At 34.4% G+C, this 70,086-nt stretch overlaps 7 protein-coding genes and 3 pseudogenes across 16 annotated transcripts; 5 read left to right on the forward strand and 5 right to left on the reverse strand.

The window, feature by feature from the left end:
* The first annotated feature begins 6,161 nt into the window (after positions 1-6,161).
* Positions 6,162-8,070, forward strand: LOC111300829 (protein LATERAL BRANCHING OXIDOREDUCTASE 1-like; annotated as a pseudogene). The gene is made up of 4 exons (XR_016330123.1): positions 6,162-6,386; positions 6,525-6,772; positions 7,168-7,494; positions 7,718-8,070. The product of XR_016330123.1 is annotated as a protein LATERAL BRANCHING OXIDOREDUCTASE 1-like (transcript).
* Positions 8,071-8,358: 288 nt separating this feature from the next.
* LOC149513626 (arogenate dehydrogenase 1, chloroplastic-like) lies at positions 8,359-12,279 on the reverse strand. Its single transcript, XM_089747053.1, has 3 exons — positions 10,997-12,279; positions 9,528-10,503; positions 8,359-8,984 (listed from the first exon to the last, which is right to left on the reverse strand). The coding sequence occupies exons 1-2, from the start codon at positions 12,085-12,087 to the stop codon at positions 9,549-9,551; spliced, it is 2,046 nt and encodes a 681-aa protein (XP_089603179.1). The 5' UTR covers positions 12,088-12,279; the 3' UTR covers positions 8,359-8,984; positions 9,528-9,548.
* A 619-nt stretch (positions 12,280-12,898) lies between these two features.
* LOC111300831 (pyrophosphate-energized vacuolar membrane proton pump-like) lies at positions 12,899-18,150 on the reverse strand. Its single transcript, XM_089747052.1, has 8 exons — positions 17,830-18,150; positions 15,394-15,968; positions 14,910-15,289; positions 14,734-14,820; positions 14,316-14,646; positions 13,610-14,020; positions 13,421-13,480; positions 12,899-13,323 (listed from the first exon to the last, which is right to left on the reverse strand). The coding sequence occupies exons 1-8, from the start codon at positions 18,089-18,091 to the stop codon at positions 13,117-13,119; spliced, it is 2,313 nt and encodes a 770-aa protein (XP_089603178.1). The 5' UTR covers positions 18,092-18,150; the 3' UTR covers positions 12,899-13,116.
* Positions 18,151-28,101: 9,951 nt separating this feature from the next.
* LOC111299020 (uncharacterized) lies at positions 28,102-32,092 on the reverse strand. 4 transcript variants are annotated; one of them, XM_022893881.2, is made up of 3 exons: positions 31,945-32,092; positions 30,720-31,078; positions 28,102-30,468 (listed from the first exon to the last, which is right to left on the reverse strand). In XM_022893881.2, exons 2-3 carry the CDS (start codon positions 31,064-31,066, stop codon positions 28,185-28,187), a joined length of 2,631 nt encoding a protein of 876 aa, XP_022749616.2. In that variant the 5' UTR covers positions 31,067-31,078; positions 31,945-32,092; the 3' UTR covers positions 28,102-28,184. The 4 variants fall into 4 exon arrangements, with proteins under 4 accessions (XP_022749616.2, XP_089603180.1, XP_089603181.1 ...); XM_089747054.1 differs by lacking the exon at positions 31,945-32,092 and having other exon boundaries at positions 30,720-30,765; positions 30,910-31,901; XM_089747055.1 differs by lacking the exon at positions 31,945-32,092 and having other exon boundaries at positions 30,720-30,765; positions 30,930-31,036.
* A 753-nt stretch (positions 32,093-32,845) lies between these two features.
* Positions 32,846-34,751, forward strand: LOC111299022 (actin-related protein 2/3 complex subunit 3-like; annotated as a pseudogene). Its single transcript, XR_016329635.1, has 5 exons — positions 32,846-33,010; positions 33,092-33,157; positions 33,284-33,392; positions 33,491-33,795; positions 34,379-34,751. The product of XR_016329635.1 is annotated as an actin-related protein 2/3 complex subunit 3-like (transcript).
* Positions 34,752-35,023: 272 nt separating this feature from the next.
* LOC111299021 (ubiquitin C-terminal hydrolase 22-like) lies at positions 35,024-40,397 on the forward strand. The gene is made up of 3 exons (XM_022893886.2): positions 35,024-37,032; positions 37,225-37,349; positions 39,166-40,397. Exons 1-3 carry the CDS (start codon positions 36,164-36,166, stop codon positions 39,936-39,938), a joined length of 1,767 nt encoding a protein of 588 aa, XP_022749621.2. The 5' UTR covers positions 35,024-36,163; the 3' UTR covers positions 39,939-40,397.
* A 1,713-nt stretch (positions 40,398-42,110) lies between these two features.
* Positions 42,111-46,410, forward strand: LOC111299023 (translocase of chloroplast 90, chloroplastic-like; annotated as a pseudogene). Its single transcript, XR_016329636.1, has 2 exons — positions 42,111-42,864; positions 43,626-46,410. The product of XR_016329636.1 is annotated as a translocase of chloroplast 90, chloroplastic-like (transcript).
* Positions 46,411-47,839: 1,429 nt separating this feature from the next.
* LOC149513627 (uncharacterized) lies at positions 47,840-49,451 on the reverse strand. The gene has a single exon (XM_089747057.1). It carries the CDS (start codon positions 49,192-49,194, stop codon positions 48,013-48,015), a length of 1,182 nt encoding a protein of 393 aa, XP_089603183.1. The 5' UTR covers positions 49,195-49,451; the 3' UTR covers positions 47,840-48,012.
* A 2,748-nt stretch (positions 49,452-52,199) lies between these two features.
* Positions 52,200-57,579, reverse strand: LOC111299024 (calmodulin-binding receptor-like cytoplasmic kinase 3). Its single transcript, XM_022893891.2, has 8 exons — positions 57,421-57,579; positions 56,397-57,185; positions 56,056-56,283; positions 55,486-55,754; positions 54,194-54,359; positions 54,013-54,102; positions 53,476-53,774; positions 52,200-52,719 (listed from the first exon to the last, which is right to left on the reverse strand). The coding sequence occupies exons 2-8, from the start codon at positions 56,653-56,655 to the stop codon at positions 52,510-52,512; spliced, it is 1,521 nt and encodes a 506-aa protein (XP_022749626.1). The 5' UTR covers positions 56,656-57,185; positions 57,421-57,579; the 3' UTR covers positions 52,200-52,509.
* A 6,460-nt stretch (positions 57,580-64,039) lies between these two features.
* Positions 64,040-66,981, forward strand: LOC111299025 (heptahelical transmembrane protein 1-like). 4 transcript variants are annotated; one of them, XM_022893893.2, is made up of 5 exons: positions 64,043-64,624; positions 64,697-64,768; positions 64,932-65,024; positions 65,916-65,973; positions 66,080-66,981. In XM_022893893.2, the coding sequence occupies exons 1-5, from the start codon at positions 64,512-64,514 to the stop codon at positions 66,749-66,751; spliced, it is 1,008 nt and encodes a 335-aa protein (XP_022749628.2). In that variant the 5' UTR covers positions 64,043-64,511; the 3' UTR covers positions 66,752-66,981. The 4 variants fall into 4 exon arrangements, with proteins under 4 accessions (XP_022749629.2, XP_022749628.2, XP_022749627.2 ...); XM_022893892.2 differs by having other exon boundaries at positions 64,043-64,768; XM_022893895.2 differs by lacking the exon at positions 64,697-64,768.
* The last annotated feature ends 3,105 nt before the right edge of the window (positions 66,982-70,086 follow it).

A 70,086-nucleotide genomic window follows, 5' to 3' on the forward strand; every position in this document is an offset into this window, starting at 1 on the left:
GGCTTTGCGCACAGATACCCACCAGCACGCCTGGTCTGCGGGCCTGAACCTCTGGCTCGCCTGTTGGTCTGCCTGATGTGCCTGGCGCGCCCGCCCAGGGCGTGACATTCTCCCCCACCTGATTACGCAACGCCTTCATTGCGTCTTCTACATGGTACTGCCTGATCTGATCCCCGAACTGCCATAAGTCCTCTGTTGGTTCCCAGCTCGCCTCACTGTCTGGAAGTCCCTTCCAGCGCACCAAGTACTCATGTCTTGGCTGATAGTTCTTCCGTCTCACCTCCCGGTCAACTATGATGCTGTAGACCTTCTTCTTATATGAGGCCCTTGCTCCCAATGGCGCACGCTTTGACTCTATCCGTCCTGGATCTCCCTCATCCTCATGGAACGGCTTGAGCATGCTCACATGGAACACCGGATGTACCCTTAGCTTGGGTGGCATATCCAACTTATAGGCAACCTTGCCTACTCTCTTGACTACTTTGAAAGGTCCCTCATACCTCCGGACTAGGCCTTTGTGCAGCCCCCTATGGCGCACAATGGGATGCAGCTTCACCAACACCAAGTCTCCAACCTGGAACTGCGCATCCCGCCTATGCTGGTCTGCCCACTTCTTCGACCTCTTGGCCGCCTTATGTAGACAAACTCTGGCCAAGTCAGTTTGCTCCTGCCATGTCTTGGCAAACTTGTATGCTGCTGGATTCGGCCCTGTATAACCTGCAGCAATCGAACCGGGTGTTAGTGGTTGTTGCCCTGTCACAACCTCAAATGGGCTCTGGTTCGTTGCCTCGTTTTTTTACAAGTTGTAGGAAAATTGCGCAATATCTAGCAGCTTTGGCCAGTCCCTTTGTGTGGCACTCACATAGTGCCTGAGGTAGACCTCCAATAGTTCATTCACTCGTTCTGTCTGCCCATCGGTCTGCGGATGCATGCTGGTGGAAAAGTTCAAGTCTGACCCCAACAGCTTGAACAACTCAGTCCAAAACTTGCCCGTGAAACTTCCGTCCCGATCACTAACAATAGTCCTCGGCACTCTCCAGTACTTCACCATGTTTTTCAGGAACAATCGAGCTGCCTCCTCGGTTAGGCACTCCTTGGTTGCTGGAATGAAAATTCCATACTTGGAAAACCTGTCCACCACTACCATGATGCTTCCAAACCCGTCTACTTTGGGTATACCGACTATAAAGTCCAGAGAAACACTCTTCCATGGTCGCTCTGGCACTGGCAATGGCTCCAAGAGACCCCCTGGTTTCTTGAGCTCCACCTTGTCCTGTTGGCACACAAGATAAGTCTTCACATAAGCCTCCATATCGTCCCTCATGTGCGGCCAGTAGTACCGATCCTCGATCAGCGCCAAGGTGCGACTCACTCATGGGTGTCCAGCCCACCTTGAATCATGACACTCTTGTAAAACTTCCTTACGGAGCTTCTCGTGCTGCGGCACAAATAGCCTACTGCCCCTGGTGTACAGCAAACCATCCTGCAACCAAAACCGTCTAGTCTTACCTTGCTGGGCGTACTCCATCAGAGCCTTGGCTGTAAGATCATGCGCAAGTCCCTCTTTGATGCGCGGCACCAGTGACCCCTCTGGTTGGCTAATGGCAGCAAGGTTAGCCTTCCTGCTCAGGGTATCTGTCACTAGGTTCGCCCGTCCCGGCTTGTACTCCATCTGAAAATCAAATTTCGTAAGAAAATCTTGCCATCTCGCCTGCTTGGGGGACAACTTCTTCTGCGTCTGGAAGTAGCTGGTCGCCACATTGTCCGTCCTCACCATGAATCTTGACCCCAATAGGTAATGGCACCAAGTGCGCAAGCAGTGCACCACTGCAGTCATCTTCTTCTTTTGGACCGTGTACTTGCGTTCAGTCTCGTTCAGCTTCCTGCTTTCAAACACGACTGGACGTCCCTCTTGCATCAACACGCCCCCTATGGCAAAGTTTGATGCATCCGTATGCACCTCATACTACTTGGCATGGTCTGGCAAGGCCAAGACTGGCTCCTCGGTCACAGCCCGCTTCAACCTGTCAAAGGCTTCCTGGCACCCTGCGCTCCACTTTCATGCTCTCCCTTTCTTGAACAAGTCAGTCAATGGCGTGGCTATTGCTGAGTGACCCTTGATGAAGCGCCTGTAGTAGTTAACCAGCCCAAGGAACGATCTCAACTCAGTGACTTTGGCTGACGGTTGCCACTCCAGGATGGCGTCTATCTTGCCTTCATCCATGCGTATCCTGCCACCTTCCACTATGTGGCCAAAGAACGGGATCTCCTGCTGGGCGAATGAGCACTTCTCCCTCTTGACAAACAGCTTATGTGTCCGCAACACCTCGAACACCTGTCTCAAGTGGTCTACATGCTCTCCCAAAGTCTGGCTGTAGATCACAATGTCATCCAAATAAACCACAACAAACCGATCAAGAAATGACTGAAGTACCTTGTTCATAAGGGTGCAGAATGTTACTGGGGCATTCGTGAGTCCGAAAGGCATCACCAAGAACTCATACGAACCATATCGAGTGACACATGCTGTCTTGGGCTCATCTCCCTCCGCGATCCTGACTTGATAGTAGCTCGACCTCAAATCTAACTTGGTGAACCACCTTGCGCTTCCAAGTTGATCGAACAAGTCCGCAATGAGTGGGATGGGGTACTTGTTCTTGATGGTCAACTTGTTCAAAGCCCGGTAGTCTATGTACAGCCGCAACGACCCATCATGCTTGCGCTGGAATAGAACCGGTGCACCATAGGGTGCTTTCGATGGCCTGATGAAGCCAGCATCAACTAACTCTTTGAGCTGCTTCCTCAACTCCTCCAACTCTGATGGAGACATTCGGTAAGGGGCTCTGACTGGTGGCTTGGCCTCGGACACCAGCTCGATCTTGTGGTCCACCTCCCTCTTAGGTGGTAGCTTGCTAGGCAGCTTTACGGGCATCACATCACTAAAGGTCTTCAGCACCTTTAGCACCTCCAAGGGTGACTCGATCTCCTTCTCCCTTGGCTCATCATATTTCAGGGCTGCCAAGAAGGTGTCTTCTTGTCTACTTACCGCCTTGGCAAATTGGATGGCTGACACCACCCGTGACCCAACTCCAGACCCTTTCCTCAATGGTACTAGGCATTGGCATTGTGCATCCAAGATGCAAACACAATCGGCAAAAGGCATAAGGAGGGCGTTAATTCAAACAAGGAAATCCAACCCAATCACAAACTCATAGTCGTCAAGGGGTATTACCTTAATGGTCTCCTTGCATTTCCAGTCTCCAAGCTGCAACTCCACTCCTCGTGCTACTCCAATGGTTGGAACTTTCTTGGAGTTCACTGTCTTAATGGTACCAGTCCCTTTTTGTACCTTTAGTCCGAGCTTTCGGGCTCCATCACCTGAAATAAAAAGATGTGAGGCACCTGTGTCCACCAGTGCGCTCACCTTCTGACCCGCAACCATCAGATCCGCAAACATCAAGCCATTTGGCTTGCGGTTCCCCTTACTCTGGACAGCATTGAGCACCAACGACCCAAGCTTTGCTGCCCCTGACTCTGGCTCCTCGTCAGACTCCTTGTCTACAGCAGCCAGCTTGCCCTTCTGCGGGCAATTGCACGCTATGTGGCTCCCTCCACATAGGTAGCATGCTAGTGGCTCTCGGTCCCCTTTTGCTTTCCACTTACCTGCCGGTGGCTTCCTCTCGCCATCCTTAGTTGACGATCTCGATCTCCATCCTTGGACTCCCGGTCACGGTCCTTCCCCTTGGACTGCTTCTTCCGGTCCCTATCGTCCCTGTCCTTACCCTTGGGCTTGGTAGACTCGAACTTGTTCAGAGGCTTGAACTCTATCAAAGCCTCGGTAATAGTCATGGCTTTAGCCAAGTCATGAACTCCTCTCCTTTGTAGCTCATGCTTCACCCAGGCTTCAGCCCATCCATGAAAGCAAAGAAGGCGTCCTTCTCGCCTAGATCCTAGATCTGTAGCATTAGTTCAGAGAATTTCTGGACATACTCCCTTATATCCCCTTGCTAGCTCAGCCTGCGTAACTTTGCCTGCGCCTCATCATCGGCATACTCCGGGTAAAATTATTCTCTGAACTCCTTTTGAAACTCTGCCCAGGTTCCAATCTTGGCGTTCCCATGCCTGACATCATCATACCTACGCCTCCACCACAATAAGGCTACATCAGTGAGATACATAGCAGCGGTGCTTACCTTTATCACCTCGTCTTGCATGCCCATGGCCTAGAAGTACTGCTCCATACCCCAAAGTAGTTGTCTACTTCCTTAGCCGCCCTAGTCCCCTTAAACTCCTTAGGCTTGGGGACATCCAATTTAGATTTGGACACTCCAGCAAACATGCCATTCCCAATGGCAGTCTTGCAAACAACGAGCTCACTGGCAAGCTCCTCCATCCGCTGGCGCATGGCCTCCATGCCATCGCGCAAGGTCTGCACTTCAGCCTCCAAGGTCTGGTTCTTCTGGGTGATCGCATCCAGGCTTCTGTTGAGGGCAGCTTCCAGCCCACTTTGGATCTCCTCCCCCATGGAGTCTAGCGATACAATGTGAGTCTCGATTTTCTCAAGCTTCTCCCCCATGTCGCCAATGGTCACCTCCACCTTGGCCAGCCTACCGTCCATGGTAGACCAGATATCTCTAGAATTGGCTTTCTTGCCTCTTCCCCGGCCATGCTCCTAGGCCTCTGGTTGTTGGCTAGCAACGTCGCTTTGGGATGCCATCTCCTCAATCACGATCTAACCTGCACAACACAAACACGCAGAATCGAACTTGCTCTGATACCAACTGTCACGGGCTCCGACCTTAGACTCAGAATCCGTGTGGCCTTAGGCTTGGAATCTCCTCCTTTATGCCTAAGTCAGCCTAAAACACAAGCGTGCGGGCACTAGAACAATGGGAAGGGCTGATTATGCAAGTTAAAGAGAAACAGGACAGGAAGACAGAATTCTGGAAATGCTCTTGTATTCACTGAAACAGAAGTGTTTGATGGTGTCCAAATAAGGGTGGAGCAGCCCTCTATTTATAGTTAAGGCTCCAGCTACAACTTAATGGCAAATCCCTAGAATAAAGGCTAAAATCATGGGATTACAATCAATCAAGATGTTGGCTCCTGATTTTCAGGGTCAACCAAATCTGTCAAGATGCTGCTGCTGATCCTGCCTGCTTCCAGAAGCTTCCCTTGCGTATCCAGCACCTTGGGCCCTTTTAGATGTGGTGCGGGCAACTTGTATGCCAGGCCTTGGTCTCATGGGCTGGCCTACAAGTCGGGCGGGCGTTCTGAGCTCATTTGCTAAGCTTTGCGCACAGATACCCGTCAGCACGCCTGGTCTGCAGACCTGAACCTCTGGCTCGCCTGTTGATCTGCCTGATGTGCCTGGCGCGCCCGCCCAGGGCGTGACAATTACAGCATTCTCTTTTCATTCATCATGTCTATGACAACAAGAAGATTTTGAAGCATTTCTGCCAACGAAATTTTAGTCAACAAAATGAAGATCTCAAAACTGCTATCTGAACAAAGGATACAAAAAAAAAAAAAAACCTGATTTGCCAGAAACAATATTATCCTTATTGATACAAAAAATACCCTTCATTTAAGAATTCAGAGAAAAGATAACTAAAAGCGTGCCATCAATTAGAAGCAAAACAATGTGCCCTTTTCTACCCTTCAATATCTTGGCCTTTTCAAACTCTTAAATGTCCCATTGCAAAAATTTGAGAACTTAAGTCCATCACGCATTGCACCTTAAATTTCAGCCACAACCACCTCGTGTCAATTCTGAGACTTTTCAGCATACAAGGATACCTGTTACTAGTAATCAAACTTGATCTGGATAGAAAATGAGCAGCTAGTATTAAGACATGGTATGTTTGAATGTGAACATAAAGCAGCCAACAAAATCTATATGCGCTGTAAGTATGAGGTGTATGCAGAACATAGTTGGCTCATCTAGGCTTGAAACTGCGTGCAAGAATCAAATATCTTTTAATTATCTCCTTACATAAATATCATTCATATTCGGATACAACAAGAAAACCTCATTTAGATAGCAGGTCACCAACAAACCTCATTTAGATAACATTTCTGTAATTACAGCAATCCAACTTAAAACTCAAAAACTGCTTCTGAAGACAATATGGCTGAATCTATCCTTCCTGCTCAGGTAAAAGTCCCCACCCAAAACTGTCCAAGAATTGGTAATCAACGGTGAAGGATTACCAAAAAGATATATCTGTAAAGGCACTAAAGACTGTCCTGGTGGGGTGCTAGATGCTTCTCTTCCCCTTTCGAAGATTCCAGTTATTGATCTTGATCAGCTCACTTCTTCATCAAACAGCAGACAAGAGCATGAAAGGCTTAGACTAGCTCTCAGCTCATTGGGATGCTTTCAGGTCTGGCAGTGGTTACACAAACTTGTTGCTTCTATTAATTCTATCCATGCTTTTTGCATCTTTGCATAAATTTATTTAAGACCCAATATTTGGAGCTTGCATTATCTTCAACAACTAAACATGATATTGGAATTTCAGGTGATCAATCATGGCATAACATCTTTATTCCTAGACAAAGTACGGGAAGTAACCAAACAATTTTTTTCACTTCCAATGGAACAGAAGCAGAAATACTCCAGAGAATCTGACAGCATGGAAAGACATGGAAATGACATCATTTTTTCCAACCAACAAACTCTTGTTTGGAATGACCGTTTGTATATCATCCTAGACCCAGAAGATAAGCGAAAACTCAAATACTGGCCTGAAAATCCTGAGGATTTTAGGTAGTTGTTCATGTGACCTCTCTTTTTTACCAGAAGCTCATAACTTACTGAAGTATTATTGATACAGAAGGGGTGCACAATGGTATTATTACTACTAATTAACTCTATTGTTTATAAGAGTTCTAGTCGGACTAACAGCTCCCAAGCTGTTAGATTGTGAAAGAAGCTAGGAGCATTAAAATTCCAAAAACAATTTCCTTTTCTTCTTAATTCTGCCTTGGGACTATGTGCAACTTGCAACAAAAGGGGGAACAGAGTGAGAGAGAACACCTTTCACCTTTATTTATGCTCCTGCTATGTTTCTGTGTTCCGGGAATCCAAAACAATGCTATCATTAGTTATCCACCAAGAATGAATACTTGAACAGTAGAAGTTAACCTTCACTATTGCTGCAGGGTAATATTAAATGAGTATATCCTGAAGTTACAAGTGATAATTGAGGTCCTGCTGAAGGCCCTGAAGAGGTAATTGAACTTGAAAGAAAACTGCTTTTATGACCAGCTTGGAGAGATATCAATTATGCATGGAAGATTCAACTTCTATCACCCTGTTCAAGGCCTGATCTGACTCTTGGCCTCAAGCCACATGCAGATGGATCCGTAATCACCATTGTCTTGCAGGATAAAGAAGTGGAAGGCCTTCAATTCCAGAAAGATGAACAATGGATTAGAGTTCCAATCCTTCCTCATGCTCTTCTGGTTAACATTGGTGATCAAACAGAGGTAATAACTAATAACTACTGAGATTATCTCATACTAGTCAGCCTCCGTCAGAGTTCAGACTAATGCTCAGCTTCGCTTGAATGACTGAAAATAGAGCTTATAGATTTGGATAACAAGTTCACCCCTAGCAAATGAGTTTAGTCAGCGTTTGGGTTCTATTTCATGACATGAAACTGAAACTGCATGGGTGACTTACATTATTGGTGCCTCTTAATATGCACAGATAATGAGCAATGGAATATTTAAGAGCCCTGTTCATAGAGTGGTGACAAACGCAGAAAGGGAGAGGATTTCTATTGCTGTGTTCTTTTCACCAGATTCTGATAGAGAGATAGAACCGGTGGAGGCGCTGGTGAGCGAGACAAGAGCCAGATTATACAAGAAGGTGCAAGATTATGAGCGTACCTATTTCCAGTACTACCAGCTCGGAAAAAGGGTCAATTGAAGCTGCAAAAATTTAATTTTTCTTGTTAGTTTTATCTGGGATTTGTGTATTCAAAGCACTGGACTATCAGACTGAATGCAAAATATGCAAACCCTTGAACATCACAGCGACGGAACAGGGCTGTTCTTACTTTGTCTTATGTTCCTAGTTTATTCCTAATGAATGCATATATACTTCATTCCTGCAAGCAAAGCTGTTCTTACTTTTAGTCTAAGTTCCTAGTTTATTCCTAATGAATGTCAATACTTCAATCCAGCAAGCAATCAATGACAAGGCATGAAAGATGAAGAAAGGAGAGAAGAGAATAACCGACTTTAAAGGAGACCTTGACCTGCAAATAAGACTGTAAATCTCAAGGTTCTGAAGAGAATTGCTGATTCAGATAGGTCTGTGCAGAGAAACAATACATTGCACAAGTATTTTGAGTGAAAAAGCAGACTGGAGATTAAATTACTAGCAATGAATCAATGTATTTTCTCGTATATATGATAATCGCCACAATAAGATGTGAAAAATTATTTGGTGGAGCTCCTACTCATAAACAAAATGGAGTAACACGATTGCTACAGAAAAAAAAATGGCACAACAGTCGCCTACCTCTCTTCCAAAGAATAAATGAAAAAAAAATGTTACATCAATATCCTCCCAACAAGTCACGAAACAAGAAAACCAAAGGAAACACAGCAAATATGCGCGTGAAGCATCACATTCCTGGGGCCATAACTCACTTGAAATCAAATCACCAACATTTCTTTCATTGTTATGATGACTAAGACTCATGTCAACTTCCAACAATTCCTCTTCTATGAATGTTTCGTATCTCAGTGCTCAATTGTCTTTGTTAGTCTACACTTCTAATTTATTCAGAAACAGAACTTCATGTTGGCATCATTCGGTTCCCACGGTATATAAAAAAAAATTTCTTTTTGCAGCATGACGATGTGCACGAGGTTGGTACACCACCGATAAGGCCTTCTTCACTGCTGATTTCAGTGAGCCGCGGGAGACCCAGTCACCATAATGTAGAAAAAAATAAAGTGAAATCCTTCACAAGAATAAGTAAACAATGCCAAATCAATATTAGAATGATAAACTGATAATAAATTAATTAACAAACATAGACAAAAAATATACATACATATGTATTATATCAAAAAATATACATACATAAGTATTATATCAATCAGAACAGAATTATACTAATTAAAAGGGGGTGGAGAGAGAGAGAGAAAAAGATAAAGTTAAGGGGGCTAAAATTTACTGTTTAGCAACACAGTATAGCTGAGATGAAACAAATAAGATTAGATGAAACATACAAGATTAGACTGCAATGGTGCATAAAATATTTGTGTCCTAGTAAAAATCCGTGAATTATCAAAATCAACATCGCAGTTCTGCTCCTGGCAACTGTTTGAGCTACCATGCCCTCCAGCAAGAACCATCTTTAAAATCGACATTAAAGCCTTGGTTTAAGAAATTTTGGCTTAAAAAGCATTTTGAACTTTTGACAATTAAATAATATAACAAATGGCCAAAAAATAGTACAACCTACAATAAGATAAAGAAAGAATTAGCCCATACAACTTACAGGTAAAACGAAAACACAGAGCTAACTGATTTTAACACTCCCCGGAGAAGATGAAAATGCAGCACCATTTTGCTCATGAGATTTCTCCTGCAAAACCTCATACTTCTCTGAATTTCCAAATAGTTCCTTTCGAAGAACACCATGTAATCTACCAAAGAGCTGCTTCTTCAATGACTCAAAGGCAAAATCCATTCTCTCAAGCTGTTCCATTGCATTTACATTATACATGAACAGCCCATAATAAAGTTCAAAGCTATCTCCAGCTGTATTCTCCACCAACTTCAACAAAGTCTCATACCCTTTTGTGTTAATTGGTGTAGACTCCAATTCTAGCTTCTCCAAAACCCTGCCCATCGTGTGGGTAATGAACTGTGAACCTGCTGCATGCCAATCATGTTCTACACAAGTCATCTCCACCATTCGGCATCCTTCTCGTGCAAAAGCATCAAGGAAGCTATTACACCGAGCTACTCGTCTTTCATCACTTCCAATCCTCACCTTATCAAAAACAAAAGGAAGCCCATTCCACCCATTTTTACCACTTTCTGGTCCAAACATGGGATGTGTGCATAGAATATCAAAATCTGATGGTAAATGTTGAAGAAACAAATTCTTTGGGAACTCTTTCACTGATAGTACATCAACAAACAGAGTACTTCTCTTCAATCTCTGAAGGGGCAATGACTTCAGAACTTTTTCAGTTGAAAGAATCGAGGTACACAGAAGAATAACTTCTGGGTGCTCTTCACAGAGGTCATTAGCATCAGAGAAGAAAGAAACCCCCAATTTCCGAGCTACATCACTGTAATCACTTCTTGAATAAGCTAAAACTGAGTGGCCCTGGTGAGTCAGGGTCTTCGCGAGGAACTGGCCGAAGTTTCCAAATCCAACAATTGCAAGCTTGAGCTTTGAACTCTCATCAAAACTTTCAGACATCTTTCCTTTGAATTCATAAGGTACAACAACATCTCGAGATCTGAAAGTTGGAAGAAAAGCCTATAAATACGTTATAGGAAGAGATTTTGTAGCTCAGCAATCTAAACTTACTTTCTCCCAAACAGTTTTAGAGGTCTTCCAATCCTAGATCTATGACGAATTAAATCAGATATCAAACAAGTCAACGAAGAAAATTGATATTGAAATCCTTCGTTCCTAACAACTCAGTCCATGATCTTGATATGTATTCCTAAAGCCAAATTTACTCCAATAACTAAATTGGGAAAAAAGAATCCCTCCTTCTAAACAAATTCTACAAATTTAATATTAAACAACTATTGAAAGAAAAGTATTAAACATAAACAATCATAAGCCACGAAAAATTCTAAATTCTTATTTTGATAATTTTTCATATTTACTTTCAATTGAAAAAGAAAGTCAGTCTTTTAAAGCTAAAGCATAGCTCTTATCAATGCCATGCATGTTGAATTGAATCAACAATTAAAGAAACAAAAGTCGAATCAAAGAATTACCTCAAAGCATTTGAGCTTGAAGCCAAAGCAGCACCATTTTGGTGACTAATATCTTGCAGACTCTTTCCCTTCCCTCCGTTCTCAAACAACTGTTTCCTCACAACACGATGCAACCTGCCAAAAAGCTCATTCCTCAAAGCATCAAAAGCCAAATCCAACCTCTCCAGCATCTCCAAGGCACTCCTATTATACAGAAACAACCCATAATACAAATCAAAGCTATCCCCGCAAGTATTCTCAACCAAATCCAACAAAGTTTCATAACCCTTTGTATTAATCGGCGTTGACTCCAACCCCAACATATCTAACACTCTCCCAACCGTGTGTGTCATAAACTGTGAACCTGCAGCAAACCTGTCGTGCTCCGTACAGCTCATTTCCACCATTTTACACCCTTCACATTGAAATATTCCGAGAAAGTCTTCACATCTTTGAACCCTGGAGGATTCGTTTCCGATTCTAACCTTTTCGTAGACAAAGAAAAGGTCTTTCCAGCTTTGTTTAGCGCTTTGTGGTCCGAACATGGGATGGGAACAAATGATGTCGAAATCACGAGGCAAGACTTCGAGGAGGAGATTCTTGGCGAACTCTTTGACGGATAAAACATCGACAAACAATGTGGATCGTTTCAGCCTTTGCAAAGGAAGAGTTTTCAAGACTTGTTCGGTTGAGATAATTGAAGTACAAAAGAGGATGACTTCTGGGTGTTGTTCACATAAGTCGTGGGGGTTTAGAAAGAAGGAAACTCCCAGTTTTTTGGCTATGTGGGAATAGTCGGATCTCGAGTGGGCTAAAACTTTGTGGCCTTGAGAGACCAGAGTTTTAGCTAGGAATTGGCCATAGTTTCCAAAGCCAATGATGGCTATCTTGAGGATGCAAACGGGTCGGATAAGGTGTGGGACGGGTTCGGATGTGGGGGTGGTTGAGGAACATTTGACATGCAGTGGTTTGGAGGAACGGAGAGGGAGGCGTTTTGTTGTTGAGGGGAAAGAGAGAGATTGGAGGAAAGGTGGAGAGGAAGGAGAAGAAGAGGAAAGAAGGACAAGAGATGGTTTCAAAGGAGATTGATGGAGAGAAGGAAGAGAAACCATTGCGAGTTTTGCAGAGAGGAACTGTGGTTTGGAGCCAAAAATGGCAATCGGCGGCGACAGAGGCCGGAGGGAAGTCTTGGCCTCTTGGGTCTTCAAAAACGGCTAGAATAGTTTTTTTGAACTGTTTCTTTTTCTCGTTTATTTAATTTTGTGATAATGATAGGTAAAGGCTGCTTTTAAAGTAGAAAACTTGGTCGGCTGAGTTTGCTTATGGGCCTATAAAAGCAGAGGTTAAAGCTCTCGCCGCCAACCCTAGTCCTTCCTACTGCTCATATGAACATTCAACACCTAAATTGAAGGCTGATGGCACTGCTAAAAATCATTTCGTTGCCCATGATAATAATCAAATCGATGGTATTGTTGTCTGTTGGCTGGAGTGTCATGCAATTGCACGTCCAAAGAGCAATTTTACTTTGATTTGGATCACAAATTCACCCTGAGATAAGTATGGTGCCATTTGATTTGGTTTTCAGATAAAAGTCACATCAAGATAGCAGATTATGACACTCAAAATTCTTCAACAGAATTATGCTAAACATATTTTTAATTAAAACTCAAATGCAAGGGTGCAAACCCAACTCTACTGGACTTTCTGCCATGCTTGAGCTTCATGTGAATTTCGCAATAACGAAATAGTTACGAATCAAGAAAGCACCCTTTTTCCTACGATGTTCAATAATCCATGCTTTGTCATTATAGTCCAAAATTATGCCTAAAAAACCTCATGACAGGAATATCAGAGCCAGAAAGCAGAGCTGGGCAAGGGCAACAAATATATTCTTCACAGAACAAAGAGAAATAATAGTAAAAATGAGGTTTTAACTATTTTCTAGATTGACCATTATCATCAATTCATCATACATCAATGTCATTGTCAGCCCTTTAGAAGGGAAAATTTTCACTGCCGATTTGACCTTAAAGAGAATATGGTCTCTAGAGTCAAAATGTGCCACAAAGTAAATATACTTCAAAAGGAGAATTAGAGGAGAAGAAACGGCAGAGACTGGAATAGCCGATGTTCGTCTTCTCTTAAAATATCTTAAAAAGCAGTCCACCATGTGTGGCAAAGAAGGGAGCAAAGACAAGTGATTCGACAGCCATTAGCTTGATGAGGATGTTCAGTGATGGCCCAGATGTATCCTTAAGAGGGTCCCCAATGGTGTCACCAATAACAGCTGCCTTATGTGCATCTGATCCTTTGGGACCAAGAGCTCTTGCATGTTCTGAAGCACCAGCCTGCATTCCACAACAAAATCCAGAGCACAAAAATAGAACCATTACTTTCAAAACATCAATCATAAGAGTGGCTCACAGGAAGTCAAATCATGGATACCTCAATATACTTCTTGGCATTATCCCACGCACCCCCTGTGTTGGATGCAGAGATAGCAATCTGCAAACATGACCAAGACAGAAACAACATTAAGATGAACCTTATTTAGGAAACATCTCAAGCAGTACCCGAAGAATTTAACATGCAATTCCAAACCAAATACATAATACTAAGACTTGTTAACATTACCTGGACACCAGAGACAAGGGATCCAGCGAGAACACCAGAGAGAGTTTCCACACCAAAAAAGATCCCAACAACAAGGGGTGTGAGCATAACAAGGGCACCAGGTGGGATCATTTCTTTAATGGAAGCATCAGTAGAGATCTTAACACAGGTAGCATAGTCAGGCTTAGCACTGCCCTCCATGAGACCTGGGATTGTGTTGAATTGCCTGCGCACTTCCTCAACCATCTTCAAAGCTGCACTTCCCACACTCTTCATGGTCATAGCAGAGAACCAGTAAGGAAGCATTGCCCCGACAAGCAAACCAATAAAAACTTTAGGGGTCAATACATCAACTGTTGAAATAGCAGCACGGCTCACAAAAGCACCAAAGAGGGCAAGGGACACCAGGGCTGCTGAACCAATGGCAAAACCCTGGAAAGAAATGCAGAGCGTTAAAATGAATACCTATTAACTCACTAATGCAACAATGCAGATTATATTCATTCAAGCAAACACATTAATGCTACATCAAGCAAATATTGCAACTAATAAAGTGAAAAAACGAGCTGCTTCAATGTAACAATGCAATATTATACCAAAGAAATGAGTCCCAACAAAAACATTAAAAGCTGCATTTGAACTTGTTATGCCAAACCGACATAGAGATGCCATAAATCAAATAAAAAGAGGCAAAGTAACCCCGTGCTTAAGTGAAAACAAATCAAACCTTTCCAATAGCAGCAGTGGTATTTCCTGCAGCATCAAGAGCATCAGTTCTCTCTCGAATTCTGTGGTTCATGCCAGCCATCTCAGCAATGCCTCCAGCATTATCACTGATGGGACCATAAGCATCAATGGCCAATCCAGTAGCTATGGTGCTCAGCATTCCAAGGGCAGCAACAGCAATGCCATACATAGCAGCGAAGCTAAAACTAACAAAAATACTGCCTGCAATAGCAAAAATAGGAATAATGCAAGACTTGTAACCCAATGCAAGGCCAAAAATAACATTAGTTGCAGCTCCAGTCCTGCAGGAATCAGCAACATCTTGTACAGGGCTGCAGGAGAAAGTAAAGAGAGTGTTAAAATCAATTATAACAAAGATGAGTCAAGGAAAAAATAACACCACCAAGACTAGTATTTACCTGTATGCATTGCTAGTATAGTACTCAGTTACAAAACCAATAATTAGGCCAGCCCAAAGACCAACCGCAACACATAAGAATAGTTGCCTGCAGAAAGAATTCAAGCTTACAAACTCATTCTAATGCAAGCATATGACTACCGAGATTTCTCAATAAAAGAAGCACTAGGAGCTTACCAGTTCTTCACAGCTTTCTGTTCTCCAAAATTGAAAATGGTAAAAGAAGATGGAAGAGCTATCCAACTAACAATCCCAATTCCAACAGTCATAAGAACGGTGGAGATAATAAGTTGTCTCTTCAATGATGGCTCAATTTCCTTAACAGCCTTGATCTCAAAGAAATCAGTTGCAAATAAGGTGGTGATTAAACAAACAATGATACCGACGGAACTGATGATGAGAGGATATAACATTGGAGTCAACTCATGATTGATGCCAAAAGAAGAGATGGAAGCAACAACAAGTGCAGCACAAGATGATTCAGCATACGACCCAAAAAGATCAGATCCCATTCCAGCTATATCACCAACATTATCCCCAACATTGTCAGCAATAACCTGAAAACATGGAGGCAACTCATTGACAACCCAAGAGAAGGAACCACAACTCAGTTTTCTGAATTCAAAGTGCTATAACATATTCATAGATACATGTTACTTACAGCTGGGTTTCTAGGGTCATCCTCAGGGATGTTCCTTTCCACCTTGCCCACAAGATCAGCACCCACATCAGCAGCTTTGGTATAGATTCCTCCACCAACTCGGCCAAAAAGAGCCATAGATGAACCTCCAAGCCCATAACCAGTGATTGCCTCAAAAAGACCACCCCAGTCGTCGCCATAGTAGAGCTTGAATAAATTGATGGCAATGAAAAGCACCAAAAGGCCATTTGCAGCAAGAAGAAAGCCCATTACAGCACCAGATCTAAATGCAGTGATAAATGCCTTTCCAACTCCCTTTCTTGCCTCCAGGGTGGTTCTAGCGTTTGCATAGGTAGCAATTTTCATCCCAAGAAAGCCAGAAACAACTGAAGTGACAGCACCGAGCAAGAACGATATGGTACTGAATGCAGCAGTGGCAAGAGCAGGCTTGCACATCTTAGATTGATCATACGTGCAAGGCTGGCTCTTTGTACTGAAACCCTCTACCGAGCCAAGGAAGAGGAAAATCAAGATTGCAAAAGCAACCATGAAAATGCCAACATACTGGTACTCAGTGAAAAGAAATGAGGTTGCCCCTGTAAAATCATAAATCCAAATATTAGCTAACTGGAAAAGTTTTTCCACAAATTACCAAGAGAAAAGGCAATAAACAGAGCAACTAGATATAAACCAGTAATCCTTTATAACAAAAGCATATTCTCATGAATATTGACTATAGAACAAACTAGAGTGTCATATTACCATCCTCACTTGATTCTTCCATGCAAAATACCAGAAACAATGACATAACAGATAGAAGAATTGAAAGAATTCTTCTATTACAGAAAAGTAGTTGTATTTTGAAATATAACATTTTTTTAAGAGCAAATTAAAAAGTATTGTATCTAAATATTTTTGTGCATTTTAATAACAATAATAATTAATTTATCAAAAAAAAGTATAAATAACTAAATCTCCCATAAAGCAGAAACGAACAAGAAAATGGTCCACCAAAAAATAACTCAGCATGGTACAACCTTGGAAGCATAGAAATGATTCAAAAGCATCTTACTTTCCAAAAGTGAAATAAAGTGTTAAGCATATCATATCATGAACAGTGCATTATTTGCTTAAATCAGTTTTTACTATGACTGTCATTCATGCATGATACAACTTAAATTTATGGAAACAAAAAAAAAAGGAAAATAAACAATTATTCAGACAAAGTAATTAAATCATCCAACTTCTATGTTAAGTAAGGCTTTTAGAGTCACCAACAAGTGGTTAGCTCAATTGGTTAAGGCTCGTCTTCCTTGACGAAGAGGTCTTAGGTTTGAATCCTGACAATGGCCGCTTATTGGGGTCACACCTATCTATCCCAGATTTTTTGTACCAAAAAAAAAAAAAAAAAGGCTTTCAGAGTAAACAAATTGGAAAGTTCTGGCCACTGGAAACTTAATTCAGGACCCATATAAAGTAAGATGGCCACTTGTTGGGGTCACACCTATCTATCCCAGATTTTTTGTACCAAAAAAAAAAAAAAAAGGCTTTCAGAGTAAACAAATTGGAAAGTTCTGGCCACTGGAAACTTAATTCAGGACCCATATAAAGTAAGAGTTTCAGATCTGGTTCAATTCAACAAAAAGGGTACAAGATCTTGTATATAGAAACAACGGCAATCCATTCCTGAAAGCATCAACATTCACTTTTCCATAAATTCCAAATCTGCTGATTAATCAGTAGGAAAAAATTTTCACATAGTAAGTATGCAATTATGACGAAATGTCCAAAGTCTTTCAATGGCATTATGCATACTCCATGTGCTACAAAACCAAAAACTTAAAACCCAAAAAGAAAAAAATAAAACTAAATCAATGTTGATGGTGAGATATAATTAATAAATAACGCCGGTTCGAACTCCAGATTCCTCCATCATCAAACACTTCGATTCGAAGAAAACATTCATTGAAGCACATCTTATATATAATACTAAGACAGCTTGCACATGTTGTAGTTTTTCATTGCTTTCAAATAAAAAATAAATATCCGACAATTTAAAATAAAAAAAAATAACACTTTAACATATGAAACACAAAGCAATAGAAACCTCGTGCCCCAAATGTTTTGCTTCTTTACCATAACGATTCACAAAACAACACCATAATTTATGCAGACAAATCCAAAACTCCGCCAACCAACATAAAAAAGAACACAATGAGAAACAAAAGATCTAAACTTTCAGAGCTTAAAAACCAAAAACTTTCACAAGAACAATAAAAGAACTCGTTTTTGCAAAAACCATTTCAGTTAAGTAATTCAGACATGAAAACGAAAAAAAAAAAGGGGGGGGGGGGGGGAACCCAGCATAAAAAAATCAAAATAAGACTAAAAGAAACAATTTTTCAGAAAACCCAGATCTTAAAAACCTTTAAAAAAGAAAGTGAAAAGAGCAACAACCTTCAGAGATGGCGCTTTGAATTTCAGCACATTTAAGAACAACATTATGGTCATTAAGACCTTCTTCTTCTTCAATAAGGTAATCCGCATAACCGTTTTTCCCACCCGCACCATTGTTCCCGGAGGAACCCAAGTCTCGACCTGGAGAGAGCTTCACCTTGGAAACGAGAACCCATTGCACGAGAGAAAAGGCAATTCCAATAACGGCGCAAACCGGGATCAGGATCTCGGCTCCGAGATCTGGCAAAATCGAAGCCCCCATATTAAGCACCCTCCCAAAGAAACGAAATGCCAACGAGAGAGAGAGAATTCTTTTCCAGTGAGAGGAAAATGGGAGAGAAACGCGAGTTTATATGCACGAAAACTTTGTGGTGGAAACTAAAAAAAGAAAGAAATTTTTGTCAAATAAAGATTTTCTTCCCCTCCTTTTTTAATTATAAGAAATGGAAGAGTCAGATATGCTCAGTTGGGGGCACGGCCACGATAAATTGGCGTCAGATATAGAGTAGGTTTTACCAGTTCAATTTTTTATTTGGAAATGTTAATTAGTTCTAACTTTTTTTAGTTTAAGCCTGCCTTAATTAAAAGGAGAAGTCTATTTCCACTTCTGTTTCTCTCTATACATTTCAATTTTTTTATTTTTTAAATAAAATAATTAACATTTTTTTTTACAAATTTTATAATTTTCAAAAATATACTTTTGATAAATTATAACACTTTTTGAAAATAAATTTTTGATAAATTTAACAATTCTTGAAATCCAAAAAATCATAATACTTTTCATAAATACATTTTCCATAAAGTTAGAATAAAATTTTATGAAAAATTATAAAAAAATTTTATTAAAATTATTTATAAATAAGTGTAATGAAAAAATTATTATTAAAGAAAGAATAATATCTCATAAAAGTTTAATTAAATTAAATATAAAATAATAAATATAAATTTTTATTTTATAAATTTAAATTTTATTATTTTTTAATAAATTTTTAATCAATTATTAAAATTTTATAATAACTTTAATTAAACTGAACTTTTTAAATAAATATATTTTTCTATTTATCATGACAGATTTCTCTAATTTAGTATATTATATTATGATAAAATTGTATAATATTTAATAGTTTACTACCTCTTTATTCATAAGCATATAATATTGGTCAAAAAAAGCTTCAACTGTAAATTATTTTCAATTCTTTTAACACCCTAATTATTGATTTTCAAATTTGTATAAGATCGAAAACATGATAATGGTGTTTTTTTTTTCTTATTTTTTGAAATGTCATAAAAAATCTCAGTAAGTATATAATTATCATATTCAAGGATATTGTGCACCTCTATAATCAAAATAATAAAAATAAATGTTTTTATTAATTTTAAATTTTATTATTTTTAATAATAATTTTTTATTACACTTATTTATAAATAGTTTTAATAAAATTCTTTTTTGTAATTTTTCATAAAACTAAAACTCTTAGAAATGTATTTCCAATAAGTATTATAATTTTTTAAAATTTGTGAATATCCAAAAACTTTTTAAAAGAATATTTAAATAAGTTTACTTACAAAATTTTTTTTTTTTAAAAGTGTATAAAGCAAAAAGGTTGGTGCATTTAAAACTCCCCTAATTAAAATGGCAATAATTGTACAATTTGGCTCCAATATTCTACTTATAAATTGATTAATATGCATATAGTTTTAAAGAAATGAGATGATTACTATTCATCAACTAAATTTTAAGGTAAATAAAAATTAATTATAATTAGGTCTGTTTAAGGGTCGGGTTATCAGTTCATACCTAAAAGTTCATCCAAATTTTGAGAGGATTTAAATAAAAAATTAAAACCTGTTAAATGAGTTTGGGTATAATTTTTAAACTCGTTTAAATTTCGGGCTTGATCTTAAATAAAATATTTAAAATCCGAACCCAACCCAAATTCACATATATATTTATTTATTTATATATATGTGAATTATATATAAATTATTTACATATATATAAATTAAAATAAAAATTATATAGTTTACTATATAATTTTTATTTTTAATTTTGATATATAATTTTTATTTTATATATATATATGAATTAAATATAATCTCATTAAACTTAATTTAATCATTTTTTTATTTTTTATTATATAAATTAAGTTTAATGAGTGAGCTTATAATTTATTTTTTCAATTTGGATCAAGTTCGAAAAAATTTTAAAGCTTGAAATTTCAAATCAAATTGAATTTAGGCAAATATATAAATTACTAATACTAAGTATAAACTGAGCTCAAACCCAACCCGACCCAACTCATAAACACCTTTAATTATAACGCATGAGTTTCCTTTTTTAACTTGTCATGAAATTCATTAACAATTTTAAAGAGAAATAAAAAAGCATGTTTTCTTTTTTTTTAATTTACCTTTAAATCTCCTTACTTTGTATTTACTTGGGTTAAAGAATACTATACATATAAATTATTTCAAATCTATAACTCTAAATGTCAATTTTAATAATACACTAAATAATTAAAAAATATATAGTTTATTGTTGTTACAATTATTCTAAATTGTAAATTGTGGTAATTAATAGGTATTATCTGGTTCAAAATGTTTTATGAATTCAAATTTGTTAACAAAACTATTAAAAAATATATTTTTTTATAAATTTATTAAAACCTATGTACATAAACATGTTTAAATTGATACGAGAGATGATCTACTAAATAAAACCTAAGACATTTTATCATTAAAAAAATATTCTATGAGGATTTTTCAATAATTCTCTTGGAATTAACTTTTTAGAGAGATAATTCCGTTATAACGATGATAATAATGGTTGTGAGGTGTCTGAAAATAAATATTTAACATACGGTCATGCTTGAAAATAACAAAATTAACAGCTAAATATTTGGTTAAATACTTAATGCATATTTTCTTTACTCAATCAGTAAATTTTAAATTTGCTTGATAAAAAAAAAAGAGATAAAAAGATTAAAAAAATAAGTTAATATGTGATTTAGCCGTTAATAATATGTTAATGTGACAAAAAATTATATATAAAATCAAGATATGTGATATATTTTCATTAATTAATATCTGTCATATTATCATTTAACCTAACACCATTAGTTAATAGTGCTAAATGTTTAACAAAACAAATTTAAGGTACCAAATTGTTAAATTTTTCTATAAATACTAAATTGTAAAAAGTGATATAATTTAGGAACCAATTTACACGTTAACCTAAAATTATTAACTTTGCAAAAAGAAATGCATGTGTTAATTGAAAAAGGCAATCAAGTTTGCAAAGATATGATCAAAAAAATATGATAGATTTTAAGGATAAAATGATTAATAATAATATGTGTATATGTTATGGTTAAAGAATATGACAAGTTTTGAGGATAAGATTACTCAAATATAAAAATAAATTAAACAAATTCAAGATTTAATTTATTTGATTTAATTATACGTGAATGTATCTATTATTTACAGAATTGAATTTTGACTCGTTAATTCAATAATTTATGTATATACTTTATACTCAAAAAATAATGTTATATAATTTAAATATATGCTTTTGAAAATAAAAAAGCGATAAAATAGTATTTGGAGATTTAAAAATTTTAAACCATAGCAATATATTATTATAATTAGGTGACCTTAAGTTTTGGCATAATGGTTGGTTAAGGAACTATTTGCTACAAGAGATGGATTCCAATCTTCTCTTAACCAAATTAAAAAAAAAAAAAAAAAACAATTACATGATTCAACCTTGACTACACTTATAGTCAATGTATAATATGCATGTGTGAAAATTTGAAAAAAAAAAAAAGTACCAAACATAAGAATTGATAAATTTTCTTTGCCATTGATTAAGATAATGTGTGAAACAATGACTATCACATCAATGTTCTCTTTCACAGCAATATATATTTGAAATTTGAAAATTTAATATTTTATTAATAAATTAAACGATTGTTAACATATATATATATAATAGTATATCTTAATTAACAAAGAATATTACAGAAAAAATATAGTACTAGTATGATAATAATTAGAATATTAGTTATATTTGATTGAGGGGAAAACAGTAATTTAGTTGAAAAATAATAATAAATTAATTGTCAAAATTACAATAATTATGGACCAAATACAAACAAATAGATATTTATTATCGGCATGAACTTTTCCCACGGCAACGAAATTTCTGACTTCAATAATACAACTACAAGGCAATGAAAACGACATCGTCTATGGAAAGATATTGCCCGTTTGAACGCAATTCACTTTCCTTTTCTTTTGGGACGTGGCATTTATTCGAATAAATCCTGGAAGGGCGTATTTTAGACGCATTGCGTGCCTGAATTGGCGTTTCCTTTAAAAAAAAAAAAACTTTTCCTTTTCGTTTGGATTAGGTCATCTTTTGGTTTTGGTTTAAACTTAAAACCCACGAGGTTTATCTGGTTGTCGTTAAGAGTGAAGTTCTTCTTTTTTATTAAGAACCATTTTAAAAATAAAATTTTAAATATATCATATTAATAAAAAAAATCTTTTAAAAATTAATTGCAAAAGAATTAAACTCAAACAAAATTTTAAAATATCCTTCACCAATTTACTAAGAAAAAAAAAAAAAAACTTAAAACATGAAAAAGATAGGGATAAATTTGTTGGATGGAATTTCACTTTTTTTTTTTCTTTTGTCTATTTGGGTTTGGATTGCATGATGTCAAATGTAAAATAAGTTACGCCCACCAGACAATTAAAGAGGGAGTAGATCAGGACTGTTCACCCAAAGTCAACAGAATGGACCCACTTATAGGATTAGTTTAGATTATTGTTACTTTTGAAAAAATGTATTTAAAAATGTGATTAGAAAAATATAATTACAAATTTATGTATTTTATATTGTTATGAAAAATTATGAATAATTAAAATGTTTTAAAAAATATATAAAATATTAAAATATTTAAAATATTTAAAATATTTAAATAACAAAATAATTTGTTATTTTAAACATATATATATTTTTGGTAAAAACATCTTCTGAAAAAATTTGTAATTTAAATTAAAAAATTCAAAATTTTTGTTATTTAACATTACGTTTAAATTAAAAGACTTTCAAACGCAAAATCTTATAATGCTATGCTAGGCCTTAGAATTTGAACTTCATTCGCACCAATGTTCCCTGCTTCTTTTTTGACGCCGTTCTTGGATTAAAACTTGAAACCATGCTTTATTTTTCTTTCTTTTTTTTTTTTTTAAATTTTAAATCATGCTTTTAAAACCAATAAATTTGTCTCTCAAACGTATTTAATGATAAATATATGTATTTTTTATGTCTCAATTAATTTTTTACACTAACAAAAAATAGTGTCTTGAGTTTTATTTGTAGGAAATATGAAAAAAATAACGATAAATTTTTATTAAAATTAAGTTATAAAATAAAAAAGTGATATGAAACCCAATTATTTGATTAACAATTTTTAAAAATATTTTCATGATGAATAGAGGATCCTATATACTCACAATCAATCCTGTATTCTTAATGAAAATATTTAAAAAAAAAGGATTTTACTTTTAGGTTTTTGTACTTGAGAATGTCAATTTGAAGCAAATTTGGTTCCCAATTTACCATAAATGATATAGTAGATGGAGTTTATGTGTATCAAAAAAATTTTAATTTATAAGATGATGGTTGAAACTTTGATTTTAGAAGGTAAAATATCAGTACCATTATAAATTAATATTTTTATCTCATGTACAAATATATTTTAATGAAGAAAAATTAAAACCAATTCACAACTTTGAAGTAGGTAAATAAGCTTAAATTATCCTTTTTTTTTCTGGACATGTGATTGCTTCAATTTTATGAGTCCATTTACAATAATTCATCCCTTTCAATCTCAATGATCTTAAAAAAGTAACCTCAAATTAATAAAGAATATGATTCCCAAGTCAGAATCTTTTAAGAAAAAAATGCTAAATTAGTGACAAACACTTATCATAATAACTCCACAACTGCTAGGATACATGACCTTCACAATTCTTCCAAACATAAATGATTTTTTATTTTATTTTGTTTAGTATTATTTTAGCGTTTACATTTGATAAATTATCAGTATATAAATTTTATATATTGTTAGTGAATTTATGATATTACTTTATTACTGAATAAATATTTTTAAAAATATTAATTTTTTATATATTTATTTTAAGTATTTTATTTATTAATTAATAATTTAATATTATTTTATTCATTAACAGTATATAAAATATATACAATGATATGTCAAATATAAATTTATTATTTTATATTTATAATATAATACATTTTTAATATAATTTTTTACTCTAAAAATAAAATTAAAAGATTATCGAATGTCATCTTTTTTTTAAAAAAAAATTATTTAATATATTGACAATAAAACTTTTTAGCTTTACAAATGAAGCTAATATAGTGACACATGTTTTATTTTTTTAAAATTAATTTTTTTATATATACCCTAAAAAAATAAATCATTATCTTAATATTAGTTATGAATTTTTAAATTAATTTTTTTATATATACACTAAAAAAACACATCATTATCTTAATATTACTTATGAAATTAAAAAATTTTATTTTCAGTGTATTTAATAATTTATCTTCTTAACTTCAAATTAAAAATTTTTCCCCTTAAAATATCTATGTAAGGAATAGTAGTATATGTTCTTTATTTATTTATAAGGCATATTTTTGGTCTATATATAAATTACTTGAGATAAAAAAAAAAGTATTGCTTTTTGACCCAATGTGTTTTACAACAAATTAAACTTAAAACAATACTCGTAATTTATGGATCATGATACAAACATTGACATAAAGTTGAATATATAAAATTGCCACTTGGTCTTGTTGATTAAATTTAACTTTCCATGTCTTTGATATAATTTAAGTTCCAACTAATCTAATATGGATTTGTTCTTACTATCCATGTAGATATTTTGTCGAGCCATCTATATAGCGCAAGAGACATGGCAACCGTCGGGTGCCAATTGGACATTACTCATTACCAATAATTAAATGCATGACAATTGAATTAAAAATGGGAAAAACAAAAAAGGGCATCTTTGGTTAGCAGAGTTAAAGGTTGGGACTGGGTTGTCATGGCTGGTCACTGTGGGACCATTCGGCTCTAGCCAGTAGCCCAGCCCCATGTCTCTGTGCCCAATCCCTTCCTCAAACCCCATTTTCAGATCTGACCTTTTGTTGTTGTGATCCTTGGCTAGGCCTAGGTGCTTGTCTACTGTCTCATATCACTGTTTAAGATTAAGTGTTTCTTTTTGGCTCTATTTCCGAATATTTGCACGTTATATTGGCATGTTAATTTTAAAATGATATTATATAAAAAAAATACAAAATTAATATAATTAAAAGTTTTATTAAAAATTTTATATAAATTTAATAAAATAATTGCCCATAAAATTTTTTCTTTTCCCAAAGTAAAATCATTAAACAGGTGCTGGTGGGTCTAGTAAATTGTCTGGTTCCGCCACAGCCCCGACATGAATCAGGAGAATGAGATGGACACGAACCCTCTCTCTACTCTCATTTGGCACTATTAAAGCTTTGTCGACAGATGGCCAGGCCTTGTCCAGTTCACTTTTCTCTTCCTTCGGTGACACTTTAGGTGGAAGCTAGCTTTGTTTTCGTATATGCGAATCATTAAAAGCTACATTCGGTTTTAATGCAAAAACAATTAGGCCCACTGTCCACTCTCATGCGACGTGCGTCTTCAGTAAAAGTACAATATACTCGATGTTTTGGTTTCGAAGCAGTTACAACTTCTCTTTCTTTTTTCTGTGGCTGGAAAAGAAAAAGAACGTTTCTTTTCAATGTCGTTGATGTGGAGCTTTCAAATATTCTTTTTCTCTTTTGAAATACTTCTTTCTTATCTACATGAAAGTTCAAAATTTGACAGTTGGATTATTCTGTTGATTCAAATATTTATGTATGAATACTGTAAATAAACTTTGAAAATATTGAGTCTTAGGTTATAGAATAAAATTATAATTAGAATTTAAATTCGAAAATTTTAAAAATTTACAATTAACTTCAATATCACTGAATTGTCAGCTTAATGGTAGAGATTTAACATTTCAACCATTGAAATTACTCCCCCTCTAAATTACTGCATGAGATCATTACATGTATCCTTTCAGGAATATGGGTATTTAAGACTCAAACCAATAGTTCTTACTATTTAGTGGTTATAAAGATTAATTGAGTTGGTAAAGAGAAGAATTAATTTTTTTTTATCAATCAAGAATTAATATTTGTAAAAATATTTTAAGAATAAAATGTTAAATGTATCATTCAAATGAAGGAAAATGTATTTTTAAAATTGTTTGGAGACAAAATTAGTTATAAATTGAAGATACTCCTAACTATATTATAAAAAATAATTAAAGTTGTGGACAATGTAATAAGAATATTAAGGTTTTTAAAATATGAAAATATTGAGGGTTAATCTTGGAGTTAATTATAAGGGGGGGGGGTATACCTTCTGTTTCTATTAAACAACTTTAACTTGAATCATATACTTGCAATGAAAGAGAGAAGCATTGAAATTTAGATTAGGCCTAAACTCATAAGCATGGAAGAGTGCCTGTTACAAGCTTTAACACTTCTTAATTAGGAAAGTTGAGATAAGGAGTTGAATGATGCAGCTGTAGAGAAACTCCATTTGCATGGAAGTAGAGGAAGTTGCTTTTGGGCCACACTGTAGGCCTCCAACTAAAAGCGATTGAGTTAAAAAATTGAAGAAGACAGATAAAATTTTTTAAATGAAGTATTTTTATATTAAAAATAATTAAATTAAATTAAAATTGATACATTAAAAAATATTGTTATATAGATCAAGTACATAAATTTTTAAAAAATAATAATAAATTTAGACATATTTTTTAAATAAGTATTTTTAGTAAAAATTTTAATAATTTTTTTTTCATTAAATACATATTAAACAAATTTAAATTATAATAATATTTTAAATATTTTTTTTACATATTATTAATTTTTATATTAACTCTATCAATTTATTGATTTATAGTTTTTATTAAAATTCTTATTAAACTATTTTAAAAAAAATCACAAATTTCATCTCAATTTTGTCTTTGAAAAATGACGGCCTCTATCCACTTCTTTTGCAAGTATCCCCTTGGCATTTTCCTCGAAAAATTCTCAGGACCTCCGTTTCGAAGGCACAATAAGAAAGAGAGAATAAATTGAAAGTGCCAAATCAAATGCATGTTAAGGTGTTGTTTGCTCTCATACTATGGAATTCGTCTTTTTATTTTCCATTTTATTTTGGCTAAATTGTTTTTTTTGTCAGATTCTGTTCCAATGTTTTTTTTTTTTTTAATTTAAAACCAAAATTATCTATTTTCCTTTTTTAGAATGTTACTAATTTCACGTGTCTTCTACTTTTGAAACAACGAAACCGATTTATCAAAGCAAAGTACAGATTGAGATTAAGAGGCCCAACGAACAGCTTGTTTCGGTTAGATAATTAGATGCATTCCCCTATGTGATAAAAGGGTACGAATGCATGACGTACGATGCAGATTGATTGTTAGAAAGTAGAATAGTCTTGCCTAGAGAATTGGTATTCGGTAATGAAGAGATGTCATGGCAGTTTCTGGTTTTAAAAATGGCTTTCAGCCTTTACCACTTATTGAATCTCCAAAAATGAATACTATCTCAAGGACTGTTTTGGTTTTGGCTCACGCTAGAGTGGAGGATTACGGGAGTGCAGCTGCAGCAAAGTGGCATTAATGAATGAATGGATTAGTAGCAGATCCAATCCATTTAAGTGCTATAATAAAACCATGGCAATGTCTGTCAAAATGGAGTTCGTTGCCATACGGAGCAGACGGAGGATAGATGACAGTAAAAGGTTACAACAATTTCCAGTTTCCTAGCATTATAATTGTTTGAGGGCTGACATGAACTGAGTAAAAGGTGGTTTCCATCATCCCCTAGGGGGAATTTTTTTAAAAAATGTTTGACTTCAACTCGAGCAAATAGTCTAATAACCGTTGGTTGGAGGCATTTTAGCTTGAACTTGATCTAACCCAGCATTAGCAACTAGATGTCTGAGGCATTTAAGAAGTATGGCTAAGCGCTCTTCAAAATGGGTTTTAGCAACAATGAGAAGATTGGAACAAAGTCTTAACTAATTTGAATAACAAGAAACGGTCAGTCATGGAATGCAAGAGCAGAGCTCATCGAGATGATATTCAAAGGAAGTAGAAATAATTTGAAGATATCATAAAAGCTGTACAGCGTGATACATACAAGAGGAGGTACCTGTTCCCTATAAGGTTTCCTTGCATGTAACCTTATTATGCCCAACTCCTTTGCACCTAGTGCAACAGACTGATCTTCTGATAATTCCCTCGCTTTTGGTTCGCCTTATTTTCTTCTGTTGGCCTAATGGCCGTGAGGCACATGGAGGAATTATATGCTCATCATCTTCTAAGGGATCTTTTTCATTTCCACTGGGGTGAGCAATGGTCGAAGCAGGGTTTATGCTCTCAGAGTATGCTGATCGGAAGCTTTCAGCTGCAAAGTATTTTGAACAATAATCATATACACTCCTGCTTGTGCAGTTCAAGACAGCAATAGCATGACGGCAAGGAAGCCCAGTTGGTTTCCACATTGCACAACTGCAGTATCGTTTATCAATATCCACAACATTAATGGAATTATCATGAACTTCAAATAGGGTATCAGATGAGAATAATACTTTTAGACCACGTGCTTTTGCACACTCTTCTTGTAACTTCTCCTGCTTAGATGGAGTAAGTTCTGTGGACCAGTTACTGGATTCTGTTTGACGACCATTCATTAACTCCATTATCTTACATCTTAGTACTTCTACCTTCGGTACAATGGGTAGTTCTCGTGCTTCCTCTATCCACTTGGCATATGACTCCGCAATGTCAAGTGTTATGTGATTAAAATGCTCACCCTTGAAAAATGCATTTGCCCAGTATTCGGGTTCATTCTGCATGACCCAATCATAAGCATTTGAAGAAACCCGTTTAATTAGCTCAGTGTACATCCTAAAACCATCAAGTCGCACTGCTTTGGCTGCAGCTAAGAAACTTCCAGGCAATGAAGCCCTCCCTTCTCCATGGAATGGACCCTTCAAATTTTGTATGAAGCTGTCCATCAAGTAATATATTGAGTAACCATGGTAAGAATTCTCAAATATTTCTAGCACATGCTTCATCAATCCCTTATCTCTATCAGAGACAAAGGTTATAGAGTGAGAAATTGACACCGCAGATCTCAACTGCTCCAAAAACCAATGCCAACTGTCATCATTCTCGATATCTACTATAGCAAATGCAACAGGGAAAATCCCATCATCACCATCTAGTGCAGTGGCTGTGAGCAAAATTTCATGGTATTTTGATTTCAAAGGGATGGCCTCAAGGAAAAGAAGAGGACGACAACCACTTTGGAAACCACAAACTGTAGCATGAAAGGAAAGAAAAAGCCGCTGAAATTTTCTATCATCTCCAATGAGAAGCTTTGTAAAACTACCAGGATTTGCCTCTTTTATCTTATCACAATACCAAGGCAACTGACCATACGCCTCTTTGTATGAACCCTGAAGTTGCTGCCGAGCATCTTCAATTCCGCGCCATACTTGTGAATAGTTCAGCTCAAGCCCAAAATCACGAAGAATGCTATTAGCAATTTCTTTTGGTTTATGAAGTGGGCCATCCTTTAACCTATCCTTTATAATATTCACCAACCAATTTTTAGCCGGAGTAGCAGTCTTCCAAGATTCCCCACCACATGTATGTGATCTGTGCAATTTTTTAATCCTAAACACACAAGCAGATGGAACCCAAGATGCATGAATTCTCCAAGGACAGCCTTCCACTGCACATATGGCACTAGCACGATTAGTATCATTCTTTCTTAATTTATATGCAAAGCGATGTCCAATGGCATATTTCTGTAGAGCATCACGAAATTCCGCCACACTTCTGAAATCCTGGCCTTCACCAGTAATGCCATTTTTCCATGATGAAAGCAGTTTCCCTGGTGAAGCATCACTAGAATCATGGGGAGCAAAGTTACAATCAGCATTATCTATCCCGGGCTCAAAATGCTGCTCCACATTATCAGCTACTGCAGTGGGCTTGCGATTCCTGGCATTCTTTTTCCTGGATGTAGTAGTTCGCATCTCCTTGAGATTGTCAGCAACAGTCACATTGGTAAGCACATTTGCACCACTTTTCCAGGAGGCAGTGCGCCTTCGTTTCTTAACAGTATCAGCAGGAGAAGCACTCATATCAATTGTATCTGTGCTACGGGCAGTTGCATCAGCAACGCTGACCTCAAAAAGACCATTGGCAATGCCACTTACAGAAGAACGTTTTAAGGTAATTGCTGCTCTGGTGGGGCTTCGGATTGTTGCATTGACAGCTACCACAGAGTCAGATGGGGTTGCTATGGCAACAGGAATATCCTTCAGGGCAACAGCAGAGGGAGCAACTTTGGAAGTGGCAGGACAAGTGGGAGCAGCTCGAGGAGCCACAGTTGTAGTCACAGTTTTGGCTAGTTTTATGCCACTTTGCCTGCAAGTGATGATTGATCTTAATGCAACTTCAGATTTTGCAACTTCCACAATTAACCACTTTGCAAAACAACACTAAGGCACACTCAAACTCAACAGAGAACATGGACTTTATCAGCACGTTCTCATTTTGCTTGCTGATGCAATAACAATGCAATTCCCTATATTGTAATGTGACAAAAAGTAGCAACAACAACAACAACAACAAAAAATTCTAGAAGATACTAATAATTGCAGGTAGAGAGATATTACCTGTTAGCATGCATGTCAAAAGCTAAAGGATCAAAGCCTTCTCTCCCTGTAAGAAAAACATCTGCAGTCACTGAGTCCCCATGAAAATCAAACATCCTTTTTAGGTCTTTGTCATTAGACAAAGTAATTAGAGTTCTCCTATTTCTGGGAAGAAAATACTTTAAGGATAACGATTTATATTCCAAGTTACATGTTTCAGCTAATTTGTACTTGAGATCATCGAATACTGTCTCAGGACTGATATCTAAGGCATGTGCCTCTCCTCCAGCATAGGACAAGGATCCATCATCTTTTGTCACAAATTCACCACCAAACTGGCAAATCAAGATCAGCTTCCCCCTCACCATTCCAAATCGCTACTGAGAATTAAATGAACAACAAATTTGCAAATATTTTACATAAACTCAAAAGATAAATTACATGTTTTAACAGTAAAACTTGTTTGACCAAGCCAAGAATTAAAACCATTACAAATCATAGAGGCCCTACACAACCATCATTACATTACTGCTGTGAGTGAAGCCAAGTGGCGATTTGGGAGATGTCCACCCAGACATTACAAGTATAAATAGAAATTTTCAGGTCCCCCTATCATACAACAGATGCACAAGAGTTGGCAATTTAGCTACAATCAAGAATCCAAAATTGCTCAGTCTTTCTCAAGTTAATTAAAGTGGAAGGCACACAATTTTAATTGATTGATGATCACGGCATTCCTCCAAGGCACTGAAATAGTCATTATTCACACTACTGAAGCCTCAACAACAGAGCATGACATTGTCTTAAACCATCAAACCAGGGGGACCTACTTAATGATTTATCATTGGAAAAGAAAAGGTTTACTACTAAAAGTTAACAAATAAAACAGCTAAATGGGTTGAAAATTCAAGCTTACTTCAAGATGAAAAAGCTGCCAAAAACCAAATGGGTCAATATCCTCCATTGCTAGTCAGTTAAAAAAAAAACAAATTTAAACAAAGCCGACTAAGCCAACGGTCATGATCATCCAATCAGCAAAAACCCATCAAAAGCAAGAACCATTACCCACCAACCTAAACAAGAAACTAAATTGCATTTTGGACTCAGGTTCAAGAATTCCGAGTGCATGCAAAAGAATTAAAATAAGTTAACCTAATTAATGCATGCAAACAAAAATAAAAATAAAAAACCATTAAAAAGAGAAAAATGAATAATAATTTTACAGAGAGAGTAGAAGGGAATTTACCAGATAGAGCAAGTGTTGGGTTCGGAGATGGAGGAGGAAAAAAAAACCTAAAATTTGGGGGGGGGGGGGGGTTTGAGAAATTAGAAAAAAGAAGAGCGAGTTATCGAAGTAAAGAAGGGGATGACTGTGATGGAAAATAAAAAATGGGAAATTGGGGATAGGATTAGAAGAGAAAAAAAGTTAAAGAGGTTGTTCTGGAATATAAGGAAAATATAACATTTGTGAATGTGATAGTAAGGGTTCTTGTGGCCTGTGGCTGCACGTACGGGTTTTGACCATGTCGTAGCGTGGACCACGTGGATAAATAGCCTAACTAAGAAAAAACAACTTGATACAATTGCCAAAGGCTCTAAGTTTGGTTTCTTCTGAAGATTACAATGATAATGTAATAATTGAAGTGATCGGAAGTCATCTCATAATTTTTTATTTGAAATTATTTTACTTAATTAATAATTATTAATTTTTATAAATGAAAAATTATCGTGTGTGATATTATTAAAAATTAAAAATTATTTTATTTAATATTATAAAAAAATAATTATGCACATTTTAATAATTATATAAATTAATAAATTTAATATTATTTAAAAATAAAAAATTGTAAAATATGACTAATATTTTATTTATTTTATAAATTATTAAATTATTAAATATATTTATTGATAAATAAACTAATTTGTATAATATAAATTATATAAAAATTGAATTAAAAAATAAACTGATTTATTAAATTTTTAATAAAATAAAAATAAAATTACATTATATAAAATATTAAAAAATAAAATATATATATAAATTATTTTTAAACTTATTAAATCCTAATTTGAAAATATAAAAATTTTAATATAAAATAAAATGAAGGCTCTGTTTCATTATAAAAAAAAAATGATAAGGTGTGAATACCGCAGTCAGTCTTTCATTAAAAAAAATATTTCTTCCTCTCTTTTTACCCTTGAGATCTCTATATGCTAATGTCTGTTTATGCCTTATACAGAATGAAACGAATTTCCCATTACTATAATGGGTTTGCCTTAAATTTGCATTTCTTGACTTCTTAATTTGATAGGTTTGTATTTTGTTGTTAAGATTTCAGGTCTTGCTTGATTCCATTGATTGTAATTTGGTGTTGTACTGTTGTTCTCTGCAGAAACATTTGGTTTCCTCCCTGGGAAGCTTGATTTTGTTTGTTTGGTAAGGGAATTCAAAGAAAATGGTATGTGAATCAATCTCTTTCCTTACCTCTCCCTTGCTCTGCTAGGTTGCTATATGTAAATTCATAATAGTTTTAATTATAATACTTTTGGTTCATATTCACTTAGAAATAGTTGTTAAATGGCAGGTTTATCACTCTAGTTTTGTTAATGAGGAAGGAATTACTAAAGCTTGTGGCTGCCCTTTACTTCCTTTGAAAAGTCATTTAAAGGGTCCTGCTCCGGTTTCAGATCAAGGTTGGATTTGTGTTTTATCAGCTTCATTAGGTAGTTGTTCTTGAAATTATGTCATTTTCTTATTTTTTGAGTTGATAATTCAAGATGGTTGTATGCAGATAGAACTGATATTGTTGATTAAGCGATTACATTCTTTCGTGGTGCCAATGTGTTCTTTAGAAACTTTGATATTAAGAGCCCTGCAGATAAGCTCCTTTTATATTTGACTTTCTACATAAATGTGGCTCTGAAGAGGCTTGAGGGCTGTAGAACCTTGGCTGAAGGGACCAAGGCAGTCATTAAGTTGGGACTGGAAAAGGTTCCTGTACCCGGGAATCTGGTTTTCCTTTCCCAGGGCTCTTTGCGCTTCCACAGTCTCAATTCCCAGGGCTCTTTGCGCTTCCACAGTCTCAAAAGGAAGAAGGTAAATCAGTAAATGTCATTTGGTATGCATTAAATGTCACTTAGATTATTGAACTTCTGGATATTTGTGAAACATGTTCCAAGTATCATTACTGAATGCTGTTAATCAGTAAGCTGCTTCTCTATACTTGGATCTTTTTTTGTCTGTCTTCACTTATCTGGCAACTCCAATTGTTTTTGCTTAAACGATTGCGAATTATTATGAAAATAAAAGTTACTTCCTACTTTACAGTTGCAGTATTAACATTTGATGTCATTCTTGAATTTATGCTTATTTAACTTGAGGGGATCAAGTTGTTTAAAGACCTTCCTTGCCAATAATAGTATCAAGTTGTTTAAAAAGCTTCAGTTTTGGTGAACATGAAGATGTAATTCTGTTTGTTTTCAAATATTGCTTTGATCAATAAATAATGTATTATAGGAAGTTTGTAATGCTTGGAATATTTTGTAAACTTTTCATTTCTGTCTGCTACATGAAAGCTCTTCTTCTATTATGATGTTATTAACCGCTTGCAGTACTGAAGTTTTGATAACTTGCTAGTTCTACATATATTTGCCGATTTCTTAAATCTAGAACTGCTCAGGAATTATCTGAAGCAAATAAGAGAAGAAACGAGTGGGAGACTGTTGAGTGTTGCCTATAGGCCCAATGGAACTCCAAATAAATGGTGGTTAGCATTTGCAAAAAAGAAATTCATGAACATCATTGTTCCATGAAAAAATCAATGTTATATGTCCAATCAAAAATAACATGTAAAAGCTTGCTGAATTTCGATGTGATAAGATGATATGTTTTGAACGTCTGTTACATAATTAACTTGTAATTTGGTCAGATTCATTTGATGTAAATTAGTATTTTTGTTGTCTTGATTGCTTCATGAGACAAAGGAAGCAGAAAAAAGGATTGCCTTGGCTTCTTGGTCAGCTTTCTGGTATTAAACTTGGTTATGAGTTTAACATCTGAGTTGTCTGCTTATGCATGGGAGCTGAAGATTCATCTAAGTACTTCCTCTGGCACATCAAGACACACCCTTAGACGTCAGATCATCTAGAACCATTATCATCTGCATAACCACATATGCATTTCCTCCTTTTCAAGTATACGTTGTTTAGGAATGAATTCTTTGCTTCTGGCTTTTGCTATGCATTAAAATTAGTGTAAACAGTCATTCTGCCATATTACATATCGTAGCACTGTATGAGATCCTATTTGAAAATTTTAACAGGTCTTGGAGCTGCTTTATCTTTTATGCTGCCGCTATCGCAATTTTGCAAGAGCAAAGAAGCTGTCGAGCTGTATTTTTTGAGGTTTATCTTGGTTGTGCTCTGCTTAAATATCTAAACTGAGACAAGCTATTAGCCATCATTAAACCAAATTGTATCAACCAGTGGGGTGATCACTGGCTGGCAAGGGTGTGTACTTTGCAGTTTCTGTTAAAATCATTGTCCACTCTGTCCTTGGAGACAAAAGTGGATTTCAACAGTAGAGCTGTAGAGGTTCATCCTGGGGCAAGAAGAAAGGAAGAATCAATGCAGTCTAACAAATTTGCAAAAACAAGTAAATCCTAAAAACATGTGGGTTTCCTGGTGAAATTATTGGAGCCATGAAACCTTTCTGATTTGAAGACGGTTCAATAACTAAATTTTAGCAGCAATGACTGATGGACCATTCTTTTCATCCGTCACCAAATTATACGGAGTTTACTATACTTGTTTTCATCCGAATTTTGATCTATCAATCATAATAAATTTAGTCAATGACATGGAAAAAACTTGGCATCTTGTTCGATCATAAAAATTTTACCTAAGTGAAAGACTAGCAGTCATGTAGCCATGTCAGTATAACTTTAACCAGAAGCGTCTGCACCATGAAACATCGCATAAATCCCTAGATAAAAAATAAATAAATAAAAAAGAGGATCAACTTCGTTTACTGTTTGCTTTTCTAACTTCAAGCATTCACAGCCCTTCCAGATGCAATAGCTTGGACCTTTCTCATTACCAAAACAAACAGAAGAAATCTCAACCATCCAATCTCCACCAAATCAAGATTGGTGGGCCAAGTCATTGATCTTTCCACACATTAGCCATCTAATCTACCGGTCTAGAAAACACCACATTTCATCCATAAAAAACCACACTTTTCTTTTTGCCGTCCCCCCACTTTGGAAACACGTACCCCTAAAGTTTAAAAAGAAATAAAAAGAAACCCCCGAATCGCCTCAACACTTTCATCCTCATCAACCTTCATGCTCCTTCACTCCCATTGAACCAATCTCAGCCGTTGATCTTTCCCTGATCCATGACCCTTATGTACTTCATATCTAGGGTTTCCATTTCCAACACCACCATCATCTCCCGCCACCACCATGTCTTCCAAGATCAACGGCAATGTTTCGCCTCAGCAGTGTCCCCACCTCCTCGACTTCCGCTCTCGCAACGGCTCCAAGCCGTTTCGCGCGCTCCAGGACTGCATCCGCGTCAAGCCGCCCGGCGGTCGCGCCGCCATACGGAGGGAACCGTCCGAGGTTCCTGGATGTGGAACGTGCGAGGAATCCTCCCGTCCGAGGCTCTATGCGTGTGTCGCCTGCGCGGCCGTGTTGTGCCACTCGCCTCCACTTCACTCCCACGCGTCGACTCACGCGCTTTCCAACCCCGGTCATGAGATCGCCGTCGACGTCGACCGTGCTGAGCTATTTTGCTGCGTGTGCCGTGATCAGGTCTACGATCGCGACTTCGACTCCGCTATCGTTCTCGCTCAAAGCATCAACGCCATCGCTACCGCAACCACCTCCACGTCCGGAGCCACCGCAATGCAATGCAACGTTGCCGGATCTCAACCGGAGAATCTCCGGAAGCGCCGTCGTGTAGATTACCGTCCCTGGGCTCCTGATTCAAGAGAACATGTCATCATCGGAAACCATTCGATCCTTCTCCACGACACGACCAATGCCTCATTGATTTCGTCAACAGAATTACCTCGGGGATTACGCGGATTGAATAATTTGGGGAATACTTGCTTTATGAGTTCAGTTTTACAAGCATTGCTCCATACGCCGCCGTTGCGAAATTATTTCTTAAGCGATCGTCATAATAGATATTATTGTCAGCAAAAAAATGGTGCTTTTAATGGTACTAAAAATTCAATATTGTGTTTGGCTTGTGACATGGACGCGATGTTTTCGGCTGTGTTTTCGGGGGATCGGACTCCTTATAGTCCAGCTAAGTTCTTGTACAGGTTAGTTTTTGGTCAAAATATGATTTTGTTTTTTTTTCTTTTTTTTTAAAATTTTGAGTGAATAGGAAGAGTAAGAAAAAGTCTTTTTTTTTTTTTTTGGGTTTTTTCCTTTACTGTATTGATATTGTGTATGTTGTTAGTTTTCAATTTGAGGTAAAAAAATGGGATTTATGGGATGTGAGGATTTTGCAGTTGGTGGCAACATGCGGCAAATTTGGCTAGTTATGAGCAGCAGGATGCCCATGAATTTTTCATTTCCGTGCTTGATGGAATTCATGAAAAGGTGGAGAAGGATAAAACGAAGTCACGGAGTCCAGGTGACTAGCTTTCTTATCGTTCCGAGGTTGTCATAGTCACTTTAAGTTGCATTTCTAGCCGAAATTGCATAGTGATCTGAATGTTCATACTAGGAGTTTCCATTGGTGAAATATTTATTTATAAGGTAGTCCGTAGTTTGAAAAATCTCCTAAATCTAAGGTGTTTGATTCTGGACCCACATCTTCTGAAATTCATTATAACTATTGCTACATTTATTGTGTTACTGGTAGTTTATGTGTTAGTCACATGTTTGTCAGTTTCTTCAAAAGGTGTTTTTTGGGGAAGGATGTTGTATGTTTTGCATTGATCAAATAATGTGAATGTTTTGTAGTATGTTAAAGTTACCAAGGTATTTGTCTTAATTCTGACTTTGATCATGTAGTAATGCCATTCCTGCTGACATGCCTTAGGATCCATGTGTCTCTAATTCCTAATGGCTACAGTAAAACTTAGCTGAGTTGTTGATTTTAGGTCAACATTCCAGAAAGAATAGTTTGTCTGCATTAGTCAGCTCAGAAAGCAAAGGGATTTATTAGGAATGTTAAATTTCATTAGGAATCTTTAGTAAGTTTGTGCATAGGATGGGGTAGTCTGCTGCCGTAGAGTTTAAGTGGCCAAATTTACCAAGAGGCAGATGTGAATTTTGGTTGTTTAGCAAGAGTTAGTTGAAATGTAGAAATCACATAGTGCCAAACTTGCTAGTTGAAATGCACAAATCATGTAGGGCAAAACTTACTGCTACACTAATGCAGCCATATTATCAACATAAGTTAACTCTTAATGAGCAGCTGCTGTCAGTCTGTCCATTGCTTTACTGTTTTTAGTATTTATTTTTTCAATCAACATCATCGAAGATTTTGCCAAAGATTAAGAAGTAACCCTGATATTTAACTGCAGGGCATGAATTTAGGTCTCTTCTTTCTTGCCCTAGGAGTTGACAAGTGCTTTCAGATTTAGGACTGCAGGCTTGATGATGTCCACTACTGTACTCCAGTAAGTCAACCTTCCTTAGCCTAGTTGGTTTCATCATAGGATTTTCTCACCTTACTTAATTCTCATGTTACTTCCCCTTTGCCATGTATAGGATCCTATCCTCTGATAAAGTTGATCCTGGTCTCAAAAAAGGAGAGAGTTGCATTAGTTTTACAACCTGCATCAAAGCCATTTTTGTGTTTTGGGTCATCGTGTTTCTGCATATACTTTCTTCAAACACCTTGGTTGGGCAAAGAAATCTGGATTCTTTTGAACTTGATGAAGTTTGAGGTTCAAGGTTGTCCCAACTTAAACCATCTTTTCTCTACCATGTACTCTTTCTCCTTTTCAGTCTTGCTATTTTATGGTTGTGTTAGTAAAGACTTAAATGTAGATTATTCCATGAGATCCATTATGATATGAAGCTTCTTGTTTTCATGTGTTGAAATTTGATCTTCTGCCTGGAAACTCAAGTTAAATATTAGAAACAGAAGTAAGAAACGCTAACCGTAAGTTGTTATTGAGCTTTATATTGGCTGAAATAAATTTGCATTGATTCATTGCTATCTCTTAATTGTAGTTGAAAGTTAAACATTTGAGACCATAGTTGGTTTCCATTCAAAGTTATCCTTGTGCAACCTTTGTAAAAGAAGCATGTTGCTCTTTTTCCTTTTTTTTTTTTTTTTGTTGTCATTCTCACTAATTGTTTGTCAGAAAGTGTTTGAACGAAGAGCTTGTGTTTGGTGCTTGTGATGCTAATCTTCATAAATGAATGAGAATATTATGTGATAAGTGATAATGTTATATTGGATATTTTCATGAACCCATTCCTTGATGGTGCAGGCAGTGGAGAGTGTTGCATTGCACATAGAGTTTTTTCTGGTATTCTGCGATCTGATGTCATGTGTATGGCTTGTGGTTTCACATCAACAACATATGACCCATGTGTGGACATCTCCCTGGACTTGGAACCAAACCAAGGAGGTTCTGGGAAGTCTTCATCCGCAAAATCCCACAGTTCTTGCAATGTTGAGGCAGATTGCAAGGGTTCAAACCAAAACTGTGGGATATCTACCTTAAAGGGTTGCTTAGAACGATTCACAAGAGCTGAGAAGTTGGGCTCTGACCAGAAATTTTTCTGCCAAAAGTGTCGGGTGAGACAAGAGTCTCTTAAGCAGATGTCCATCAGAAAACTTCCATTGGTTTCGTGCTTTCATATTAAAAGATTTGAACATTCTTCAATACGAAAGATGTCAAGGAAGGTTGACCGATATCTGCAGTTCCCATTCTCATTGGACATGGCTCCTTATCTCTCTTCCTCCATTTTGAGGAATAGATTTGGAAACAGAATCTTCCCTTTTGATGGAGATGAACAGGATGCGTCCAATGAGTTATCATCGGAATTTGAGTTGTTTGCTGTTGTTACACACACAGGTAGATTAGATGCTGGCCATTATGTGACTTATTTGAGATTAAGTAACCAATGGTATAAGTGTGATGATGCTTGGATTACTAGAGTTAATGATAGCATTGTCAGAGCTGCACAAGGATACATGATGTTTTATGTACAGAAGATGCTATACTATAAAGCAAGTGAAAAACAAGCTGCCTCATGATATGATGTTCAGAGGTAAGAATTTGGTTTTCGATTCAAATCATGTAGGGCACAAGGTGGGCAACATCATTTGAAGTTGTGGTTAATATGGAATTACACATCAGATGTCATGGCTAGTTTTGTATCCCAGGAAAACAAGTTTCATCAAGCTGCTCTGCTCGTTGTTAAGAGATCAGGCTGCTTGTTCATTTCAAGCACTTCAAGGGGAAATTTATGATTCTCGATTGGAGTGTTAAGTGAGCCTAAATTTTTGAGGCACTCCAATTTTCAGGAAAAATCAAATTTGTGAGGTATGGATTCCTTGAAATGATTTCTGAATTTCTTTTTCCTCCTCATTCAAGTGTTGGCCTATTGATTTTTTTTTCTACTAATCATTTCCCACATCACATGGCATATCTATGCCAACAGACTGATTTACAATTATTGATTTCATAAAAGTAAAGTTCTTACTTGGAAAGCACTCACCATCCCTGATATGACCCTGGCTATTTATTTAATATTTATCTGAATGAACAGTACTAAATTGGAGTACGCAAGAAAATAATAAAAAAAGTTAAATCTAAAACAATTCTCATTGCAGGATCATCTATGGCACATGGAGAGTTGATAAATGATAAACCAGGCACTTGAAACATAATGATAATTTAAATATAAAAAAAAATGTACACTGGCTTTATATGAGCAGTAAGTTTAAACTTGTTATTCCCCTGTTTTCTGGCTCCGAGTCCTATTCCAGTTATCTTTTACTACCAATTTCTTCTTTAATGCTGAATCAATGATGTTCTGATGTAATGAGGTGCTTGGATGATAGACTTTTGTTCGTTTAACTCATGATCTCAACCAAGGTAAAAGATTTTCATATTTTTGGAAAGTAGAAGAGTGGCATATGGCCAAAAGGTGATGGTGTCACGCTCCCGTTTATTTTGACAATTAAAAAAATACTAAATCAAAATTTTTTGAACATATTCATTTGACTTAAACAACCAATTAACAGAATTTTGATTATTGTAAAATTTGATGTAATGGGTTGTCGATAATTATCCCATAAAGTGTTTCAATTAGCCATCTGAAAACAGGCAACGATTCCATTCGTTGAAAGATTCATGGTTGCATTAAAAGATTCATAGTTAAGTGGTTTTAAATACAGCACTCAAAAAAAATTTTACATTTTTTTTTTAAATAAAATTACTTAATTATCTTTCTTACAAAATTTTGAAATTTTATTTTTAAAATTAGTGGAAGTCAAATGTTATGAAAAACTACAAAAAAAAAAAATTTGTTAAAAATTTTTATGGATGAGTTAATGAAAAAAAGTATTTTTTGAAAAATTATAAATTATAAATTTAATAAAAAATGCTTTTAGTATTTTAATTTTAGAGAAAGATTAAAATTTTATGATGTCTTAATTAAATTAAAGATAAAATAATAAATATAAATTTTTATTAAATATTTTTTATATAGATTATTAAAATTTTATAATATCTCTAATTAAATTAAACTTTTTGAAAAAAAATTTCTATCTACTTGTTGCGATAGATATTTTCAATTAGTGTATTATATTTTAACAAAATTATATAATATATAATAATATTACTTGTACAATTTTAGCTCAGATCAAATTTTAGCTCAGATCAAATTTTATAATTCTTTACTCACCTTTTCTAATATCAAGAAATAAAATATTTAGTCCATGGTTCATAAGATTTCATTTTTTAAAAAATCAAAATAATAAAAGTAAATTTTTATTAATTTTAAAATTTATAATTTTTTAATAATAATTTTTCATTACACTAATTGATAACAATTTTTAACAAAGTTTATTTTTTTGTAATTTTGCATAAAATTTTACTTGTTATAAATTTTTGAAAATGCATTTTTAAAATGAAAAATGTTATACTTAAAAGATAATTAAATATTTCACTTACAAAAATTTTTTTTAAAAAAAAGTGTAGAAAAAGAAGGTATGAATAGAATTTCCATTTATAATTTTGTCATCAGAGTTCAAAGGCCAACATGTTCGGAAACTTCATAAGTAACATTAAATCCCAAAAATGATAGGATTTATTTATTTAAAATTATTTTGTATGGACTAATTTTGATCAAAGTATATATAAACAATTCCATTATCAAACTTTACCACGTGTCGATTTATGACTCGGCTACGCCTGGCAAAACGTCACTCGTGTATCACAAAAAGAACGAGGCAAATTAGCGAACAACATCGCATTGGCATTGGCATTGGCGTTGGCAGTCGCTTAGAAAGAAGAAAGAAAAAAAATATATTGGAAAATTTTCTATTCTCTGTTTGGCTTTTCTGAATTTTCTTCCTCTGTCACAGCCTCTTCTTTCTTTTCCTCTTGTGTTTACAGAAAAAAAAAAAAAAGAAAACCTTTTATTTCTATTATAGGAAAATAAAATAAATTAAATTAAAATGAAATAGTTGCTTTCGATCAAACATTTCTTTCAGGGAGATTGAATTTGGGTTTAATTCAGACTTCAATTTATTTTTCATTTAATAAAAACTTTGCTGTGATTCGATGTTTGTTCCCTTTCGCGTTTTATTTTATCCTATCATTTTTATTTCACTTAAATTTATTCCTTAATTTTTACTGATATAAAATTATGATTATACTCGAATGATTGGTTTTTTTTAAAAAAATATATGGGAATGAGAATTTCTTTAATTTAAGCTTATGATTTATGATGAGGAGTTTTCATACTATTACCGGCTTATAATGAAATTGTATTAGCATGAGCAATAAGCTGAGCCATTTTTGGAGAAATTTCAGGAAGGATGAAGGGTATTAGAGACTGCGTTTTCACTCAAGTACTCTCCAAATCCTTTGCCTCGTCTAGACCACTGTTCGGCAGTGGTGGTTTCTTTCAGGAGGCTCCTTCGTCTCCAGAGGAAGAATCTGGTGATCAAGGTATCAGCTTCTCCCCTTTTCTACATATATATTTAGTAGTATTGTTTTTGGCCCTTGTAGTCCAAATGACCTATTTCATAGTCTAAATCTCATGAAGTAAAATTTGTGCAAGTGGATAAAGATAGATTTGTGATATAAGTACCATCCATTATAATAATTGGATAGCGCTATAATTCATCCCTAGGAAATGTAAGAGTTTTACTTGTCCTTTGGACCAGCTAGTTTCAAGGGATATTCCAAACTATATTGCTCGATGGTTTACCTTTAGTACTTGATACAGTGATCTTAAGTAGACAGAAACTTGTTTACTAATAGCTGTCTTGTTGATGTTAACTACTTTGCTGAAAACCAAAGCCAGTAAATTAAATGAAGCAGAAACATAGAGAAAAAGAAGAAAAAAGAAAAGGAAGCTTGGTTATCTTCATTGAAGTTGAAAATTTGAAAAAAAGAGACAAAACAACATTGTTATATGGTACAGTGTGGAGCTGACTATTTCACAGATTACTAGGCATATTGATAGTTAGGGTTTTCTCTACTTAGAATCAACTGTTTGCTGAAACTTTGTTATGATGCTTTGGGTAATCTTTTGACCTGGAAGTTGATAACACCTCTCTGACTAGAGATGTACTCTGGATCCCTTATTAAGTTTATCTTTTAACAGGATATTATTCTAAAGAAGTGGTTTCATGGAACAAAATACGTTGAGAGTATATTATGTAAATTCTGTAACCAATTGGGCATATTTTCTTTTTTTTCATTAGGTTCATCTCACATTACCCCTTCGGTAGCATTGTCAGTGCCTCCTGATACATCAGGCTCTTCTGGTAGTATTCATGATAATGACCCTTATTGTTCGCAGCAGCAAATCCTAGTTGAAGATTCTAATCTATCACATGATAGTCCTAATAGAAAAAAGATGGATCCATTGACAAAGATCGAAAATCTCCAGATTAAATTCTTGCGTCTTCTTCAATGGTTAGGGCAATCTCAAGACAATTTTATGGTGGCAAAAGTTTTATATAGGATGGACTTAGCAACTTTGATATGAGCAGGCGAATCAGATTTGAAACGAGTGAATTTAAGATAAGAAACGAGAGAGCCAAAACAATAGCAAGAGAACAGGAGGCATCTGGGCTGCCAGAATTAGATTTCTCTATTAAAATACTTGTCCTTGGCAAAACAGGCTTTGGCAAGAGTGCAACCATAAATTCTATCTCTGATCAACCTAAAACTGAGACCAATGCATTTCAGCCTGCCACTGATTGCATTCGGGAGGTTGTGGGAACTGTTAATGGGATTAAAATAACATTCATTGATACCCCTGGTTTCCTACCTTCATCTAAAAGTAATTTGATAAGAAATAGGAATATTATGCTGTCTGTGAAGAGGTTCATTAGAAGATCCCCTCCAGATGTTTTATATTTTGAGCGGCTTGACCTCATCAACATAGGTTATGGCAATTTCCCCCTTTTGAAGCTTATGACTGAAGTTTTTGGTAGTGCCATTTGGTTTAACACCATCCTCGTCATGACACATTCTTCTCCTACTCTTCCTGAAGGACCCAATGGGTATACTGTAAGTTATGAATCTTATGTCAACCGTTGCACTGATTTGGTACAGCAATATATGCACCATGCAGTATCTGACACGGCTTGAAAACCCTATACTTTTAGTGGAGAACGACCCTTGCTGCAAAAAAAATTTCATGGGAGAAAATATACTTCCAAATGGACAGGTTTGGAAATATCAATTCTCTTTATCATGCATATGTACCAAGGTTCTTGGTGATGCCAACACCCCCTTGGAATTTCAAGAAAGCATTGAACTAGGACCATTAAGTAACAAAAGGTAGCCTTCTCTACATCATCTTCTATCATCTTTTCTAGGTCATCGGTCAGTATCAAATCCAGCTGAACCAGAAAATGAAATTGATGAGATTCTGCTCTTGTATGCCGAAGAAAAAAAGGAGTATGATCAATTGCCGTCAATTCGTATCCTGACAAAGTCTCAATTTGAAAAATTGACTAAATCACAGAAAAAAGCCTAACTTGATGAGCTGGAATATAGACAGACTCTCTATTTGAAAAAACAGTTGAAGGAAGAGTGCCTGAGACGGAAGGAGAGCAAGCTCTCCAAAGAGAAAGGTTTTGCAGGTGATGAAGATGATGCTGATGACAAGGTATCTCCAGAGGCTGTCCCATTGCCAGATATTGCAGTCCCTCCCTCCAAGTTTTGACTCTGATTGCCCAGTACACAGATATCGCTGCCTTGTCAAAAATGACCAATGGCTTGTGAGACCTGTTCTTGATTCCCATAGATGGGATCATGACGTTGGCTTTGATGGAATAAACTTGGAGACAGCTTTTGAGGTGAAAAAGAATGTTTTTGCTTCAATTACAGGACAGATGAATAAGGACAAGCGTGATTTCAGTATTCAATCTGAATAGGCTGCAGAATATGTAGATCCTTTGGGCCTACTTATTCTGTAGGACTTGATCTTCAGTGTACTGGTAAAGATCTTATGTATGTTGCCCACAGTAACGCAAAGCTGAGAAGCCTCAAGCACAATGTCACTGATTGTGGGGTCTCTCTGACATCATTTGGGATCAAATATTATGCTGACGCTAAGCTTGAGGATACCATATTGGTGGGGAAGAGATTGAAGTTTGTTATGAATGCTGGGCGAATGGAGGGTTCTGGACAAGTGGCATATGGTGGGAGTTTTGAAGCTACTTTTAGAGGGAGGGACTACCATGTGAGAAATGATAGTTTTAGCCTGACTATGACAGCTCTCTCCTTTAATAACGAGACAGTGCTTGGTGTTGGTTTCCAGTCTGAGTTCAGGCCAATACGAGGCATGAAGCTGTCTGTAATGGCAACATAAATAGCCAGAAAATGGGGCAAGTTTGTGTGAAGATGGTAGCTCTAAGCATGTGGAGATTGCGTTGGTCGCTGTGTTTTCAATTTTCAAGGCACTTTTGCGTAGAAAGACCACTGAAAATGGAGACATTGAAGCATTGGAGGGTGGTTAAGGGCTACATTTTTTTAAGCATGTAGACATTGAAGCATTGGAGGGTGGTTAAGGGCTACATTTTTTTAAGCATGTAGACATTGAAGCATGGTCAAGAAAGCCGTCTATATCTGGAATATTCTTTTCATCCCAACAGATGATACAGTATGCAGGATTTTTGGAGGTCATTCTGGATATTGTCTCAGTTTGTTGGATTCCTTAATTCAGAAATGTAGGAGAAAAGGTGTTGATGTTTGTCTCACCGGTAACGCCATTATCCTGAGTCGTCGTCGATGGCATTTGTGTATCCAGTAGAGCTGCCAGCCTTGGCTGCAGAGGCTAGGTAATAATTGTACAGGAATTCATGGGAAATTAGTTTTTTTTTTTTTTTAATTCACGGAATAAAGCTAAATAGTTGCAAAAGGGTGACCAATTTTTTTTTTTTTCATTTTGGTCTAAGAGTTAGACATTGTTGAGCTACATTTTGTTGTGTTACATGGCAATATATAAAATTTCATTAGTGATATCTTTAGCTAGTGAACCTTTTCATGTTTGATTTACTTATCGTTTTGTGATTTACCTTTGTAAGTTCTTTTTAGGCTCTTGTTAACACTGGCAAATTTGGCATTGTGTCGTCTCTTGTCGTTTGTGCACATGGACTCTTATCCGAAGGGTGATAAGACCTTGATGAGTTTCAGACCAAGTGGAACGGGGTAGCAGCTTTCATTTATTTGCCAATGTCATCTTGATCTGAAGATTCTCGAAATTAGCAAGTTTTCTTCTCTTTTTTTCTTGAAATTAACAAGTTGCTGAACAACCGTTAAATCTGCGGCTCAGTGGGGATCTTCCCAAGAAATTTTGTGCGCTTATCACATTCATCGAACAATGAACATGATGTTGAATTCGTCATACCAAGATGCCAGACAAATCTCTTTGTCATTTTACCAAATATTGACATCAATCTTGTTTTTAGATAACTGACGTTGAGAACATTCAGGAAAATTGACGATTTAATGCGAATTATCCACGCCCAATATACTACTGTTGAAATTCGACTGCTTTTCATAGTTTCAACCTAAACAAATTAATATTTAATAATTTAAAATTAAACTCCCAACATTTATATTTTATTCTTTTATCCTGAAGTTACAAACTCGAAGCATTCCAGGAGAAATGGTGCTTTACTGCTTCGGCAGTGATATATGGACCACCGAGTGAAACTGACAGTGCCTTCATCCAACAAAAGAGTCAATGAGCACGCAAGCGTTAAGCTAAAATTAAGAAATTGACAAACATTTTTTATTCCTGTATGCAAGGAATCCACACATGCTTTTGCCAGGCTTATGTTAAACAAAAAAGCTTGCTTGTAGAGAAATGAGAAAAGATTTTGAGGACATAAGATTCAGCTACAATATCACTATTCCACCAGGAATCTCACTAAAATATTACTATTCATATTTCATAGCATAAACTTAAAAGCAACTTGCAATAACAAAAGGTTGGTTCACTTTTTCTATAATTCATATTAAAAGAAAAAAGGCATATACCAAGCAATGATTTTTACACCCCCTTTGGAGGCACCAATACTTATTGAATATCAGATTAAATGAATCAACAGTAGGATTTCAATAACAAGTTGCAAATCATTCTTTGGATTGAAATTTGAGAAATGCTGCAGAAAGTAAATGAAGCTTTACCTCATAAACACTCTCTTATCAAATCATGTAATAATGGGCAAATTCATTACTATTATACCAGACACAGCTCATCCACATTTAAGTTCCTAAGGCGATGGCCTTCCACACTCCACAATTATGGCTCAAATGCAGTTTCAAATTTGCATACCCCTAATAGAGAATCACAAGGAATATGCTTCCCAAATCCCAGTTTTGACACTACAATTTTCTTTCTCAGACCAAACCAAACCAAACCAAAAAATGAAGAAAAAAAAAATGAAATACAACATAACAGACAATATTGAAGAATTCAATTTTGATAAACAATTCATTTACACCACTACATACATACACAATTTTCTATATACAACAAACCAAAAGATTTACTACTAATCACTGAAAAAAAAAAAAACCAAACAATTACTTTTTTTTTTCATTTCTGAATTCTTGTTAAAAACATGATCAAGGTGAAGAACCCCACAAAACCTCAGCAATAACAGTAGCAGCTTCAGCATCACTAAAAGAAACTTCCCTAATTCTCTGCAAAATCTCTTGCTTAAAAGCCCTTTTCTCTCTTTGCCTCAGCCCTTCCCCAACCTCTAATTGCACAGCAAACCTTGCCACACAGCTTACAAATGGATGATTCTCTAAAAACTTGTTTTCTCTCCTCTCTCTTTTCTTCCCCCTACTCTCCTCATTTTCATCACCAAACTTTCCCATCTCAATCAAATCCCCACCAAGCTCTGACCTCTGCAATTCCACAAATTTCTTTATCAGCCCTCCTTTAAGCAGTGCTTCTACAGCTTCTTTGCGTCCAAAGTAACCAATTTCAAGAATGCAATCAAAGGCCAAAACCTTCATGTCCAAATCCTTGGATTCCAACAAAGTTAAAATCTTGAGAATTTCCCCATTACTGACAATTTCATCCACAAAGGGAGACTTAATAAACTTAATCAGTTCACAGAAAACTTTAAGGCAATGGGTTGATCTCATGTCCAAAAGTGCTTGAATTGTACCTCCCATATTCACTTGCCCGACAAAGACATCCTTGTTGAATCGGATCAAAGCGGCTACACAAAACGCTGCATTCTCTCGGATCCGTTTTGTATAATTCGGGTCGCAAAGAACCGACTGTAAAACTGAAAAGGCTTTCGATTTTAGGACTAAATTCTGCAACTCGCGATTAAACCCTTGTGAGATTCGGTCTTCGAATTGAGCCAATAACCGAACCAACTCGTCCTCGTTCTTCCATGGCTCTTTTAAACCCTTTATCAAGCTCTCAACGCTCTCACGGTCGATCCAGGCTTGAATTTCAGACTCAATTGATCCAGCGACGCGGGAGATAGAGTGAGTGGAGACTCGACGAGTCAAGAAGCTCCTGAGGCCGTAACCACGAGTCCCTTTGAGGGTTTCGACGAGGGTTTTGAGGTCACCAAGATATTGAGAAAGGTTAGAGAAATGTGGGTTCTTGGAAATGATTGAATCGGACTCTGTTTCAAGCTCAAGGAGAGCTTCAATGGCAGATGAGTTGGAGTGAGCCGAGCTATGAGTTGGATGAGCTTGTAACTCGTGGGAAGCTTGTTTTAGAGCTTCAAGAACCTTTAGAACTCCTGGGTTGTGTTCCTTGGATGATGAGTCTTCCATGGTTGCTCGAGAAATTGATTTTTCTTTTAAGTTTTATACATGAATAAAGAAAAAATGAATTTTTCTTGGTTATGGGGGAGAAGGACGGAAGGTGGGTGTGTGGTTTGTTGGAAGTAGCCGACGGACCTCTGAGAGAGCGAAACGAGTTCAACGACAAGTCGTGATTTTCTGCATTTTATAAAAAGTGTATCCCAAACGATAGATTGCCCACGAATTTGAGCCACTTATGCTTTGCGATTTTGTCTGTTCTTCTCACATGTTTATATAGAAGCATTAATTTAAAGTTGATTATAATAAATAAAATTCAATCCATATATGGAAATAAGAGCTAATATCCTACTGTCATTTCTTACTACTATTTTTTTTTTTTTTGAGAAATTGCCTGGAAAATAATGTATTTACCTTCCTAATATAATTTGTATAAATATATATTTTTTTATTTGAAATTTATCGATGTCTAATAATCATCTTAAATTTTGATTATTCTAAAATCAAATTCGATCCGATTTTATATGAAGATAAATTTTTTTAACCTTTATTTTTTTCATTCATAAATTCGAAACCAATATTTTATTAAAAAAAATCAAATATCTTATTATTCGGATCAACAAATATTAATATATATATATATCCATTCCTTAAATATTCAAAAACAATGAAATTTAATTTTAATAAAAAGTTTGAAGTTAATCGAATTTCCAAAAGTTTGAACTCAAAAAAAATTGGGGTTAATTTTGAGCTTGATTAATGCTTGAAAACATTTGAAAAGGACGATGAAAAGGAGATCATAAAATAATTTCAAAATACAATAATTCAAACTTAATTTGAGGGTTATTATTTCTTATAAAAGAGTTGATAAGATTATTACCCCGGTTAACCTTTTTTTTTTCATATGTATTAGAATAGGTATATAATACTAAAACTTTATAATTTTGTAGAGAATTAATCAATTTACATTAGCATAAATTTAGAAAGTTTTATATTATTTTTATCATTAATTTCAATAAATTTAAAAAAATTAAAGAAATAAATAAAATAAAATAAATCTCATCTTTTAAATTTATTAAAAATAACAATTAAAAAAGTATAAAACTTTTTAATATAAATTGATGTCTCCCCTAATTTCTAAATAAAACATTAATAAATATTCTAAAATTTATTTTCTAAAAGGAGATTAAGAGACTAGAACTTGGAATGTGGTGGGGAAGTGCACAAGCCTTTGATTGATTAGTGGGATCTAATTATTTGGTTGGTGATTTATGGGTATGCAAAGCAAAATGTGATTTTGATGAATGATAATCGATGAATACGTGTGGAAATTGCTGACTATGATATATTTGGTTTACACATTGAATGCGTAAATTACTATTATTTCTGTCTTTTCTTTGTCTTGTTTAATTTGTTTTTGGTTAAAGGATCTAAATAGTTTTAGAACAAAAATTCATAAATTGTTCAATTTTTTATGGTTTTATTGTAATTAACTAAATTTTTAAATATTTATTTTTATAAATTGATTTTTTATTAAATAAAAATTGATTAATAATCAATATTAATTTTTGTTTAATCGATGACTTAATGAAATATAAATCAATATTTAAAAAATTAATTAAATAAAAATAAATATTTAATTGATTCAAAATAAAAAAAAAATTAAAACTTATTGATAATCATACAATATTATAAATTTAAATGATTATTAAATTTTTATGATTTTTTTTTTTTAATTTTGCCTAATTTTTTAGTTAAATTTGTACAGAATTTTAGAAAGCTAGACTGTTTTTCCAGCATAGAAATTGATTGATTCCTCTTTGTTATAAAATCCATTGGACCATTTCTCAAAATAAAAAAAATAAAAAATTCATGGGACCAAACTCCAAAATGAGAGGAATCTACTGTGTTCATTGTCCATTACGAGACTTTGTTTTTTCTGTTCTTTTTTCTTTGATACATATTGTTCATTGTGAGACTTGACAGAAAGTTATTTCCACCATTGATACAAGATTTGTTCGATGTGAATAAAGTTGTCTCTAATTGTTTTAAATTAAAGACAGCTTTTGTCTTTCTTTTTTCCGGATTTTGGAGTCCAAATTGGGACAGCTTGCATCAAAGCTAGGAGTGATTTCAGCTGACAAAATGATTCAAAAAGGAATTTGGGATTTTGATATGGAAGGTTTTTAGTATCATTTTCTCCAAAGGTTTTTATAATGACAATTCATTTATCAAAGTCGCTCTTGAAAAAAAGTGAGGCTCATTTCTAGTCGCCCGTCTCCAGCTTAATCGCCGCCCAGGTGAGGTTCGTGCCCTTATTTTGGTACTAGAAAAAGGTCAGTTGGGCTAGACTATGGGGGGGCTTTTGAATTTAGCCCAAGAGGGGCCTAAGCCGACAAATCTTAATCGATGTGAGATTTAACCGACTCGATTGAATTAGTGACGGAAATTAATTGGTAATTCCGTCGGTATTTACTATGTTCACATGATATGGGTCCAATTACCCTTCACAAATTTTGCTCTCTTGTATTCCAGTTCCTGCATTAGTAAATTACTAATGCCTTTCCAAGAGATATCTCCAAAATTACATTGTTTCTTGAAGGGTAGACCAGATTTCAATTATTTTAGGCATTTAGCTACAGATTATGAACCATTCTCTTTATACCCATCTATGGAGAAAAATGTTAAAAGCTGGAGCACCGGCTCCCATTTGCCCAAACGACTTCTTCACCTTGGGAATAACAATTAGCAACATTTTCAACATGTGATGCAAATCTTATTTCCCAAACATAAATATAGTGGTAAAGAATGATGTAAATTCTTACTAGATCATAATAACAACAATGCCACAAGGTTTTTCTCCCTTCAAATTGGGAACTGGGCTATCACATTTTAGAAGCTCTGGCTACCCTAATTCTGTAATGACGGAAAAGAACATGTATAAAGTAAAGGCTTCTACAATCAACTCAACATAAGAAAGTATCTGTATTTTTGGGGAGCTGTAATAGAAACTATCATTGAAATAAAATGAAATCATATATAATTGGTTGAAATAAAATGAAATCATATATATTGAAGTGCAATATATCCTCTTCATATTTACTTTCAACGCTTTACCACAATGACACTGTCATAGACTTGAAGCAAGAGAACAAGGCAAAAGTGCATCACAGCTTTTGGCTAAAGACCAATTTTGGTTTTTACAGTAGGCTTAAAAGCAGGGGGTGAGGGACAAAAGAAAAGAAAGTGAACAACAGCAAGAAACAGAAGGGAGAAAAAAGAACAACTGAGTTAAGGGGCGAAGAGACTACTCTTAAATCTCTTGTGCTATCCTTGCCTCGAGCTCCTAAGGTAGTCAGCCCTTATTGCCCATAACTGCTCTCCCACAGATTGCATCTCTGGTCGATCATTTCTTACGGGCGCTGCACATTGAAATGCCAAAGCAAACATCTTCATCAGTGTCTCTGCATCTACAACTTCTACCATCATATGGTCCACCAATTCCGTTACATGTCCTTCATTATACTTATGGAATGCCTGTACGACATTAAGACAATAAAATCTGATTGCAATTGATTGGAAGAAACAAAAAATAATTACTTTTGAAGATTGAATAACTTAGGTTTTGACTAAATTAAAGCCAACTTCACTACCTCACTTCTTTATCCCTTTTACTCCAATTCTTTCATTTTCTTTTTTCTAAGTTTACCCTTGTTTTAGAGAGACATCTTCAAAATAAATAGGGCTATGAGAATATTATCCACTAAATATAAGGAGAAAAACCCATGAATTGAACGTACTAATATCAGACACAACCCCACACCCAACACTCAGAAACTCCAGTAACATATTAGAAGCAGCTATGTCAGTTAATTCTAACCGTGCTGCGGCCTAATTCAGCAGTAGCACTATTTTTTGATTAATGGAAGTGGCTAGTGAAAATTAACATTAAAGAATGAGGTTTTGAGTTTATTCATCCTAGAATTATAGGTTGAAGTCTTGACTCAGTTCCCATAACCCAACTATAAACAGTAAACAATAGTATATCCTTCCTTGGTCCATATCTTAAACCGGCAGAACCACAGAAAGTTAAAGGCTGTCCACATAAAAGTTTTTACTTGCCAGACTGCAATAAGTCTACATTTTCATTAAGATGTAAGAGTCCTAACAAAAGGATTCATAAATTAGATGTGATTGCCCATCTTTCTGACAGCTATTCCATGTGCCTATACCGAAATAAAGACAATACCCATGAAGTAAAAAGCTTAACAAGAGAAAGCAGGGCAAGCTTACCCATCTGAGTGTCACACGCTCATCAACTGGTCTCCTTATCTCCACAGGACGGCGGCCAGTTAGAATTTCTATAAGTAAAATCCCGAATGAGTACACATCACTCTTGGTTGTGAGTTGATAGGTTTTCATGTACTCAGGATCAAGGTAACCAACTGTTCCTTTCACTTTGGTTGAAATATGGGTTTGGTCTGAATCCATTGGGCCAAGTCTTGCAAATCCAAAATCAGCCACTTTAGCTCTCAGGCCTTCTGTCAGAAGAATGTTGGATGACTTCACGTCTCGGTGAATAATTTGCTTCTCTGATTCATGATAAAATGAAAATTAGGCATTATTTTATTTATTTTTTATATGAAAAGGCACAGGCCGAAATTGGTTAGAAATGAGGAGAGTTATGCCATAGATAGGTGAAATTAATCCAAGGGATAGAATGGATGTGATTTGGCCTTAACTGAAATGTGAAACACTGATAAATGAGTGTGCTTTACTGGTGCTATGATTTGGGCCAAAACCAAGCTAATTCAGCGAGTTTTTTCTCACCTGCATAAAGATGAAGATAAGTAAGGCCATGAGCAACATCAATGGCAATTTCAAGACGCTGATTGAAATCCAGGATTTTGCCGCGCTGACCTGCCAGGAATAGCAGCGAAAATTGTTTGTAAGTTTTTAACAATATTGTTGACCAAAAAATTTGTTAGTTATTATGGTCAAGAGACCTTACAATCCAAATGATCTCTCAGAGTACCATTCGGCACATATTCTGTAATAATAAGCCGTTCAACTCCTCTATCAACATAACCAAGTAGCTTCACAAGGTTTCTATGATCGATCTTGGCTAGAAGTTCAACTTCACTGCTGAACTCAGTTTGCAGATTCTCAAAATGTTCCTAGACAATATTCTTATGTCAACCAAATAGCATGCCCAAAGAATAAGATGGTGTAAACCTTTAATCATAAAACAAGCAATACAGAAGAAAGAACTTGAATTTTTAAGCCAGTTCAAGTTTGTCACCAATAAAGCCAACATAAAGTCATTAGCATAGACAGTTACCATGTTAATATCTGAGAATCCTTTAGAAAAAAATAATAATGAAGGAGAGAAAGAATTTCCAACCACATTATGTATGTCTAGTATAACTTTAGGTACATTTGTTCCTATTTGCACATTTTACACTCTTTGGTGTTCATCAGCCATTAGCCCCAACTGTTAACAGTAAAAGCTCCCCCCCTGTTATAATCAAACCACTCTAACTGGTATTCCCCTAATGCAAGTCTTATAAAATATGTTTAGCATACAGAACCTGAGAAGTGAGATGCCTCCAAAATGCCAAGGTTTAGGCTCCATTTGATTAATGCTTTTGCTTTTTGTCTTTTATTCATTTTTTTATTTTTTGCCTTTTGCTTTCTATACATTTTTTTGAAAAAAAAAAAAAGAAAACAAGCAAATAGCAAAAGCATCAATCAAATGGGGCCTTACTAAATTTCCTCTTCAACAGGAAAGAATTTTTGTTTTAGACCAGGGAAAAGTACAGCCAGCCATACAAATTGTTGCAAACTTTTGCAGAGTATATATTTCTGAATAATTTGGGAATCAAGGATAGTAGTTTTGTAGGTCACTTTTATCTTCCTACAAATTATTAGATGATGAAATCCCAGCTGCTTCTGTAATTCTGTTGTAACCTAATTTACTGAAAAAATGCATGTCAAAAGAGAGTCAATCACTGGACTATGGTACTAAATAGATTTTCTCCCTTTGCTTTTGTAAGTGGCACTCTTTTGAGGAACAGGTCCAATAGGAGAATCCTCAGTATCAATAATATGCAGATAGTTAACTCCTTTTAATGGTCCCAAAAATCTAAATTGTAAGTTTAATCATTCAGATCAATGATTTACTCTTGTTATTCTATATATAACGTAAAATTTATTAATCAAACATAAACACCAGTTTCAAAATCAATCAACCAGTGGGGTAAATGTTGCAGAAATAGTATCTCCATGGTCATATTTACTTACCTTCTTTGCTCGTTTAATGGCAACCACCTGGCCAGAATCTAGCTGGGCCTTGTAGACAGTTCCAAATCCTCCTTCACCTATCTTTAGTGCTGATGAGAAATTATTCGTAGCTCTGGCCACCTGTGCATTAGTGAGATGCACTGATCCAATTCTACTGAGTTTTGGAGACATGGAGAATCTTGAAGGACTAGGGGGTACCCTTAGTGGGCTGGCTGGAATCTTTTCGGAAGGAGAATGAATATTCATTTCCAAAGGGGACGAGGAATCAACTGCAACAACAGAACCATCTATTTATAACTAGACACTAAAACAAAATGAGTAAATTATGCCACATTAATGGAAAAGCTAAACTCACAAAGATGTGATAACAATGAGGAAACTACACAATTGCTATGTTGCTTATAAATTGTAAAGAGTAAACTTGAGAACTGAATAATTATTCTTGACTACTCATTCAAAACTTGCATCTAATTATTGAATCTTATCAACAGTAAAACCTTGTTCAGAACTTCTCTAATCTTGATAAATGCCAAAATTGACCAGATACAGCTTAGATAAGTTAAGACTCACTTGAATGTGGATCATTTGTAAGAACAGTGCCAGCAGTTGCTCTCTTTTTCCTATAAAGACAGGGGCAGATAAAAACACAACATGTCACAAAAATTCCAGTTGCTACCATCCCTACTTTGGTTGAGGCCGAATGTTCATTATTACTCTTCCCGTTCGGAGTATGATCAGAAATATAATCTTCTTTCTTTGCCTCCAGCAATAATTTTCTTCCTCCAAGGGACAAATCAGCTGCAAAAACCATAATGCATTGATAAAGGTTCTATGAGATTTACTTCTATTATGCACTAAACTTCATAACTAAAAAATTAGACACCTGAAATAACATGTGTTACAGTGCATACCTAATGAAAGGTCCAAACCACAGTAATCAGTTCCAGTATAGCCTTCAAACACACAATGATCCGCATAGTGCAACTGCAGGGCCTTACAGAACAAAACTTTATCTACTAGATTGCCGTTCAAATAAAACAATTCATGACCATACAAATTTGAATAAGCTATGTGATCTGCACCACAATTCTTCGAGTTTACTTCAAGTCCAGAGGCAAAGAATCTTGGTAATTGCATAAACAGCAGTAGACTAAACATAAAAGCAGCCATTCTCAGTGAATTAACCACTCGACTTCCATAAAAACCGAAATTATAAATGAAGCATCACTTATTCTGCTAGTCGCTTGTAATGACAAAAGAGAGAAACATGCAAAATCAACTCCAGAAACCTTAATTTCTTCAACTAAAGTTGTCCATAATCAATACAGCAAACCAATGATGCAAAGTAACCAAGACAACCCTCAACAAGCTTGATTCAAAGGTGTGAATTGGTCTCAACAGGCAAATCTAGTATTCAACAATCTCAGACAAAAACTCAAATTGAATTCTCTATTATCTCCAACTCAACAAGTTAACAAAGAAAGCGCATATCCAGGCAACAAAGGAAATGACTCCAAGAGACTTTCTAATTGCTGAGTCCTCCTTCTTCAAGGCCAATTCAAAATTTGACCCAGGTCTTCACGGTTGAGTTGACTAAATCAACATGAATCCTGAAACCCAGATGGATAAAACCGATGGCCCCCTTTATTTAAGGCCTCTAGAAAGTGTTTTAAACAGTTAATTCCAACATATCGGAACCCCTGCAAAATTCAATCAAAGCTGTAAACTTTATAACCAAGTAATCAATAAATTCAGTTGCCACAGTACTAAGAGACAAATTCATCCCCCGCACAACCCCAAAAAAGCACAATAAATAAAACGAATTCCAACGACCCAATTCACCAAATCATGAAATGAAACAAATCCAGACAGAAAAAACGTCTAAAAACCTCAAAAGAATCGAACAGCAACAAAGAACTTAACAGATAACCAAACCTGAAAAGTGAGAGCGGGCGCCTGGTTAAGGCTGAAAGGGAAAACTACGGTCGTTGTTGTTGTAGTTTTAGTTTGTGAAATATCAAGGAAAGACCCGACCGGCCTCTCGTTTGAGAGAAGAAAGAAGAAAGACTATGGTGTTGGCTTTTGACGTAACGCATGGCTGCTCCATGTGCTTAACTTGTAAATAGATACTTTTTTAACAGTTAAACACTTAACACCCACCATAAAAGTTAAGAAAACAAAGGAGTGTTTACAACGTTGACTGTTAGAAAATTCAAAGTTCCGCCATTGCCCATTTTCCTTGGTGGCTACTCCTTAGCTCAGGGTCATTTAGGGCATTTGCAGGCCCTTTTGATAGTGATCAACGGCTTGATTTGAGATTAGGACCCCACCTACGGAGTTGTTTTATGTGCCTGTCCTACCCCGCAAGCGTGACATAAGGATGAGGATGAAGAGAACAAAGTAGAAAATTTTAAGGTGGGAACATGAAAATTGTCCACTATAAATGTAAGTGTAAAAACGATGGCACGCGAAGGTGAATAATCAAACTAAGCTGCTTTCAATACTAAAATAAATAAAATACTTAATTTATTATATAATCAATGAAGAACACAAATGAAACGGGGAATGCTCATTAATTAGGACAATCATCCGCTGTTGTTGTGGGCCGAAGTGGGACAGGAAAAGCACATCAAAACCAACAGCGATTGGGGTTTGAACTTTGATGACTCGAGGCAAAATAGAAGTTTTAATTGGTAGATAACCCACCAACTCGATGGCCATATCCATTCTCACCTCTCCTTCACAGTCCTTTTTTTTTTTTTTTTTCACAACATGACATCTTTGACCCCAGATATTTTCAATCTTCAATAATTTTTGTTTTTCTTTTAATCTTGAAAAAAATTGAATTCAGCTCTTTTTAGAAAACATATATATGTATTTTAAATTCGAGATTTAATTTAAACAATTTATTTTATTTTTTTAAAATAAATTTTTATAAAATCGAATTTCGATATTTTTTCATTTTTTTACTTAAATTTCTTTTGTTTAAAAAAAGTACATGCATTTATAATTTTGTTTTTTTAATTAAGTTGAGTCTCAAGCCCCTGGCTTCATCCCAAGAGTTCAAAAATCATTACTAATTGAACAATTTAAAAAAAATTAGTATTAAACCCAATTTCTTATACATGTGGTTTAACTTGATCATTTGAGTAAGAATAGAAGATACATAAACCTTATTAAATATTAGGATCATAGAGTAATGGGGGGTCTAAACTACAAATCCAATTGAATGATGAGACTTTTTTTCATGTGTGTTCAATATTTAATTTAGTTGGAAAGTAGATAGAAATTCATCACGTCATATGGTCAAAGTATTTTGAAGAAATAATATGAATGTGTATATGATGAATTGCGGCCTTTTATATTTAAGTGCGAAACGAAACTATTTAATGCTGTACTGTTCATTTCAAAAAAAAATTATCTTATGTTGGATTTAATAAAATTATTATTATTATTATTATTATTAATCAAATTCATTGATTTCTCTACTAATCTGGCTACTCATCTGTGACAAATGGTGAGCAAGGGCTTTGGCTTGACCTTTCTTTTTTTTTTTTTTTTACAATCCTATCCCTCCACCAAAATTCTCTTCCATATTTATCTTATTTTTTTCTTTATTTTTCATCTCTTCCATAAGCTTCTCTGCTTCCGTGTTCATTTTACCCATAATCTATAATAATAATAATAACTTATAATACAACCAATTGAAAAGTAACAAATGGCATAAAATTATATGATTTGATGAACACTACAAAATCGGGAGAGAATAGTTAGAAATGGCAGCCAAATCCGCATCTAACATGTTTAAATCCGACTTAATAGGATTATTTTTTTTTAAATTAACTTTTTAATCGGATCAAGTAATAATAAAAAAAGTCGAAGCAAGATTTTAAGTAAACTCGATCCGATTCAATTTAATATATAAATTTTTTTATTTTTTAATTAATTATTTAATTATATATATTTATATATTTAATTTTATATTTATATTAAAAATAATATTTTATATTTTAAAAATATTTTATTAATTTTAAATCAAATCAAATAAAATTTATATAATATTAAATCATATTAAATTTATATATTATAAAATATAAAATCAAATTAAAATTGAAACGAATAAAAATTCATCTTGACCTTCGATCCATTGTCATCTCTAAAGTGTATCTGTCCCAATAAAAGAAAAAGATTAGAGTGAGCCGGCAGCCAATGACTTATTTAGAGTAGGCTCATTTTTAGATCAAGGCCGAGTTTGCTTGGACCTCCTTCATCTGACCATACCTGAAATGAAACTAAGCCCACCGTATTGCAAGGGGCGACGCTCGTTTTTTAAGAGCCCATTTCTCTGACATGGATAGCTTTAATTTTGCAAAGAGAAGAGTCGAATTTTGCTTCTCTTTTACTTATGGATCAAAAACCCAGCACACTACAATTCAAGAAGTAGTGTGTTTTCGACTTGTTTTTTAATGGATAAAAAAAAAAAAAAAGAAGCAGATCCCGTTAATTGCCAATTTTTATTTATGCAGGTGGACATTTAGTAGGATGGATGGTAAAACAATTTTTATTGAATGTGTTTCAATTCATTTCAATTTGATATGAGCATTTTCTTTTTTTTAATCTAGACTAAGTCGATAATGGATTTAAGGTATTTTATCTTGATTTATTTTAAGATATGTATAAAAATATATTTTTTATTATTTTTTAATTATTTATAAATTAATTATATTAATAAAATTGTTAGTTAATACTTTAATTTAAAAGATTGACTTAATAAAAATATTATATTTTATATATAATTAAGATATAATTTATGTTAAAAATAATATTTTTATTAACATTTCACTAAATTAAAATCATTGAATTAATTTTAGATCAAGTTGGATTAGAATTTTGGTGAGAAAAATGTTTCATTCTGTACTATCATTTATAGCTGAATTAATAAAATATAAGTAGTTGTAGAAATTATATTCTTTTTCCCTTTAATTTAAGCAAACACCATTTACAAAACCAATTAAGGAGTTGATCTATATGAGACAAAATTTGGTGGACTTCTTTTTTAAGAGAAACATTAATATTCCATATATATTTCTAATTAAAATAAAAATCATAAAAACATAACACTTTTGCTTTTATAATATATAATAATATATACCACTTAACAAAAAATAAAAGCAATTTTAAGGCATTTTAATAGTATTTCCTTAGAAAAATTAATTCAACTTTCAACCTTTTCATCATTTTATAACATTGAATAAATTTTTTTAGTAGATAGAGTATTATACAAACAATTCCAGTTAATTAACATCGTTATTCATTATCTTCAACTTCTTGAACTAATAACCAAATAAACTTTAAAAAGACATCAAGACTGAGTTCGACCCCAACCTCTGTCCCTCCCCTTGTTGTAGGGCTCTACCTCTCTTATCAAACAAAAAAAAAAAAAAAAACATCACCATCCATTAGGTACACAATATTTTGCTTTCAATTCTGTTTGATTAATTTAATTTAAAGGAGGCTGCACCCTTTTGTTTTTGAAACATTATCAAACTTGCTTAAATTTGGAATTATATATAATGAAATATTCATCAAATTCTTGCTCACCACTCAAAAAAATTAAATAAAACAAAAGAAATTACTGGCCCAAACATGATTTAATACTAAAAGTTTTAACTTAAACTGAAATTGGCAACAAAAATAGCTTTAATTGATTTAGCACTTTTTTTTTGTCGTAGTTCAAAAATAAAAAATAATTATAGATATTAAAATTAAAATTTTATATTTGTTAAATATTATTTTTTAATAATTATTAGATAAATCAATTGAATTAATTTTTGAGTTCGATTTTATATTATTTGCACTTAACACAAAAACATTATTATATATAGATTACTAAAATTATATTCAAGTAATTAATGTTGCCAGGTATTCAATTGGCCCGTCATATTCGGTGTTGCACGAAGGTTGGAGGGGTTTATTTATAGCTGCAGCCTCTCCCTTTGCTTTATTTTCCTCGTGGATAATACTTCATTTAATTCTTGAATTATTGTAATTTTTTTAATTTGGTATCGAAATTAAAAAAAAATTATAATCAAATACTTAACTTTTAATTTTATTTATTAAGTTGTTTCAACTCCTTAATACTATTAAAATAATATTGATATGATATTTAAATACTGATATAAATGACACGTGATTACTATATAACATCACTTTTAAAAAATAAAAAAATAATAAATTTTTTTCTTAAAAATTATATTTTAAAACTTTTATTTTAAAAATATACGTGACAATCACATTTAAATTATATGTCATATACGTTACCATTTAATATTATTTTAACGGTATTAAAATTTTGAACAATTTAATAAACGAAAATATAATTTAGATACCTAATTAAAATTTTATTTGTTTAACTTTCTCATTAAAAAAATATAATAATTTAAGGATCAAATAAGATATTATTTCGGATTAACTTAAAAGTCTAAAAGAGAAGTTTTCTTCGCTATTTTTCTGTTTTAAAACTTACCATAACTCCAACTTTAAGCACTTAAAAATTATAACAAACTCATAATCTTAAGAAACAAATGGGTTATTTTCAAGCAACTACGCTTATATCATATAAATTTTAATAATTATTTGAATTGTGCTTAATATTAATTAAAACTAAAATTAACTCAATAAAAATAAAAAATTATTATTAAATTTTTATCGAGATAGTTTATGAACTTATTAAATTTGTTCATGAATATAAATAAATTAAGTTTATTAATGTTTTAACCTGGTTTAGTTATTAAATGAGCCTTGATTATTTTTTTCAAAATTATTTGTTTAATTTAATAAATGAATATAAATGTATTAAAACTAAGTTTGTTTTCAAATTTTTTGAAGAATGTTCGTTTATTTACACACCTAATAATATGGTCAGAGATGTTTTTGGGTTTTGTCTAAATCTAATTTCTTTTTGAAATAAATTTAAAAGTATACTTTATTACATCAGTTCAGTATATTTAAGATTTTAATCTTGAAATATTTTTTATAAAGATCGAACTCTAATTAATATAAAAAAAAAATCATCTTCTTACTAAAGAAGTAATATCCATTAAAAAAATGAACATTTTGGTCCGATAATCATGAACCAATACTTAGTAATTAATAATCCACGGTTGTATTTAGCTTAACAAGCTATTGCACAGACAAGAAATCTGTGCCTGTTTTTGGTTGAAGAATCTTGAAAGGCAAACGAGATAAAGCAACATAGAAATGAACGGTTTTGTGGTAGGCCACCTGTCCGTCTGATGATAAAGTAGGTTGCCTAAATTTTCTAGCTAATCTTTAGAATTAAAATTAAATACACACATTTTGCATGTAAAAAATGATAGGAAGATATCACTATGATCTACTTCTCTATCCCAAGAGGTTGGAAATTTTTTTGTAATATACAACTTCCACAAGAAAAAAAATGCCAAGTTTTTTGAGTCTAGGCAATAAATTAGTTATAGGTATAGCTAGCTTATTAATATGGATTAATTTTTTTTTTCTATTTAAGAATAGACTTAGAATTTACACAATGCTAGTTTATTTGGAGATGATTAAGTTTCTATAGATATTTTGTTTGCATGTGATTAACATTGCTTAATTTATGCAAATGGACATTATTGGTTTTTTTTTTTTATCAAAAAAAATTGGGAATAAAAAAAAATTTTAGATTTGAATTTCAAATTTATCGATGTCATCTCTTAAGGATAACTACATAAATTAATTAAATTAAATTTTGGATTTAGTGAATATTGTTTGTTCATAATAAGATGTTTCATGCACAAAATTGTAGATTTATAAAGTCTTATTTTTACATTTATATATGAGAAGATATCAACTTGTATAAGTAAAAATCTTTTTAATTTTATATATTTTTTAATTACTGATTTTAATAAATTTAAAAAATAAAATATTCTAGTATAAGTTGATCTAATTTTTTATATATTAGTTAATAAGGGAATACAATGATATATATATATATATATATATTTATTATTATATCTTTAATTTATGAATTTCAATTTCTAATGTCTAAATTGTTTCTACTGGATATTGCAAAACTATCTCATGTTTTGATACTAGATGCGGTTCCACCTAAAACCACCAATATATCCTCATATTCAAAAAGTTGGGTTCATTTTTTTTTTTAATAAAATGTGTATTTTTAGCTAATATATATGTAATAAAAAATCAAAATTTACATGTATAGTATATAATTAAGTTAAATGTTAATTGAAAAAATCTTAACAATATTGATTTGGACCATACCAAAAAGAATAATTATCAAAAAAATATTTTCAACTATGTATTCATCTATCCATATGTTAAAAAATTGATTATCACTCACTATTTAATTTAATTATTGAATCGATTAATTTTTAAATTAATTAATATAACAATATTAAATGAATGCTTGAAAGTTACATATTTAAAAGAATTTATATGCATAATAATTTTTTTAATCAAATAAATATAAAGTAGAGAGTTTAAAAGAGATTAATAATTTAAAGAAATTATTGAAAGGGAACAACTGATGGGCGGTTTTTGAGTATCCCATTTTCCCATTATCCAGCCGCATCGTATTTATCGATGACCGACCAACAACTCTTTCCCTTGCATTAGTTTTCCCTTACGTAAGCTTTGGTTGCGATGCATGCAGAAAAAAAAACCACATCTCCATGCTATCCACCAACAACAGCAATTAACTTATAGCCAAGCCCAAGCTATAGACAGGGTCTTCCCCTCCCCCTTTAAATGTTGCAGTTGGTGTAGGTAGCTATCTGCCATCCTCCAAACTACACTCAAATAACCCTCCGACAAAGAATTAAAAAAAAAAAAAAACGAAAAACCAAAGAATTAAAGGGTCTTTTTCAATTTTCCTGGAAGTTTTCTTTGTAAATCTCTCTCAGGGTTTTCTTCTCAGCTTCCAGGGTCGTGACTTTTGTTGAAGATCAAGTTACTGTATTTGTTTTGAAGAGAAAAACAGAAAGATGGATCCGACCCTCGATTCCAAGCTTGTTTCTCAACCTGTTGAGGTGGAAAACAGGAAAAAATCAGGTGGTGATGATGATTATGATCAGGGCTTGAACAAGGCTAAAAGACGGTATGTTTTGGTGTCGTACAAAGTGCTCCCGGAGTACATGAAGGACAACGAGTTTATACTGAATTATTACAGGGCTAATTGGTCTCTCAAGGAAGCTCTTTTTAGCATCTTTCGTTGGCATAACGAAACACTTAATGTTTGGACGTATGTTAAAAAAAAACAAAGTTTCGCGATTCTTTTATGGTCTTAATCAGTTTTAATTTGATTTTTTTTTTGTGCTGTTTCTTGATTGATTTCTTCTTATGATTATTTTCAGTCTTTCCTTTTTCTTTTTCATTTAATTTTGGTTTTGTGTTGGACTATCTAGGCATTTGCTTGGGTTTTTTCTATTTTTGGGATTGACCATGGCAAATTTGATGCAAGTGCCACGAGTGGCGGATCTAATTATCTTCTTAATCAGGTTCGTTTAAGGTTTTAGTCCTTAATTTCAATGAATTTTCCGGCAATACTTATTGAAGCAAATAAACTGATTTCTTTTTACTCTTAATCCTGTGAAATTTCGTCCAACTAATTCTGGTAAAAATGATAGCAGTATATTTCTATGCTGACTTGATTTTTTTTTTCATAAGAGAAGTTTCTAAAATATGTTGTTGTTCTTTTTGCTTTTCACTTTTACAGCAACAAAATTGACATGCTCATGCTAAGTGTTTGTTCAGATGTCTTGAAAATACTAAAATGGGTTCTTGTTAATTGCCATGAAATATATTAATCAGGAAGGATTTGGTGGTTTCAACTATTGACATGTCATACCTCATTAGGAAGTAACAGAACAAAACAAGAGCTGGTTTCAAATAAGATGTTTCTTTTTAATTTTTCTGATAGATGGTTCAGATGAGACTTGGAAAGTTAGAAATTAAGAATTTTCTAATCACAATAAATGCTTTGACTGATGAAGTGGCCTTTAGTCTCGGGCAGGCATTTGATGATTCAACCAATTTAGTGAATGCATATGCAATTCATATTAGGCTCATTACTCATAAGAGTCAAATACGGTATCAACTCTTACAACTAAGAAAGGGCCCAACATCTTTGTGGTTCGAATTTGATGTTCCATTTCACAATTATATTTGTGGTGACTGTCACTTTTTTACGGAACAGCTTCCAACATGTCAGATTTAAGGCAGCTTGCCAGCTTCAAGATTTTAGGTTCTACTGTAAATTTATAGATTTTGCATTCAAACAATGCAGATTTTACTGTTTTGAAGTTGGTGATTGAAATTCCATTAAAATGTTGCTGAAGACTTCAATTAGGATACGCTAAGGTTGATATGTTATAATACAATTGGTGCAGGTCATTTCCTATTGGTGGCGACACCAATGTTTCTCACGATTCTAAAGACCTCTTTCGGGTGAGTATGTCCCCATAGCATTTATTAATGATTTTATACTGTTATACCTACTTTTTCACTTCATTTTTGTTTATGCAATGAAGCTGATATAGTTGGAGAATTGCAGGGAACAAAAAATCTCATTGATTTGAAGCGAATAACAACCTCGGAATTGGATATTACCCTTCCGGCGACGCCTGTTACACGGTGGCCATTCAATGTATTCTTAGGCGGCTCCATGTTCTGCCTCTTATCAAGCAGTATTTGCCACCTATTTTCTTGCCATTCACACCATCTAAACCTTAGATTGTTGCGAATTGACTATACCGGGATCACTACCATGATCATCACATCGTTTTTTCCTCCAATCTACTACATTTTTCAATGCGATCCACAATGGCACTTTGTCTACCTTGGTGGAATCACAGCTCTAGGCTTGTTCACCATTGTAACACTGCTGTCACCGACCTTGTCAACTGGCAAATTTCGTGCATTTCGAGCTTTACTCTTTTCTTCCATGGGGCTCTTTGGCATTGTCCCTGGAATCCATGCTACAATTGTCAACTGGTCTAATCCGCGTCGCAATGTCACTCTGGCCTATGAGTCTGCCATGGCCATATTCTATTTGACAGGGACCATGTTCTATGTTAGCCGAATTCCAGAGAGGTTCAAGCCTGGATGGTTTGACTTAGCAGGGCATAGTCATCAAATATTTCACATTCTCGTAGTGATGGGTGCATTGGCTCATTATGGTGCTTCTCTTGTATTTTTAGAGTGGCGTGATCATAATAGCTGTTAAAAGTTTATGCATCACAAAAATGTATATGTTCTTCTGTCTCACCAGAATGTGGGTTTATGTTTGTTTCATTTATTATAGTTTTTTTCTCTTTTGTGAGGTTGGGGGTCTTGCGATTTATGTTTTATGACGTTCAGGTACTTTCTCTAAATGTACATCAATGATAGATAGCATCTTCATGAAGAAAAAGCTATCAGTAGGGCAGAAATATACAAAGAATCATACTTGAAATTTATGTTTTTTTTTTCTTGTTTCACTTGTTGGGGAATTCGTTGGGCTCATAAAAAGTTTACGGGAACGGGAAGCTTCCATGTTCCAAGGTCAAGGCAGATAGCAGATTTAAGAGAGCACTTATATTGGGTTTACAAATCGTCCATCAAGAATATTCTTGACAGCTGAAATCAAACATAAATTTTCTAGCAAAGTATTCTATTTTTACCAATTCAATTAACTCTGTTAATATTTATTGGGAATTGAGGATTAAGAACAGCTTTATTCATTCAATATATTTGTCGACCTGCAGTCTATTCATTAATAATTTTTTTTAGCTGTATCAGCAATATATTAAGCAAGATTGTTCTTCTATGAACAATGTTGCACTTCCTCTATTGAGCTGTTAGTGTCTGATTGCTGTTTGAAACATTCTTGGAGAGTATCCTCAGTCAGTAGTTGTCAGTTTCCCCCAATCTGGTGGTTTTGGACCACCATAGGCCCAACAGGTTTGCGAAGTCCAAACAATTAAGCAGCAAATGACTGTCGATTCTGTCAATTATCTCTGTTCTAGACTCTAGGAAAATTACTTAAATTGGAGCTTAAAAAAATAAAGCCCCAACGGAAGATTTAGGAAATTTTCTGATAGGGGATAAAATTGTATTTTTTGGCAAAGTTGGTGCTTTAGAACTTCTACAATGAAATAAATTGTAGGCTTTTCATCAGCATTTCTGTTTTTTTTTCTTGTTTTGATTTCTGGAGCAAGAGATAAAGAGTTAATAACCATAACGAACTTAAAAATTTTAATAGTTGAAAATTTATTTGGTAAGCTTTACAAGAAAGTGGAAAATAACATCAATCTTTCTAAATTTCACTATTTTCATTACATTGTTCCATGCAATGAAAACATAGTAACAAAAGTTTAGTTCTTTGTTCTATTTGACGCTAGACAAAAATTTCCTTGTGTTCGCAGTATTCTGCCACCGAATACTGCATGGTATACTGGAATTCATATGCTGTCTTAATCAAGCTTGCACAGAAAACTCATCTTAAGTTGGCTATGATACTGGTAACTATTCCTTGGTACCCTTTCTTTGCTATGAGATTATCTGTAAGCCACAGGTAGATTTGTTCAATTTTCTCATGTAAAAAAAATGTGTCCATGGATAAGTCTGACAATCTGATTATACTGGTTTTTTTCTTTCTATGATCTGCATGTTATTGTTTCTGTATTGCAAGCAATGATCAAGCTTATTAATTGATTTTATTTGTTATGATCAGCTAAACGAAAGGGAAAGAAGGAAAGGGATTCACGTAAAGATTTGGCTAGGGAATCTCGGATCCCGCCGGTGGTCTTTTTCCTTCAATGCTATATATGTCTTGCTGAAGGACTTATAATTAGCAGCACTTTTTTTACTTGTAAATTGCCATGTTTTACCCTGATTGTGAGTGGAAACAGTTTTCCAGTCTAAAGCCTGTGTTGTAATATTGTCATTTTGGTCTAAAATGCAGATTTCTGAAATGAAGTTGATTTAATTTTAAAATTGTCTTGCACATCTATATATATTACCGGCAGATGCTGCTCATCTCTCATTTCAATGTTTTGCTTAAATATTGTCAATTCATCCTCCCTATTAATCTGTTCAGTCTCTTTCCAGCATTTGGAGCTTTTACAAAGAGCCCGCGTTCCTGATCACGTTTCATACCCATTGTTCAAGGAATCAACAACTCATGCTCGCTTTTCTGTGAGTATTGGACAAGATCTCTGCCCCATCAAACCCCCCCAATCCCCAGGGTTCAATTTCCTTTTTTCTCCGTTGCATTTGCTTTCACGTCTCTGGTTCAAAACATAACTGAGTTACTTTCTATCCAGACACTAGTTATGTATAATTAATTCAAGGATGCCCAGAGGATTACGAAGGAGGTCAAGAGTAGTTTTCCAATGATCCAGAGAGATTGGCTGAACTCCGGAGACTAGAGCAGGTTGTGGAGCACATCAGTGTTGCTCTAAACCTTATCTATCGATTAGGAACTCTTGACCCATCACTTAAGGGTTGTTTGAGTTCAGCCATCATCCATTCTTTGCCACAGCCGTTGTCAGGAGATCTTGAAGGTTCTTTTGATGATTTCTACCAATTTTGAAACACTTATAGAGGCATTTGAGTCCTCTGAAACAATTGTAATATTAGTATGTTTTAGATCAATGTTCTAAATTATTTATTATAAACACATTCTTTTTTTTTCTCTGATTTTGTAAATGACTAAGGGATGTATCTCAAAACAAAATGAGAATTGTGCAGTGCAATGCAAGGTAAATACATGCATGTAGTCTGAAAGTTAGGATGTCAACTCAACTAACATTTTATCTGTTTCTGCCAAACTCAGAACCAATGGTTTCTTCCATTCCAAGTTATTTGACTTCTGTGGTTAAATGTCAAAGATGGCTTCCTTTTTGCTTTTTCCTCTCTTCCGTATAACATGCTATTCCTCTTTCTGGTAAACAAATTGCATCAAAAAGGTTGCCATCAAGCTCCAACTGCTCAAGAATTTGACACAAAGTTGGTGATGTGATGAACTCACCAGTTCATATTTATATTTGCTGGATGATCAGGATAACCAATATCATATTCTTGCCGGCAGATTGCTACTTCATTGCTCCTTCCATAAAAAAATCCAGAGGATTTTGTCACTCTTTTGTATCATATTTTTATACTATTTTTATTTCGTTAATTCATTGTTAAATTTTATATTATATACAGATGATGCATGTAAAATTTAAATTAATTAAAAATATAAAATTCAAACTTTTAAGCTTTAAGATCTAAATTCAAGTTTTATTATGTATAAATTTGATTTAATTTTATGTATTGAACGAGTATTTAATTTATCAATTTTTTATAAAAATAATATTCTTTATGATTATAATTTTTTGTTAATAATCTTATAAAATTAATCTATTTGATATAGTACTGCTATTCTTGGAAACCCATTTGAAACTTCAAAATACATTGATCAAGCAGATTGCAAAGCGCATGTGAACATATTTATCCTTCAGATCCCAGAGCTTCCAAGAACAAATAAATCTTGTACGTCCAAAAATGGTAATCAGACGGTTTAGAAATTTAGAA

The sequence above is a fragment of the Durio zibethinus genome, chromosome 18, assembly GCF_047325235.1.
Source record: "Durio zibethinus cultivar Kanyao isolate XHJ-2024 chromosome 18, ASM4732523v1, whole genome shotgun sequence".
NCBI classification, from domain to species: Eukaryota; Viridiplantae; Streptophyta; class Magnoliopsida; order Malvales; family Malvaceae; genus Durio; species Durio zibethinus.

Coding starts and splice junctions, on each gene's coding strand:
- LOC149513626 (XM_089747053.1), bottom strand. CDS start 12,087: ATGGTTTCTCTTCCTTCTCTCCATCAATCTCCTTTGAAACCATCTCTT. Junction 10,504..10,996: donor TCAAGCTCAAATGCTTTGAG/GTAATTCTTTGA, acceptor TCCAACTTTCAG/ATCTCGAGATGTTGTTGTAC.
- LOC111300831 (XM_089747052.1), bottom strand. CDS start 18,091: ATGGGGGCTTCGATTTTGCCAGATCTCGGAGCCGAGATCCTGATCCCG. Junction 14,821..14,909: donor CAGAAAGCTGTGAAGAACTG/GTAAGCTCCTAG, acceptor TTCTTTCTGCAG/GCAACTATTCTTATGTGTTG. Junction 13,481..13,609: donor CCCTTGTCTCTGGTGTCCAG/GTAATGTTAACA, acceptor TCATGTTTGCAG/ATTGCTATCTCTGCATCCAA.
- LOC111299020 (XM_022893881.2), bottom strand. CDS start 31,066: ATGGTGAGGGGGAAGCTGATCTTGATTTGCCAGTTTGGTGGTGAATTT. Junction 30,469..30,719: donor TTTGACATGCATGCTAACAG/GTAATATCTCTC, acceptor CATCACTTGCAG/GCAAAGTGGCATAAAACTAG.
- LOC111299021 (XM_022893886.2), top strand. CDS start 36,164: ATGTCTTCCAAGATCAACGGCAATGTTTCGCCTCAGCAGTGTCCCCAC. Junction 37,033..37,224: donor CCAGCTAAGTTCTTGTACAG/GTTAGTTTTTGG, acceptor AGGATTTTGCAG/TTGGTGGCAACATGCGGCAA. Junction 37,350..39,165: donor AACGAAGTCACGGAGTCCAG/GTGACTAGCTTT, acceptor TTGATGGTGCAG/GCAGTGGAGAGTGTTGCATT.
- LOC149513627 (XM_089747057.1), bottom strand. CDS start 49,194: ATGGAAGACTCATCATCCAAGGAACACAACCCAGGAGTTCTAAAGGTT.
- LOC111299024 (XM_022893891.2), bottom strand. CDS start 56,655: ATGGCTGCTTTTATGTTTAGTCTACTGCTGTTTATGCAATTACCAAGA. Junction 55,755..56,055: donor TACAAATGATCCACATTCAA/GTGAGTCTTAAC, acceptor CTGTTGTTGCAG/TTGATTCCTCGTCCCCTTTG. Junction 52,720..53,475: donor AGCGTGTGACACTCAGATGG/GTAAGCTTGCCC, acceptor AATGTCGTACAG/GCATTCCATAAGTATAATGA.
- LOC111299025 (XM_022893892.2), top strand. CDS start 64,512: ATGGATCCGACCCTCGATTCCAAGCTTGTTTCTCAACCTGTTGAGGTG. Junction 64,769..64,931: donor GAAACACTTAATGTTTGGAC/GTATGTTAAAAA, acceptor TGGACTATCTAG/GCATTTGCTTGGGTTTTTTC. Junction 65,974..66,079: donor ATTCTAAAGACCTCTTTCGG/GTGAGTATGTCC, acceptor GGAGAATTGCAG/GGAACAAAAAATCTCATTGA.